The sequence below is a fragment of the Chelonoidis abingdonii genome, chromosome 7 (assembly GCF_003597395.2).
Source record: "Chelonoidis abingdonii isolate Lonesome George chromosome 7, CheloAbing_2.0, whole genome shotgun sequence".
Classification (NCBI taxonomy): Eukaryota; Metazoa; Chordata; order Testudines; family Testudinidae; genus Chelonoidis; species Chelonoidis abingdonii.
Window position 1 is genome coordinate 74,041,213 of NC_133775.1, and position 70,904 is coordinate 74,112,116.

At 51.8% G+C, this 70,904-nt stretch overlaps 1 protein-coding gene across 1 annotated transcript; it reads right to left on the reverse strand.

The window, feature by feature from the left end:
- Positions 1-1,597: 1,597 nt before the first annotated feature.
- Positions 1,598-56,252, reverse strand: SLC4A9 (solute carrier family 4 member 9). Its single transcript, XM_032801776.1, has 22 exons — positions 55,957-56,252; positions 52,648-52,808; positions 51,974-52,123; positions 50,689-50,750; positions 50,221-50,378; positions 48,318-48,405; positions 47,594-47,748; positions 46,015-46,131; positions 44,664-44,838; positions 43,965-44,098; positions 40,875-41,146; positions 33,371-33,426; positions 32,386-32,580; positions 30,720-30,833; positions 24,852-25,013; positions 15,711-15,889; positions 14,504-14,576; positions 13,568-13,636; positions 9,545-9,718; positions 8,315-8,470; positions 3,697-3,785; positions 1,598-2,154 (listed from the first exon to the last, which is right to left on the reverse strand). Exons 1-21 carry the CDS (start codon positions 56,250-56,252, stop codon positions 3,732-3,734), a joined length of 3,000 nt encoding a protein of 999 aa, XP_032657667.1. The 3' UTR covers positions 1,598-2,154; positions 3,697-3,731.
- Between the last annotated feature and the right edge of the window lie 14,652 nt (positions 56,253-70,904).

The window sequence follows — 70,904 nt, forward strand, 5'->3', positions numbered from 1 at the left end:
GACCCTACCCGGGCGTTGGGAGCTTCACCAAGAATGCAAATACTTTTAACGAAGACTGGCTGGACTGTGGGGATTAACGTGAGTCCTCAGTCACCCCTCCCCCTCCCTGAGCACGTTTGATTCTTTGGCTTCCAACTAGCCACAGGCATGTGCTGTGGCCTGTATCACAGCCTCGGATTTTTTCAAATGCTTTGGCATTTGTCATGTTCTGTAACGGAGGCCTTTGATAGAACAGATTTGTTCTCATACAGCTGTCAGATCAAGTATCTCCGTACGGTCGCAGCTGAGATGCTATTTGGATTTGGGACTGCATCGCCACCCATTGTCTGATCAGAGCTCCACGCTGGGCGAAACAGCGGAAGAAATTCAAAAGCGGCAGGGCTTTTCCTGTTTACCTTGACGCAGTGCATCCGAGTTCGGATTTGGCTCCCAGAGCAGTCAAATGATACTGTGGGATCTGCCGGAGGCCAAATACCGTCAATTTGAAGCACACACAACCTAATCCGATATGTAATACCGATTCAGTGCTACTCCTCTCATGGGGAGGAGTACAGAAACCGGTTAAAGGAGCCCTTTTTAAATCGCTATAAAAGGGGCCATCGTTGGTAGAACGGGTGCAGCGTTAAATCGGTTTAACGCTGCTAAAATTGGTTTAAACACGTAGTGTAGATCAGGCCTGAGAGATCTGCTCCTGGGGATTTCCATGGGGTACGCCTGGGTGCTGTTTAGAGCTTGTGATGGGGTATACAGACCCCATGCTGGTCAACGAGGGATTAATGAGTTAATGTGGGCTCTGGTAGCCCCGCCTTGACACACTTGTGAGACAAGTCAGCAGTGGAGGCAGGAGCTTACAAGGGAGAATGTCTGACCCAGCTCAGTGGAGGGTAGACCAGGGAGGAGAGCAGACCTTTACCTCTGGAGGCAGGAGCTCCTTGGATGACTGCTGCCAGCTCACCTTGAGAGGGGACTATTCCTCTATATTTCCCTGAGAACTCAGTTTAGGGTCACAGCCTGATGGACTCCTGAAAGGAACAGTCTTAACTCGGCGGTGGGATCATGCCTTTGTTTTAATTCCCCTTTTGTTCTGACAACCCGGGAAGGGGCAGGAGTCCTACTCAGGACCTGGTCAGAGGGTGGAGTCTTTTAGGACTGGAAGTGGGGTGGGAAAACCACTCAGACTTTGCAGAGCAGTGGCCTGGCTGAGTGCTGGGGATCCTGCCCAGAGCCTAAAGGGCGCCCTGGGGAAGGAATTCTGGTGACAAGCTGAACATGCCCTAGGGAGATATTTTCACAAGTTGCAGTAGAGTGTGAGTCTAGCTGCCTCCTTGTAGTCAAATATGCTCCCTCTGAGAAATCTAGAGCACTCTGACAGTGGAGATGCAGCAGGACAGCAGAGCGGGCTGGGGAGGCTTTATTTCTTGCTCTGTAGGAGACCAGCAGTGTTTGGTCAGACTCTGACATCGGAAAGATTGTTACTGGTACTAACAGTTTTTCCCAACTATGCAAAATCCAACGAGTAGGGAAATGAACCAGTTTCAAAAAGTCTCTGGTTTCATTTTAATTGCATGATTCTAGAGTGCTCACAAGCAGGGGATCCACTTAACAGAGGAATTGCAGCACTTTAATAAATAGAACAATAGTTACATCCATTGTTGGTTTTGTTAAGCTACTCAGTGGCAGACAGGAGTTAGCTGACAGTGTCCAGAGAGACAAGGTAGATGAGGAAAGAGACAAGCTTGTGTGCTTACACAGAGCTCTTCAAATCTTCTGTTGTCTCTTTCACAAAGGAAATTGGTCCAATAAAAGCTATTACCTCACCCACATTGTCTCTAATATCCTGGGACCTACATGGCTATAACAACTCTGCAAACAACTCATGGTATCCAGTCAGGGACTATGCAGGAAAGGTATTTGGTAATGGCATCCTACCCAGCACAGCAGGTTATGTCAGGGGGAGAGAGACTGCTGTGTCCATTTTGTTCCAGAATTTTAAGCTTAAAAACACTTGTTCCCTGCATTGCACCTTCCCTTTAAACCATCATGCACCAGCCATGGTCAGTTCCTGGGATGTCGATGGAGCTCTGGAGATCAACCTCTTCCCAGAAATGCAAGTCGTCTGCTTCCCACGTGCATGAGACCATCAGAAAACACTCCCTGCCCAACACAGAAGTCATGTAGGGGGAAGAAAATCACATGAGACTATTGTTTATTGGCAAGGGACATTGATGCCCTTGATCCAGTCACAGTGCGGAGCCCCAGCTGACACTAGAGCAGACTGTGTTGCTTTGCTGTTTGCATTACAATCCTTGGCATTTGTTAGATGAACCAAGAATTGTCAGCTGTCTAGTTCTGCTGCTCTGTTCCACTTACAAAATAGAACCCCCAGCACAATGGACAGAGATTTGGAGACAAGAACTCTCATCCTCATTCCTTGCTCAGTTCCCAGCAATTGCTGATCCCACCTCCTGCCTCACTTAGGACACTCCCCAGTACCCCCTACAGCTGGGTGAGGGGAGCCTGGCCAGGCTCCACCTGGGAGTCACACATCCTGCTTTCCTTCACTGAAGGCCAGCAGCTGTCACATGGGAGAGTCCTCTGAAAATGCTGGCAAGGCCTTCAGAAAGCTTCACTAAACTTGCCCTCCCATGCAGCTGCCTTTAGGAAAGCTCATTGTGCTCTGCTCCTTCGGCCTGGCCTTCCAGAACAAGCGGCTCCTCCTCTGACACTTCTTTAGAAATCCCATTACTGCAGCGTGGGCCTCCTTCCAGCGCTCTGGAACATGCCCTGCGTTGCCCTGCCTGTGTGACCCTGTGGCAGCTGCTGTGATTAGGGGAGTGTTCAAAGACATTTAACCTTTGGTACTGTAGCTATGAATTCCTTGTTTGCTTCTGATCGACCCAGTTCACCTGCTGAAGTGCACTTGCCCAGTTGCCTAATGGTGCAGGGGCACCTGAGGGAGGTCCACTGCTATGTGCTGCATGGTCTGGGCCCGTCTGGAAGAACAGCCTTGCCATGCTGCGGTTGCACAGAGGAGCGCAAGTGCCAGGATGCTGCCAAATGAACTAGGTGTGTCCGCATCCACCGTGCAATGCAGCCAGTTTTGCAGGATGCACCAGTTATGTCAGCAGGGCTGCATGCTTCCTGCTGCTGAACATATCATGTACACAGCATGAACCACACCCACTGGGATGCTGTTGCAGCCACCAAATGGAACACAACACTTGGGGTACAGTCACCTGCCATGCTAACAAGTGATCTGCTTACACTTGGCTCACTGCGCTGCCTAGGGGCACTCACCTCCTGCGCTGCCAAATGTCCTAGGTGAAGCTGGCAGAAGGCCCTGGTTGTGCTGGGTAGGATAAGCAGGCCCTAGGTGTCTAAGGGAGAACCCAGAGGACAGATCCTATTGTATGTTGTGAGGATGTGAAGTGTTCCATGTGGCAGCAGGACCAGCCCCAGCCCTGCATGGTGTGGAGGGAGTTGTGAGCTAAGGCAGTAAGGTACTCTCTGTCAGGAGTGATCCATCCTGCTCCTGCAGACTTCCCGGGGCCTGATGTTCTGAGGTGCTAAGTGCCCACTCCTCCCCAGGAGGCTGCAGGTGTTCATGCTCCTTATGACTACGCACAGGGACAGGAGCAGCACAGCTGGCTCACCACCACCCAGATGAGGTGCATCATGTGAGTTACTGTCCCTTACCTTTTGCCTTGTCCCATCTGCGAGGCTGGATTCCTCTAATTCACAGAGATGTTGATTTCTGGTCCTTTTTCCTGGTACAGGAATTCAGACTGTAGGAAAGAAGCAGAGGCCAAGGCAGCCGTTACTGGCTTGTCCACTGACTGTGGAGCGTCATTCAAACACTTCCAGTGGCAGAGAGCTGCATTCTTCACGCAGAATCACGCCGTCTACCTAAGTGAGCTTCTCTTTTGCAACCTGCCACTTAGCCACGCTCAGACAGGCTACAACAGTGTTTACTGTGGCTTTGGCAGTGAGTCCTCCCTATGGCATAAGTATGACTAACTCACTCTAGAGCATGGTACATGTGGCTAGGGTAGGGATCAGAGAGTCCTGGGTTCTAGTTCTACCTCAACTACCCACCAGAGCTGGGTGAAATACTTTGACCAATGTTTTTTTTTCAGTGAACAATGCAGATGTGGGGACCCCACCCCATTTTGTGAATTCATGTTGATTTCACCAAATTGTTTTGGTTAAAAAAACCCACACAAACAAAAAACATTAGGAAAAAATCAAACTATTTTGATTTTTCAATTGGAAACGACTTTCTGTTTCAAGATTTCCTTTAACTTTATTATTAAAAAAATTAAACATAAAAAATGCTCAAAATCTAAATGAAATATTTGATTCAACCCAAAACAACTTCTTTCTGAAAGGTAAAATAATTGGTTTTGGTCTGACCTGAAACTAGTTTTCTCCCTGATTACGTTTTTTGGGAATCGCTGGCAAGTGGAAAAATCCATTACCCATCCAGCCCTAGCACGGCATGGCTTTGGGAGGTCACTCTGCCTCAAAAGTGGCCTCTGGTCTTGGGTACCCGCCTTCAGCCACCTAGGGTCTGATCTTCTCAGAAGTGGTGCACTCTGCAGCTCTCACTGACTGTGGCTGCAGTTGTGTGTGCTCTGCATGTCTGAGGAGGTGGCCCTGGCATCTTAAGATAGATGCCCAGAAATTTAGGTTCCCAAGAAGAGAGGCCACTTTTGAAAATGTTGGACTTATCATTTTTGTGCCTCATTTCCCCTCTCTGTGATATGGGACTTAGACCTAACTCACAGAGCTACTCAGAGGCTTCATGAAGCAAAGCACTCGGAGCTCCTCGGCTGTTGTATTCCTCATGGCAGTCTCCTCCACCACCCCTCAAGCGACCAGGAACACCTCAGGATCTTAGGACAGAATCACAGAAATGTAGGGCTGGGAGAGACCTCGAGAGGTCATCAGATCCAGCCCCTGAGCTGTGGCAGCACCAAATAAACCAAGACCAGGCCTAACAGGTGTTTGTCCATCCTGTTTTTAAAAGCTTCCAATGATGGGAACTCCATGACCTCCCTTGGAAGCCTGTTCCAGAGTTTAACTATCATAACAGTTAGCAAGTTTTTCCTCATATCTAACCTGAATTTCCCTTGCTGCAGATTAAGCTCTTTGCTTCTTGTCCTACCTTCAGTGGACATGGAGAACAATTGATCAATGTCTTCTCTAGAACAATCCTTAAAATGTGTGAAGACTGTCATCAGGTCCCCCCTCAGTTTTCTTTTCTCAAGATGAAACATGTCCAGCTTTTTTAACCTTTATTCACAAGTCAGGTTTTCTAAACTTTGTCTCATTTTTGTTGCTCTCCTCTGGAATCTCTCCAGTTTGTCCACATCTCTCCTAAAGTGTGGTGCCCAGAACTGGACACAGGACTCCAGCTGAGGCCTCACCAGTGCCGAGTAGACAAGGACAGTTACCTCCAGTGCCTTACACATGACACTCCTAATGTGATTTTTGCCTTTTTCACAACTGCATCGTTTTGTTGACTCATATTGAGTTTGTGATCCACTGTAACCCCCAGATTCTTTTTAGCAGTACTACCCCTATCCAGTTATTCCCCATTTTGTAGTTGTGCATTTGATTTTCCGTCCCAAGCGAAGTACTTTGCAGTTATCTTTATTCAATTTAATCTTGTTGATTTCAGACCAATTCTCCAATTTGTCCAGGTATGTAACAGGGTGCTGGCCAAAAAGCTTCTGGCCAGGCCCCCATTAGACCAGCTCTGATTAAGGGGGTATTAATTGGTACTGGCTAGGTGTGGCTCACCAAAGGGCTTAAGGAAAAACACCTGCGGGCCTTGTTAGCCAGGAGGCTATATAAAGCTGACAGGAAGGATGCAGGAAACAGGAAAGGGAGGAGCTGGTGGAAGAAGCTAGCTGTCTCCCAGGGAGCTGGCTGGAATGGACTGTATATAAATGGTGGTGGGAACTGACACAAGGAATAAAAGGGCACTGGTGCTTGCATATTAAGCAGTCTCTGACTGACTTTTGGAACGAGCGGGGAAGTGCTCCATTACAAGGTGGTTTTGAATTCTAATCCTGTCCCCCAAAGTGCATGCAACCCCTCCCAGTCTGGTGTCATCCACCAGTGTTATAGCACTTTCCACTCCATTATGCAAGTCTTTAATGAAAATACTGACTAGCAGTGGACCCAGGACTGAGCCCTGTGAGACTCCACTAGATAAACCCTCCCAGTTTGACAGTAAACCATTGATAGCTGCTCTTTGACTACAGTCTTTCAACCAGTTGTGCACTCACTTACTAGTAATTGCATCTAGATCACATTTCTCTGGTTTGCTTGTGTGAATGTCCTGAGGGACTGCATCCAAAGCCTTTCAGAGCTACTAGGAGAGTACTGGCGCCTGGTGCCTTGCCCAGATCTCGTGCTAGCACGCTAAATAATTTACTGCTTCATCAGGCATTCGTAGCAGGTCTGTGCTGGCCACTTTGCTACCGTCTGTCATATCCCCTGTGATGAGAAAGGCCTGGCTGCTTGTTCCTATGGTAACGCCAGCCCAGGAAGGCTCCAGAGAAGCCCTTCCCGAAGTCCCCCAGTATTGCTGGCTGTGAGTGGGATCCTCGTGCCAATATTTGTGTCTGTCCAAACCACAGCAAAGTCCCACCGTGCTCAGCCTGCCTTTTCCAATAGAAAATGAAGCTCCAAAGAACTCCCAGCATCCACTGCTCCTGACAGAGGTGAGCTGTGGGGCCCTGTTGCAGGGTGGTCCCCTGCTCCTGCCCTGAAGGGCTTGAAATAGCCCAGGAGAGGGCTGTGGCTGGGGCAAGAAGCCTGGGCTGACTGGGGGAAAGTAGGCTCAGCTGTGACCAGGCCCCAGTCAGGCCCAGCTGGCCTGTATAAGAGGCAGTGAGCCAGGAGCACAGACAGTCTCCTTCTGCCTGTAGAGGGAGAAGGGCCTGGCTGCAGGGAGCTAGAGATAAAGTCAGCAGCATATTATCGCCTAGGCCAACAAATTTGCAGGGGTGGCAAATTTGCTTGTGACCTCTCCCCAACTCCGCCCTTTCCTCAAATCCCTACCTCCCTCCTCCCCCAAGCGTGCCATGCTTCCCTGCGCAAAAGTGCTGGGAGGAAGGGAGAAGTGAGTAGCAGTGCGCTTGGAGGAGGCAGAGCAGAGGTGAGCTGGGGCCCATGGGTGTGAGGATTAATCCGGGGGGACTGGGAACCGCTCCTCACCCCAGCTCACCTCCACTCCACTGCTGCCATCCCCCAAGTGCGCCACAACTCCCCTTCTCCCCCCTCCGTCTCTCCCTCCCAGGCTTACCATGGGGGAGCAGAGGTGAGCTGGTGGGGTGGCAATTTTTTGAGGGCCTAGTGGCGCCAAATTTGTTAATCTGCCAGTGGACAAAGTACCTGAGTGGAGCAGGGCTGGGGACAGGCTGGGGAGCTCCAGCCTGGAAAGCCCCAGACTGTGGCCTAGCATTGGGCTGAAAAATACTGGGGGTTGCAGAGGGCAGCCCAAGGGTAGGCCAAGGCAGGAGGTCCAAACCCTCTTTGCCAGTGATGAGCAGGCGGATACTGCAGTCTGCCCAGGGCATGGGGCTAGATGATGACTGGCAGTAGCCTTATACTGAGGTGAAGTGGGAATAGTGGGTGGGGGTTCCCTGGGGAGGGGAGACCCTAAGACTGAGGGGTTACTGCCACGGGGTAGCACCCCAGGTAAAAGGGCACCGGAATCCAGGGAGGGACAAGGGGCCAGAGAACAGGTGGATCACTGGCCTGCAGAGGGCGCTCCTGGCTGGAAAAAGAGCTAATTCCCTGAAAGACCAGCAGGAGGCGCCGCAGGGGTGAGTCCACACATCTACGGGCCCCAAGGTTGGAATGGGCTCAAGGCAGCCTCTTGGGCACTGTTGCTAATTGGGGAAGCTACAGTCTCCATCCAAAGTCCCTCCCTCCCCTCAGATGCTCTGTACTGGAGCCTTCCTTAGACACACATTAGGATCACTCCTCTCCAAGGAGCCCCAGTGGAGAAGGAGCATCTCCTCCCTCTCTTCCCCCCACACTGTTGAGGCCTCCTCAGCAAGTCTGTTCACTCAGCCTGCCTCACTGGGCCCGATGGAGGGCCCTCTGACAGGTGATCAACTCTCTCTTCCTGGGCTGAGGCCGAAGGGGCAGCGTGCCCACAATGGCGCTTCTCCAGCAGGTGAGAGAGGCCAGTCCCCACTCCCACCCACAACGAGGGGAATGCCTCCCTGCCCTCTGTGTGCGTGTATCTGTGTAACAACATTTGGGGCAAACGGCTCTTTCCTGCCCCACTTACATCCTCGCTATCACTCTCCTCCTTCTCCTGGCTCCTCTGCAGTTTTAATTCTTCCTCCTTCCTGTCTTTTTCTGGCATGATGTCATCCAGCCAGCTGAGGTCCTGCTGGGAGAAGACGCACTCCATCGCCTTCCGGATCCCCACCAGCGCCAGGAGCTGGGGCCAAACCAAAGGGTCAAGTAAGCATCGTGCAAAGGATGGGAACAATCAGTGACCCCCAGGGAGCGTAGTTCAGTGGTCACAGAATGGGAGTCAGGACTCCTGAGTTCTATTCTGACTTTACCATTTACTTGCTGTAGACCCTAAGGCAAGACCCAGTGCTGCTCAGTGCCTAAGTTCTCCCATCTGTAATATGGGGATAATATATTGCAAGGGTGCAAGGCCAAATTAGTATTTCAGTGGGGGGTTTTTTGAGGTCCTTGGACACAAGCTGCTATATAGGTGCAAAGTATTATTACTGAAGTGGCTCACATCCCCATCCAGTGTAGGATTGAGTCTTATGTCAGTTCACCCCAGGTCCCAATTTGAGAACCTATCCCATTGTTGCAATCAGTGAAGTCAGTGGCAACACTGTGCCTTCAGTAGGAGCAGGAGCAGGAGCAGGGACAGGCCCTAGATGCCTCCAGCAATGGTCTGAAGCTTTCCAAACCAGGCCTGGTTACTATCTTCAGACACCAGAGACATCCCAGCAGCCCACAGCTGCCATGTGAGAACATACAGCCAGCAGGGTCTCGGTCCCAGAGCTGGCATGGCATTGACAGTTAGTACTGCGATCTTGGACTGCACAGGAACCATTGTAGAGCACAGGTACAGCCCACTCCAATCAGTAGGGAGCCTCCAAGTTCCTACAGCAGCTGGAGTTTTCAGATGCTCATCAAGGGCAGTTCTACACATAGGGCATCAGGCTGTTTGTCTGGGAAGCCAAGGCACATTGTAGGTCTCTCACACCCTTGGGTAGAGAGTGGGAGCTGATCCCTTTGGCAGCCCATTCTCTCGAGAAAGCCTGGAGGGCCTTGTCTAATGGGAATCGTGAGCACTTCATAGGAGGGGAGAGGGAGGAAGCCCAAGAGAGAGGATCTAGGGTTGTCTGAGGCCCGGGATTTGGCTATTTCTGGGCCATACCAAAGTGGGACCAGGGTTGGAGATGCAGATCAACAAGTGCTCCCCTTCCATGTAAGGAGAAAGCCACCCAACTTAGCAGGGCACAGTGCGGATACAAGGACCTCCTACCATCACTGGGAAAATAATGGCAGCTACGGTTGACTTGAGGATCCACAGTGCAGCCAGGCAGAGCATCTGAATGAGTGTGAATAGGTGCACTCGGCGCAGGGGGACGTGGCGAAGGTACATGAAGTCAGGTTGGTGTTTGGCAGGCATCAGAAGGAGCTGGATTCTGTCCATGAACTGAAATGGAACAAGGGCAAACAGGTCACAAGGTGCCAAGTGGGTGAGCCCCTGGCCCAGCAATGAGACAGGACACTGAGGTTCCCAGGATATATTCTGTGCTCATCTGGGGGATTTATTTCTGGTAAGGAGAGTCTGAGACCCTGAGGTCTGCAGATTGCAATCTGCCAGGCTTTGCTTTTCAGACTCCACACTCCAAACTCCAACCCCAACTTCCCGCTAAGGATTCTGGGTAAAGTAGTCCCACAGACATTTCCTATACTAAGAGGGAACACTTTAGGAAAATTCTGCTATGCTGATTAACATGCCATAAACCCCACTGAAGTCCTACAGCAAGCTCAGATTGGAAACCTGCCTGGGGAAAATCTTTCCCCAACGACATGCGGTGCTGCCAGCCCTAACTTGGGTCACGATTTCAAGCTTCTCTCCAAGGAAGAGGGGTTGATTTTTTATTTAATGAAAACAGATTCTCTCTTAATTACATGCCTCAAGGAGTTTGGACTTTATGAAAAACACTGACTATCACAAGGCTTGCAATACAATCACAAGAGCTGGCAACACTGAACATACTGCAGTCTTTAGCTCCTGGCAGTCTAGTAGGAGTTCTATCCAACAGTCAGAAGCACACATTGCAGGACAAAATTCTTCTTCTCTCTCTCTCTCAATTTCACTCACTTGCAGCAGCTCTGATTTACTTTCAGCTCTGCATGTGCGTGCGTGCGTGCATGTGTGTGTGTGTGTGAGAGAGAGAAAGAGACAGAAACAGAGAGGCAGGCTCTCCTGAACCACAGAGCTAACCAAGGGGGCAAAATGGGATTGTGCCTGGAAGGGTTTTATCACAAAGGAAAAAGGACTCCCACTGTTTATATTTCCATTAGAAATCGAGGTCTTATCAATCATGTTGTTCTGGGAAGGCTCCATGGCTGCCTGGAGAACTGGCAGGGTTCTGAAGTCACAGAGAGCGTGGAGGTGAACCCAGAGTGATTGAGAAAGGAAGGGATTTTTATTCAGACTGTTTACACTCTATTTTTGCTTGTTTTTGTTAACACTTGACTCAAACCCTTAGGCGAGAAGCTCTGTCTTGCGCGATTTCTCTCTCTCTCTTTAAGAGTCTGAACACCCTGACCTTTCCGTGAAGGACTGAGAAAGTTCCAAGGCCACAGCACTGAGCTATCCAAGGAGTCCTCCAGCAAAACCAGGAACGACAAGAGATAATACTCCGATGCTTTTCAGGTAATATTAAAAAAAAGCAAAACTAAACTAAAAATCCCCTCCCACTAAAACCCTTATCCTTCCAGCTGCCGCTTCTCTGAGGCCTTATTATTCACCACAATGATGCATAGAAGGGCTTGTCTCATCCTTCGCCAGTCACCTCTAACCATACCATCTCCCAGAGCTGTCTCCTGTTATTTCAGCCCTCAGTTCAGTGAGCTCAGAGGGGTTAATCATTACAGCAACTGCCCCGTTGGGCTAAGAGGAAAATGAAAAGACTCTGGAGTCAGAGAGTCCCAGTTAAAAGCAAAGCGCCCTGGCACCAGCTCCTCCATGCTGGCACTGTTTCTAGAGTGCTTGTGCTGGCAGCTTCTCAGCTCCAGCACAGCCCCTCCAGTGTGGTGGCACTGAGACCAGGCACTTGGATCAGTTTAGATGCTAGCTGAGTCTCTTTGTCTGTCCCAACTCTAAACGAGGGCTAGGACAGGCCATTTGTAAAGGACTCTCTAAAGACTTTTCTCCAATAGCTTTGCTGTAACATATGAGCCCTCGACAGACCCGCCGCTAATAGGGAATACCTGATGGGCAGCGGGGCAGAACAGTTTTATTGGCATGAGACTGGGATGCTGAAATCACAAGTGAGTTAAGCAGGTCATGCCAAACCAGAGCCAATAAACCCTTTCTACCACCCCCACCCCGCCATCTACCACATGTGCTACAGACCAGCTATTTTCAGGGTGTTTTAGAGAGGGCGTATTTCTTTTATTTGTACAGTGAATCCATGGGTCCAACAGCGGGAGCTGGCTGTCTACAAACAAGGGGAATGTTAGATGCATCTAAACCTGGCCTAAACCTTGTGATTTCAAGGACTGATATCTCAGACCCTTCCATGCTGTGTCCCCTGTTAGAAAGCTGGGAAGCTCCCCTTTCCAATCAGATAAACCTCCAGCTTCTAGCACTAACAGTTTGCAGAATGCCAGGCTTCCAACCTGGCACAGGTTTGGGATGGATACTTCCCATCCCATGCCTCAAGGTGGGGTCATCTTGGGGGAAAATGCCCCATTTAGGGAAAGAAAGAGAGATTTTTGGGGCAGGACGTTTTTCTACAGAAACAAACAAACAAAAAACCCATAGCAGTTTGAAATTGTCCAGAGGGTTGGAATATTGACAATAGGGCAGTTGAGGCATTCAAAGGTGTAATATAAATGCCGTTTATTACATAGCTCTTATAATATCACCTTTCCTCTATCTAAGTGATAAAATCTATCCATCCATCCCCATTCACACCCCTCTACCCATCTTAGTGTGTGATGCCTATCTATGATAAATGCCAGCGTCTTGGGGCACATTTCTTTAGCATATGCCTTTGAGTGCCTTGCCTGCACTCTGCTCCCTAATCGAGCTCCATCGGACTCTTTCTAATGTTCCAGTGCCCAGTGCAGCTCCAACCAGCCTCCTTTTGTCAACCTGCCCCAGAAATTTTCCCTCCTCTCCCTCCAAATGTGGAATTTCCCCCTTGAAATCACACCACCCTAGGGCCCAGGAAAGGCAAAAGCCAGCCCTGCACCAGGAACAGCTTTTCTATGCTTATACAAGTCCCAGCTTTGCGCTCTGTTACTGTGCAGCACAGGGCTAGAAATGAGAGTTCAGTAGCACTAGGAATGGGGTCCAGCCCCTCTTCTTGACCTGACAGGCCCTGAGATACCAAACATTTTTGGCAGGGCCACCCAGAGGATTCAGGGGGCCTGGAGCAAAGCAATTTTGGGGGCCCCTTTCATTAAAAAAACGTTGCAATACTATAGAATACTATATTCTCATGGGGGCCCCTGTGGGGCCCGGGACCTGGGGCAAATTGCCCCACTTGCGCCCCCCCACCCCCAGGCAGCCCTGATTTTTGGTGACATTGTGTCACTTTTATTTTGTATTCCAGGTCATTGGGCTCTGAACAGTAGGACTCACGGACTCACAGTAATTAAGGAGACGTCTATGCTGCAAAACAAAAAACCCGCAGCAGCAAGTCTCAGAACGTGGCTCAACTGACCCAGGGTGGTGGGGCTAATGCTATGGGGCTACAGATAGCAGTAAAGATGTTTCTCACACAGGCTGGAGACATGGCACTCAGATCCACACCCTTTGCTGGGTCTCAGAGCCCGGGCTCCAGCCCAAGCATCTAACACTGCTATTTTGAGCCCTGCAGCATGTGTCCAAGTCAACTGACCCAGGCTCTGAGACTTGCTGCCATGGGATTTTTTTTTTTGCTGTGTAGACATACCCCAAAACACCCACCTTTATTGGTGAGAAGACACAGAAAATCACCCTAATAAATGTGTGTGTTTAAATTCTCTACAATAGGTTTTCTGTAACAGATGGGACACCTAGACAATACACGGGGTGGTGGGATAGGGGGTTTATCAGCATTTGTTTGGGATGACCTGCGCAATACATTTGTGATGTCACCCTCTCACCTCCCCCGCAAACATTAACAAGTTTATAAATAAGCCCCCATGCCACAACGTACGGCTAGAGCTGGAACTGAGCAAAAATGTTACATCCCCTGAATTCAACCCACATATTGAGAACATTGAGAAACTGGTGCAGAAATGTCAAGGTGATTGACCTCTGTGGATCTGTACTCACCTGGATACTGTTAAGAGCGGCCACGCCCATGTACAGAAAGACACCATACAGCACAGGCATAGGGATATACTGGAGAAATCAAGTGAGAAGCATCAGCATGGTCAGATGTAGCTTTCCTTACAAAAACTTATGGAATGTAATCATCTTCCATAAGATCAGTCTTCAAGTATGGCCGGCCCATTTGGTTGTTTCATTTCAGACACAGCAGTTTAGTTTTATGGTTATTGCTTAAGTTATACGGAATTCAAACTTTGGATATATTCCTACGCAGAACACTTGGTTAAGATATCATTATGGTAGTAAAGACAGATTAGCTACTGCAGAAAACAACTTGCTAGAAAGTTGTGGGTATCAAAATCCAAATATTTGAAAACCAGGAAATTCTGCTGTAAGAGAGAGTTTTCAAAGCACAAAAATTTGAAAGTCAGGAAATTTTGACTAAAGATTCCACAAACACCCTTAACTCTGCCCCCATACCCCCACTATACCCTGAATTGTCCATCTGATGACAAATCATAGGTAGGATCACTACAGTTTTATTGTATTTTGTGGGTATGTCGCCTCAGGCTGGAATTTACATCTCCCATTCCAAGTGTAGACATAACCGTAGTAGAGCAGTATAGAGTGGAGAGTGTATGGGGACTGTATGAGGAGGGTAAAATGTGACCACGCTGTGGTCTCTTGATAAGCACAGGAATGGGGGTGGTGGAGAGAGGTCTTTGGCCTGCATATGGAAGATAGGAGGTGAAGGTTGCACAGGAGAGGGTGAATTGGAGGAGGAGCTGTGGCTGGAAGATGATGGGGGAGTGCAAGTCATCCATTACAATATGGGATGGTGAATGGTACTTTCTTGGGCTTAGGTGAGTGAAAATTAACTGATAGTCCAATGTTTTCCCACTTCTTTAATAATGACGTCAACCAAAAACGCTTTATTACCTTGAGAACCGGAGCCAAAAAAACCGACACTCCAGTGAGGATAAAGACCACCAGGCCAGTCAGTCTCTGCTCCCTGCAGACAAACAATCCTGCTGTTAGACACTTTGCATTTCATGTCTGAACCACAGCTCTTACCCGTCCCAATCTATGGCCAGAGATACAGAGCAGAACAGCCAGTGCACTGCTCCAATGCCGTACAAAGATGCCCTAGCTGCACGTAGCCCTGCCTGTAGTATCCCCTAAGCCGCTGCTAATGCTCCATTTCCGCTTTGCCTCTAGGGCTAGCTTGAATGTGAACAAAACAAGGAACTGCACACAGGTGCTCCAAATGGAGCTGCAGGCATCATCTGGGAAGAGCTTGTGCAGAAGCCCCTGTTCTGCTTTGCTATTCTTCTCTGAACCAGGTGCTATGAAGCACCAGCCTTCACTTCCTTACCTCAGAGTCAAACCAGGCATTGCAAAAGGAGAATAATGTCTAAGAGTCAAGGAAAAAACTTCTGCCATTGCCCTAGACTTTTCCCTGTTGTTGGCTCCTGCAGCACAGTGACAATGAACTGTTTGGGAATTGTATGGGGTTACAAGCACCGTATATGATGGCCTTATTGCACAGATAGCTATGCCTTAGCATGGTGTGAAAACCGGTAATAAAAAATCCATGCACACTTAGTACTTACTGTTGTAACACAGTATGTAGCTCTGCCCAGTGAGTAGAGAGCATCTACAGACCTTTCTAGTCAACACAAAACTCCCAGTTGACTGTCTACTAGACAGACAGATGGATCTGATTGCGTGCCCATCCATTCATTCGTTTTCTATACGTCAGCCACACGTCTGTTCCAAAATCTCAACCTGCAGCAGTGGCTGGTACCTGGTACTTTAGAGGAATGCAAAATTCCCCCGTAATGCAGCTGGCCAGCTGTGAAGGGAGGAGCTGGGGAAGGGGAGCTTCTTTCCTTACTCGCATAGCACCCTACACTCCGAAGCATGGAGTCAGGTTCACTGGGAAGACAATTCCCAGAGCACTTCCAGCACCAGATCATCAGCAGAACACATCTTCCCTTCGTTGTTTAGTGATTTCTACCAATGATAATCACCACAGAGCTCACCACAACTCAGCACTGGAATTCCAGGGTCAGCCTGGCCCTTGGAGAGCACGCCAGCTGGAATGGTCAAGGTGGTTTTGCTTAATGGGAGGGGGGCACAATACCTGATTCCCAGGAACTTGGGCTGCTCTCCTGGTGCAGAAGTTGTACTCTCCTTTTTCAGGCTGTCCATGTGGGCCAGGGAGATGACGGTGGCAGACACGTACCAGGGGAGACCAGTCACAGATGTGAGGATCATCAGAAGAGAAACACAGAATAAATCCAGGTGAAAACCTGCCCCTTTCTGGAATGAGAGACACATCAGGGCTCAGAGAGACATCAGCCTGCAGGGAATGGGGAATTAAGGGTTACAGCTTGTTTCCAATGGATCCTACTGGCTGTAGCAGGAGCTCTGTGCATGTAGCCAAGGGCCATTGCAGGGGAGTTGGCTCTGCGGAGGCACCTGAGCTAACAGACCCTAGCTAGAGGCTGGGAGTAGGACATTCTCAGTGAAGAACCCTTGACTCTGGGATTCGCTTCCTCCCTTGGGCTAACACAACCTTATTTTATCTTCAGCTCACACTACCAGGCCTATCCTAAGACTTTTAACCACGGGATGGTCATGTAGGTAGGGTCTCATTTTTGCTGGTGGAAATTGCTGGGAGTCAGGCGCCCTGGGGGTTTTGCAAATCCCACTAGACACCTATCCACATCTTTAGGTGCCTAAATACCTTTAAAAATCACCAACCAATTAGGCAATCAGCTTGCTGTCTAGTGGACAATGATCCCTTGATATATGTTTGGGGAAAAAAAGTTAACCTACAGGGAAATAATTAAACAATCTCCCCCTGCCCACCCCCCGCCCCCTGAAGCCAACTGGCTCGCAGTAATTCAATGAAAACAGAAGAAAATATATACAGTCAGGATCCTGTTAGTTCTTGATTGGCTCAACGTGTAGGATGAGATCCAATCTCTGATCCAGTCAGAATGCATGTGCACCCTACATTCCAGTGACCAGTGTCTCTATATAACAAGGTAGCCGCTATTAATGCTGTCTGTTGAGACTATTCATGGATGGTATATTTCTCTTCATGGTTTCTGGTTCTTTTTTGTTTCTGTTCATTGGTCTGTAGAAAAACTACAAAGGCTTATAAATAAAAATACTAGCATTGTAGAGTGATGACCATAGTCACTGTGAAGACTTGAGCTGATAGAGTCTAATTATGTACCTAGTCCTCTTTCTGGTTAGCCTGTCATTTGTAATCAAATCCCAATATAAGGCAAATGTATTCATTCTCAGTAGGATTTACTGTGGAACAATCATCTGTAAAGCATGGATTGTTCACAAACTGTTCACCTCGTCTGCTCTAGTCACTATATTAGTGGGGTGGGGTTGGTTGCTTAAGTCACATTTTGTCCCTGATCCTGGCTGGATGTACTGAACAGGGGGCTAATGAATCATACATAATGTGCTCTCCATTACAAATTTACAGACAAAAAATCATTCGTGCTAAAATTTGGGATTTTGGAACATTTTCACAGCTACCCAGCAGCAGCCCGACTCCTCGAGAATAAAGAATAATTACACACCTTGTGGTAACCGTGCTTCTTTGATATGTTTTGTCTGCTGTCCTATCTCGCAGCCACGCTGAGGGCAATCATGGTTAATGAAGGTGAGGGGGTATGACTCTGCATGGCTGCCTTGAAGATCTCAGGTATGGGCATGTTGCTGAAATTCACAGAAGAGGCAGCCTAAGTGCTGGTGGATGAGCTTTGATACTCAGAGAAATATCCCCTCGATCATGTGAAAGCAGCCTGAATTGCACTGGGTGATCCACATAGATACTCTCTTGGAAGAAATGGCTCCAGAAGCACAGCAGGGGAGACAGGACAAAGCCCTTTGGCCTATCCAGGCAATTTAGCAAAGCCCTTGAGACATCCAAGGTCTGAAGTTTTTTCTCTCCAAGGAAGCAGCGGGGCTTGCGGGTGAGAGAGAGAAAATGAATAGATTGAGTTAACTCAAAGTCCAAGCCATCTTTGGGAATAAACTTGGGATGAGGGCTCACCACCACCTGTGGAATGTGTGGAAGGAGGATAGGCGAGGAGAGCTCAGGGCTCACATGCTGGTGTGATGGCCATCTTGACAGTATGGTGGTGTAGACAGATTTCAGAAAAAGGCTCAAATATGGGGTTCCAAGAGACCAGAAAGGACAATATGGAGATCCCAGGCAGGTTGGAGCTCCCTGATTGGTGGATAAGTGTGAAGCAATCCTTTTAAAAACCTAGAAACAGCTGGATGAGAGAATACTGGGCCTGACTGGAAGAGAGGATGGCATGGCAAAATCACTGCAAAATGGACCTTGGTTGAACTGAATGAGAGTCCAGAGAATTCCAGGTACAGGACCTAATCAAAGATCTTCAGAACAGGGGGCTCCAATGCATCAAGGTTGTGCTGGGCTGCCCAAATTGAAAGCCTTCTCCACTTCGAGGAGCAGGTTTTCCTTGTGGAGGGCTTCCTGCCGTGCAGTAGGACTTGTCATGGGAACAGTCAGTAGCACTTCAGCCAGCCAGCATCTGGGCCATCAGGTGTAATGAGTTTGGGTCTGGGTGAAGAATTTGATCTCAGCTCTGTGATATTATGTCTGGATGGTCTGGAAGTGCCATTGGAGGCTGTGTTGACATTCGGAGGCGAGATATCAGCCATAACTGCCTCGGCCAATCAGGATTGGTGTAGCTGTATCCTGACTGATTTTCCCTTTCCCCCTGGGTATCAGAGGGAGGAGTCAAAATGCATACATGAGACCTGGATTCAGTGTCTTTGTCATAAACAGATAGCTAAGGGTTAATGTCTCTTTCACCTGCAAAGGGGTAACAAACAACACCTGACCAGAGGACCAATCAGGAAACAAGATATTTTCAAATCTCAAGGGAGGGAAGTTTTTGGGTGTGGGTCCTTGTTCTGTGTCAGTGCTCTCTAGGTTCTGAGGGTGATTACACTATCTCCAGGCTCTCTAATCTTCTGTTTCCATTTGTAAGTACAGGTAGAAATACATATAGGTTTTTACACTGTTTTTCTGTATTTGCAAGTGTGTAGTTTGCTGGAAATGTTTAAATTGTATGTTTTCTGAAAAAGGCTGTTTATTCATTTTTTTATAAGTTAACAGACCTGTAATTTTTTTCATCTTGATTACAGAGACGATTTTATGTCTTTTCTTTCTTTTTATTAAAAGCTTTCTTTTTAAGACCTGTTTGATTTTCTATTCTAGTTGAGGCTCAAGGGGATAGGAATCTCTGTGCCAGGATTACTGTCTCTCTCAGGGAACGACTGGGAGGGGGAAAAAGAAGGAGGGGGGAAGGTGAATTGTCCTCTCTGTTTTGTAATTCAAGGAGTTTAAGTACAGTAATCTTCCAGGGTAACCCAGGGAGGAGAAGCCTGGGAAGAGGTAAAGAGGGGAGAAGGGGGAGAGAAACCTGATCTCTCTGTGTTGTGTTTCAAGGGACTGAAGCAGGGTAATCTCCTAGTGTCCCCAGGGTGGGAAGAATCTGGGAGGAAGAAAGGAGGGGGAGGGAAATGGTTTATTCCCCTTTGTTGTGAGACTCAGGGAATCTGGGTCTTGGGGGTCCCCAGGCAAGGTTCTGGGGAGACCAGAGTGTACCAGGCACTGGAATTCCTGGTTGGTGGCAGCGTTACAGGTTCTAAACTGGTAATTAAGCTTAGAGGAATTTATGCTAGTACCTCATATTTGAACTCTAAGGTTCAGATTGAGGAATTATACTATGACAGTCTTGCACACAGCCTGTGCTCATGCCTACTCTGGCGCAAAAGACTGGACACATCATGTTTCCTCTGGTGGAATTTCCTCTCCGATGAAATCTCAGTCTGAGGATGGTGCTCTTCAGAGACCATAATTGTTTTAGCAGACAATCTGTCCCCAATTTGCTGTTGGCTGCTGGGAGACAAGAGCAATTGGAGTAATCCTAGGAAGTCAACGCCAAGTCCATAGTTTGAGTGCCTCTTGGCACAGTGGTGAGGAATGGGCAACTCCCCTCTTGTTTAGATAATATATTGCAAATGTGCTGTTTGTTGGGTTCTGTGTGCTGGAATTTCTTAAGGCTGGCAGGTATGCTTTGCAGGTTAACCTGATCGTCCTGTGTTCCAAGAGGTTTATATGCAGTTCAATCTCTTGCTGGGATCACACTCCCTGTATTTGGAGACGGTTCCAGTGAGCACTCCACCCTGTTCCCGATGTGATCTCTGATCAGTGTCTTTGGAGGAGGAGAGGCAGAGTAGGGTACTCTTCTCCACACATTCTATGAGTCTGTCCATCATCCTAGTGATGGCAGGATATGAGCTGGGATCATGACATGCATGTCCATTTGATGTCTCATAGGGACACACTGACCTCAGCCAATCCTGTAACAGGGATAGGTGAAGTTGGGCTAGTGGTGTCACATGTGCAAAATGACATGTGGCTTAAAAGTTTGAGACAGCTTCTCAATGTAATTGACGGATGTATCTTGTTGTTGGATATTGTCTGTATAGACTGAAACCTTTCGTCTGGAAGATATGCCTTTGCCAATTTGATGAGAGCGCCTATGAACTCTATCCTCTGTGAAGGGTTGAGCGATTACTTTTTGTAGTTTACTATCAGGTCCAACTCCTGAATAGGTCACAATCTATGTTTAGGGCTGTGGTAACATCCTGATGAGATCTGCCTTTGATCAGCCAATCATCTAGATATGGATAGACAAGAATGCCTTGTCTTCTTACATCTGTGACCACCACAGCCATGCATTTTGTGAAGACTCTCACTGTTAATGACGTGGTATTGATAGTGGCTGGGCCTTACTGTGAAATGTGACCTTTTTATGGGCCAGATGGGTCCCGATACAGAAATTTGCATCCTGGAGTTCGAGAACCACAAACCAGTCTTGAGCCGTAAAAAGCCTGTAAGCAGGTGGTTTCCTTCAAGAGAACCTGGGTTCCTTTCTTGGAAAATAATCAGCAGGTTGTTACTGGAAGTATGTGAGTACTCTGTCTCTGGTCTGAGGTTAGAATCTGAAGGGGTTCCACCGCAAGGCGGGGGTATAGACACTGGTACTGGTTTTAGGAGTCACAGCCTGGCTGACAGGGGCACTGATGACGTGGATTTTGAAGTGAAAAGGCCTGACTTGGAGCTGGATGTTCATTCTGCTGGGTGCCAAAGTGCCCCTCCTAGACTGCTCCAGAAGAAAAGGTTTTAGGCTCATGCCTCCTGGGTGTTTCTCCTTCTTGGCAAGAAAGACCAGCAGATAGAGCCGGTCAGGCATGGGGAGGGAGGCTCTCACCTAAACAAAATAAACAGCAGTTCTGCCTGGCAGGGGCAGGAATGGGACCATCCCAGGACGGGCAGGCTTTGAGTCTGCCATATGAGGTGGTAGTGGTGGCCAAAACAATAATAAAAAACCCAAAAGTTTGAGGAAGGAAAGAATGTCATTTTAAGGGAATGAACCCTAAGTCATTGCACTACAAGAGAGCATGAAGGGGCAGCAGGTTTGGTTCCATCTTGCTGCCATGGGCTGTAAGCAGGAACTGAAGGATGGTGACGGTATTCTGTCAGTTGGCAGGGGGTAGGAGGACATGCACAGCACAGATGCGCCCCAACAGACACTGCTGTCCAGACTCCAGGCACATGCACAGCACATGCACATGCACAGTCTAGAACGGAATCCACATGGAGACATCTCCAAAGAACAAACACTATGCTCTGATCCCAGGAATCACAGGGAACTGAGCTCAGTACTTTTTTCTGCCAAGTTATTCCCGAATCCGTTTCTGCCACCATTCATCTGGCTCTAGGGGGTGAGTCTAGCCTGCGCCATGGCCTCTGGAGACTTCCTGCCGAATGCAGCAGGGCTTGTTTACTAAGGCCTACTTGTACCTAGTTCTGGCACTGCAGCTCATTTCTCCTTCTCTTCCTCAAAGCTAAGCTGGCTGTTTCGCTCCAGCCTTCAGAACCAGGCAGGGAAGTCAGACTAACACAACAGCTGCTGCAGGGGTTTGTTCCAGGAAGGAAGGAGAGTGGGTATCTTCCTGCTGGTAACAGTTAGGAGATGCTTTCGGAGGGCTGATATGCATCAGGGAGGTGAACAAGCACAGCAAGAGCAATTGGATAAGTCACAATCCCAGCTCAGCCGAACAAAACCAAGTGCAATTCCCAGGCCCAATGAACCTGTTTGTCTTAGCACAAGGTCTGATGATTGGAGAAGGCTTTGTCCTTGGCTCTGAGTTTGTGCCTGTGCGAGCAGGTTAGGGAAAACCTCAGTACACCTCATGAGAAAAACAAGTGCCAGCAGGGCCCAGCCCTGGGTAAGGTGGGGCCAAGCGGCACAGCAGTGTCAGAGAGAAAGCTGGCACTCTCTCAGCCAGACAGGTTCCTGCTAGTACATTCAGCTGGGACGTCAGTGCCTGTGGCAAATGATGCCACAGGATGCTAGGGACAGACAGGCAGCTAAGCTAGGGAGACTAGAGGAGGAACACAAAGAAAAGGTTCCTCGCAGGCATCGTCTGAAGGGAGGCAGTGTGGCCTAGTGTTCAGATCAGGACACTGGGAGGCTGGAGACTGGGCATTTAGTCCTGACTGATTCACTGTGTAACTCTGGGCAAGTCACTAGTCTCTCTCGGCCTCACTTTTCCCAGCTGTAAAATGGAGCTGACAATGCTGCCTGGCACTGGAGAAGCAGGCTGAGATCCTAGCATGAAAGGCTCTGGGGAAGCCCTTGTTTCCCTCGGTGATGGGAGGAGCTGGCCCTTGCTTTGCCAGGAGTCCCAGGGCTCAGATTGATGTCATGTGGAGAGCACTGCGTTTAGAGGCCTCTGTGGATTTAGGGGCTTTGTCGTGACCCAAGCTAAGGGCTCGATCTTGGGAAGTGCTGAGTGACCTCATCTCCTAGTGACTTCAGGGCCAACTGAGAGTACTCAGCATCTTCCCAGAGGCTGTGACCTCCTCACAGGATCAGTCCCTGAGTGGCTGAGAGCCTCCACCAGGCAATTAGCTGGGAGAATTCCTGGCTCCCTCTCTTCTGACTAGGGGAGGGGGGAAGAAAGCGCCCCTCCCCCCGCCAGTGCATTGATTTTGCACAGTACCTTTGTTTTCAAATGTCACCATGTCCCCAAATGCGGGGACAGACATGCAGGGCCCAGCACTCCCCTGGGAGAGCCCTTCACCAGCCCACAGACAGCCCCCGGGTTGGATTTGCTTTTGCATTAGTCCAGATTCTTCATGCTGATAGAAATTGGGCCGGGGAGCAGCTGCAACATGCCCCTCCCCAGCTCTGCAGGCACCCATCCCCCTTCTGGGGCCTGGCTCGCTGAGGCAGAACTCCATTCAGAGACAGACCTCACTGTGCCCATCACTACACAATACCAGCAAGCTGCATCTCCTGTTAACATGGACACCTATCAGCCTTTCCTGTCTCATCCGCTTTAACCCAGGGGAGATGACCCCATGATAATCCAGCCCTTCGTACTGCATTAGACACCAATGCAGGGAGCCCCACCTAGGGTAACCAGGTGTCTGGTTTTGGACCAGAATGGCTGGTTGAAAAGGGATCCTGGTAGCTCCAGTCAGCACCGCTGACCAGGCCGTTAAAAGTCCAGTTGGCACGGGGCTGGCAGGCTCCCTACTTGGCTCCATGCAGCTCTCTGGAAGCGGTGACATGTCCCTTGGCTCCTAGGCATAGGGGCAGCCATGGAGGCTCCATGTGCTGCCCCTGCTTCGCCCAAGCGCCAACTCTGCCGTTCGCATTGGCCGAGAACAGCGGCTAATGGGAGCTGCAGGGGCAGTGCCTGGAGGCAGAGGCAGTGTGCAGAACCACCTGGTCATGCCTCCACGTAGGAGCTGAGGGACATGTCACCGCTTCTGTGGAGCCACCTGCCCAGAACCTGCACCCTGAAACCCCTCTCACACCCCAACCACCTGCCTCAGCCTGGAGCCCTCACCTGCACCCTAAACCCCTCATTCCTGACCCCACCCCAGAGCCTGCACCCCCAGCCGGAGCCCTCACCCCTTCCTGCACCACAGCCCCCTGCCCCAGCCCAGATTCCCCTCTCATACCCTGAACCCCTCATTTCTGGCCTCACCCCAGAGCCCACACCCCCAGCCCAGAACCCATACCGCCTCCCACACCGCAATCCCCTGCCTCAGCCTGGAGCCCCCTCCCACACTCTGAAGCCCTTGGCCCCACCCCACTAGCCCGGAGCCCCCTCCTGCACCCCAAACCCCTCATCTGTGGCCCCACCTCAGAGCCCGGACCCCCCGCCAACACCCTCACCCCCTCCTGGACCCCAACCCCCTGCACCAGCCCAGCAAAAATGAGCAAGTGAGGATGAGGGACAGCGAGCGACAGAGGGGGGTGGATGGTGTGAGTGGGGCACTGAGCCTCGGAGAGGGGGCGAGACAAGGATCAGGGCCATGGTGGGGCAGGGGCAGGGTAGGGGGCGGGGCAAGGGTGTTTGGGTTTGTGCAATTAGAAAGTTGGCAATCCGAGCCCCCCCCCTTAGAGCCCCTAGAACAGATGGGATTTAACCTACCGGCTGCCAATTTCTGGGCAGACATGACTGTTTCCCTGGAGCCCTGGGATTAAGGAAACCCGCAAGGTGTTGAACAGGGCACAAGCCTATGTGATTCCTTCTAATACAGCCCATTCTCCCATCTCAAAGTCAGCCTTCCCCATGCCACCAGCCTCCTGCCATGCTCGGGCTGACCTGCCCCATACTGCCAGCCTCCTGCCATGCCTGGGCCAGCCTGTCCCATACTGTCAGCCTCCTGCCATGCCCGGGCCGGCCTGCCCCATACTGCCAGCCTCCTGCCATGCCCGGGTCGGCCTGCCCCGTACTGCCAGCCTCCTGCCATGCCCGGGCCGGCCTGCCCCGTACTGCCAGCCTCCTGCCATGCCCGGGCCGGCCTGCCCCGTACTGCCAGCCTCCTGCCATGCCTGGGCCGGCCTGCCCCGTACTGCCAGCCTCCCGCCATGCCCGGGCCGGCCTGCCCCGTACTGCCAGCCTCCTGCCATGCCCGGGCCAGCCTGTCCCACATCACCAGCCTCCTGCCATGCCTGGGCCATCCTGTCCCGCATTGCCAGCCTCCCACTATACCTAGATCCCCAGCACCTCCAGCCTCCCGCCAGCCCTGGGCCAGTCTGCCCTGCACTGCCAACTTCCCACTATACCCAGATCCCCACTGCCAGCCTCCTGCCATGCCCCGGCTGGCCTGCCCCACACTGACCTGGAGCCTGTATTCTTTGCGGTTGAGGATGACGGCGGTGATTTGCTGGTCCATGAAGATGAGGATGATGACCAGAACGGCAGGCACTGCAGAGAGCAGGCAAACCCACCAGGGGTTCACTCCCAAGGGAAATACGACCCAGCCTCGCTGGGAGTTTGTGGGCTGCATGGGGAGTGCAAGGGGTCAGATTGCACATTACAGCACCCTGCACTGCACTTACTAATGGGCAAAGAGCACTTTAGGCAACAGCCCATTGGGGTGGGCTGGGCTGGGCAGGTCAGACCACTGGCCCAGACGGTTCTCTACTAGGTCACCAGCAATGGCCAACAAACGATGCTTCAGAGGAAAGGGAACCCTCACTCCCCTCTCCCTGGCCATTGTACAATTTTGCATCTGAGGAAAAATGCTCCTCCTGACTAACTGGAATGGCAATCTGTGCTCTGCACCATGGCAGCGGCCAGGCCCCAAGAGGCAGTAAGCAAGTCCCCCAAGCCGAGCCCTGGATGCTTGTGAACAACCCCATCTGTGCTCGCTCCTGGCCATGCTCCAGCTGATCAACGTTAACCAACAGCCACTGTTCCCTGTTATTGTGCAAGGTCATCAGTCCTGCCCCGAGAGATAGGACCAGGCCTGTGCAGCCAGCTGCTCCTGTTGCACGGCACATGGGGAGGGATCCAGGCCATGGTCTCACATTGGTACCAACCCAACACTCAGAAATCATGAGTCAGGCCCACAAAAACTGATTTAAAATCATGAGATTTTTAGAAAATAATAAAAAAATGGGGGCGGGGCTTTTTCTTTGCCTGCTGGATTTAAAACTTTTGAGTCACATTTTCAAGCTTTTTTCTGCCACCATGAGGGCTAGCAACACTTATTTTTTTAAATGAAAGCTGAGATTGTCCTGTATTCACATGACACCAGGAGCTGGGGTTTGAAGACAAATACTAAATTTGCAATTGTGAGTGCTGGTAACACTAGTTTCATGGCAGCCTTTGTGGGCCTGGTTTTCACATCCCCATGGGCTGTCTGTCTAGTGAAGATGTCTGTCTGGCCGTGTATTCATGCAAATCCAGATCCATGTAGGTGCCTGTGCCAGTACACATACAAATCAGGCACAAATTTGTGCATACCTTTCTACATGTCTCCCTGGAGTCTGAAAACCAGGCCCAGTAGGGCAAATGCAATAGAGCCCTATATCCATGGTAAGAAGGTAGGTATGGAGAATCTAGAAAAAGATGACGAATGTGAAAAGACCCAGTGCTTTAAAAATATGCAGGTAGAGAGAGCAGCGTGGGACATTGGTTAGAGCAGGAGTGTGAGCGATATCTCCCATTCTCCATTCCCAGCTCTTCCACTGACAAAATATGATCTTAGGCATAATTCCACAGTGAAAGCATTTCTAAAATGGGGATAATAGGACCTTCTGGACTCAGGAGTGCTGCATGTGCTTTAATTAAGAAATACCCTTTGAGATCTATTGAGAAAAGCTGCCAGAGGCCCTAATCATTACAGATGTCCTAATACACCCTGGCCTTCAGCCAAAACACGTCACAGCAGCCATTCTGCTCAGGCCAGGGTGCCTTGCCCTGCCCCTTCCAGGCCTGGCATTTCCCCCACATTTGCCAGGTGGCATTTTGCCTCCAGCTTAGAGAATGGGCAAGTGGTTCCCTCATTAACCTGATGCACAATCCGCCAAACAGGGAGCTATGGGCCGCCATAGAGCCTGCACACTATCTCTGCAGCCTCTGCTAATTCCTTTCAACACGCAGGCCTGGGGGGAGCGGGGGGGAGGGAACCCAAGCCCAGACTTGAGCTGGTGTCTCCTGCTTTGCTGCATGCTGTGGCATCATTTGCATGATTACATGACTGTTTAGTTTGGGTCCAGTTGCTAAGCTGAGGTTATTTATAGATCAAGGGATTGGCTGGCGATTCCCCCCTCCTCCTTCACAAGAAAGGAAGTCACCCTGCAGAGCTGGGTTGGGAGGGCAGTGTCAAGGTAAGGGGCTATAAAATCCCACAGTCCCTGAGTTTTCTGCAGATCCCTCTTGGCTCTGTAATTGCAGAGAGTGCTGAAAGGGAAAGAGCTGGATGGAAAACACAGGGGCCAGGCTGGTCTCGGGTGTCAGCCCAGAGGACTCAGCAGAGTTACTCCAGGGAGGAAAGTGGCCTAGTGTACGCAAAATTCTCCCTGTTCCACAGCATTGCACGTTCTGGATCTGTTCCATACCCCCAGCTCTCAGGAGCCGACTTGAATGCGGGGGAACGCACAAGGTGGGATGCAGCCCCACACATTCCCATCTGCACGGTTGGGGTGGAGGGCTGGAGAGCTGAGGGGTTACAGAGCCCCATGGCTCTGTCTTGCACAATGAGGTTTGAACAACCAGTGGGGGACTGAGGAGTGGGTCTGTGTGTCACCTTTAGGGGCAGCATGGAGAAGCAGACCTGGAAAGAGAAGGGTTGCCACAGACTGGGCAGGCGAGGGAAGGAGGGGAAGGGAGAGGTCACAGAAAGCCATTATCATCCAGTGTCCTGTGACTTAGATGGACTTCTCAGTGCTGTTGCGAGTGGAGAGCTCTCCGTGTGATGACACCATCACTGCAGCTTTCCCTGATTGCCCCCTGGCTGGACTAGCTCAGCAGGCCCAGGATTGAGAGGCGTGGGGCACGCTGGCACCTGGAGGGTGCTTGCCCTGCCATTGCCCATTTGTTCCATGGCTAACATAATGAGGTCAGTCCCCAGGGCTGTCAATCTGGCCCCTATTCCTGCACTGCCCAGGTGTATCTGATGCTGTGACTCAGAAGGTGTGACAGATTTATGTTACCAATTTGCCTGGGGCGTCAGGTGACAAAGGGTGTCATAAACAGATAGCTAAGGGTTAATGTTTCTTTCACCTGTAAAGGGTTAACAAAGGGAACCAAACACCTGACCAGAGGACCAATCAGGAAACCGGATTTTTCAGAGCTCAGGGAGGGAATGTTTGGTTGTTGTCTTTTGTTCTGATCTCTCAGCTATGAGAGGATTTCTATCTTCAAGCTTCTAATCTTCAGTTTCAGTTGTGAGTACAAAGGTAGAAAAGACAGTAAGCTTTTATTGGTTTTTTTTGTATTTACATGTGTGTAGCTTGCATGGATGTTTAAATGGTTTATTTTTTTTTGTAAAATAAGGCTGTTTATTCATCATTTGTCTTTAAGCAATGACGTATATGTGTTATCTTGATGCAGAGAGATTATGTCTTTTCTTTTTTTATATAAGTCATGTCATAGCTTCTACCCAGAATATTGAACCTTAGCGTTCATAGACTGAGAGCTAGACATCGAACCCTCAGCTAAATTACAGCTTTAGATGCTGACTCACTAGCCACAGCGGATTTCCAGGGCCTGACTCCTCGGATCTCCCAAAAGTTCCCTGGGGGCCAAGACTAGATGTCCTGAATAGTACTTTACACAAGGGACCATAACTCCCCCTTTGTTCTCCTCTTACCTCCAGGGTCCCTGGAGATACACTTCAAGTCTTGAAACACAGAGCACGACGAGATTCAAGTATCTCTTCCTCCCCTCCTTTCTTCCCTAGGCTGTTCAGATCGCCTCGTGAGATCTAAACAAGAGAATTTCCCTTTCTTCGTTTCCTTGGCCTTAGCCAGAGGAACTCAACAGTCTTAAAAAGAAAGCTTTACATAAAGAAAGAAGACCATAAAATACTCTCTGTATCAGAGATAACAATTATACAAGGTCGATTCTTTAAAAGAAAATATGATAAACAGTCTTATTCAAAAGAATTACAATTAAACATTCCAGCAACTGCACACATTGTAAAACAAAAAAACCCATAAAAGCTTTTACTGTCTTTTTACCTTGCCACCAACTTGGAACTGAGATTTAGAGCTGAGATAGGAAAGGATCCTTCATAGCGAGAGATAGACAAAAGACACAGACCCAAACATTCCCTCCCTGAGCTTTGAAAAATCCGGTTTCCTGATTGGTCCTCTGGTCAGGTGTTTGGTTCCCTTTGTTAACCCTTTACAGGTGAAAGAAACATTAACCCTTAGCTATCTGTTTATGACAAAGGGGGCATTGAGTTTGCAGCCAGGAAAGGTATGGTCGCTCCAGGGGAAGTTCTCAGGCACCGTTCCTTGTTCCCTTCCTCTCTTTGTGACCTCCGTGATGGGCTGGACAATTCTGGAGAGAGTTTCTGGCATCAGAGTATGGGGCCCTGGGACGGTGGATCCCTTACTTCCTACACTCCCAGTCTGCGGGGTACCCATCTGAACTGGCCCTCTGGGAGGGGAGGTCAAGCAAAGGTCTCCCCTTTCTTTGGAGCTCCTCCTTACGCTCTGAGGGCTGCCTTGGATTCCCAGACAGTCTGCAAGCTCTGCAGGGGAGTCTCAACAAGCTGTCCAGCCCTGTTGGCATGTTGGCCCCTGAGATCCAGCTGCTGAGCAGCTTCAAGTGCTACTTGGTCCTGCTCTAGTTCTAGTGCTGAAGAAGATGAGTCAAGACTGTGGGGTAGAGGGAATTAGACAGGCAGGCCTTATAGCAGCTGGTCCCCCAGGGGCCCATCTAAACCCTGGAGCAGCACTGAACTGGGCAGCATGGAATCCCTTTCTTTTACAGTGAATGGAGTGGTGCCTAGATCCACAGAGTGGGGCCAGCAGCCGGGCTGGCGTCACACTCACCACCACCCGCAGTCTTGCTAGGGGCCTCACTCTCCATGGCTCATGCAGGATTCTCTGCTGAGCCTGCCAGCAAGGTGGCCCACTCGTGCCAGTTGCAATGGAGGAGTTTGTAGGGTGGATGGCTCACTAGATGCTGGACTGAGGGACTCAGCTCAGGTCAGGATCAGATCACCATGATCAGAGGGTAACAGCTTCCAGCTGCTCCGATTCCAGCTGGGTGCGAAGCTGTGAGGCAGTATGAAGGGGAACGCCTCGTATTTCATTACCCGTTGCCTGAGCCCAGGGCTGGCCTGAGGCAGGGGGCCCATTGTAACAATGCCTGGAGACCATGGAGAGCAGGGATGAGGGATTTGGGGTGTGGCTCTGGCTGGCAAGCAGGATTATGAGTGAGGGGCAACATGGGACCCCAGGCAGCTGCATCACTCATCTTTGCCTGTGGGCACCAGTGCCTCAGCCATCCAGTCTCCCGACAACATGAGCCGTGCAGCACTTCCAGTGCCTGGGGTTGATCAGCAACAGGAATGATGTGTCCGTTGCAGCAAGAACAGGTCAACCGAAAGCGACGTAGGACTAATTAACTGCTCAGTGGTCTATGGACAGCCTACTGAGCAGCTTTGCTGGGCATGTACCCGTAGATCCCCAGCGTCAGCCTTGGGGCTGCGATCCAGGAATATGCTCTGCAGCTTGGGCCCAGAGAGAAATGTGGAGGGCTCCTCATAGGAGCAAGGGCTTGCAAATCTCGCCAAGCCAAGGGATGAAAGGCAACATCATGGGAGCCCAAGGACTGCATCTGATCTGCATGGAGCAGAGCAGAGTGCAGGCATCTCCACTGTCAATGTAGCGGGTGAAGCCTTTAGAAAATGCAGTTCCCAGTTTGCAATGCAGGCTGGCTACTGGGACCTGGATACCCCTTTGCATGCTGGGACCTACCACACACGGCACCCTTGAACTGGCAGTGAAGATGCACACAGGGAGCCCTGTCTACATGGGCTCTGCAAAAAGCCTCTATACGTGATGCATAGTTTGCATTAGAATCTAACGTGGGTGCCCCATGCACAGTTCCTTCCCCCCAAATCTATTATCACTGCCTATATACATCATCCCAGCTCCCCAAATTCAATTGCTTCTCCATTCGTGAGCCCCCCTTCCCAGCAATTCCTCTGTTTTCCCCCTCTCATTACCCAGTCAGTTCTCACCTTGAACTCGCTGGGGACGATGAGCTTGGGGGTCTCTAGCCCCAGAATGGCATCAATCCCGCAGAAGATGAGGATGGCCAGGATGATGGAGAAGTCGCTCACTAGCTTCCTCAGCTAAGGGAGCAAAGAAAGCCATTAGGAGGGTGTTATCAGACACCCGCAGGTAGGGCGACCGGACCTCTCAATATTACAGGGACAGTCCTGCTGGTAGGGTCTTTGTCTTATATATGAAACTACAGCCCTCCGTCCCCAGGGAAAAAGGTGTCCCACTTGCTATCTGGGACTCGATCTGGGCCATGCTGTGCTTTAAGAATGCTTAGTTGTTGTGCGCTCGGGGTGGGAGGGCAATCTGCACATCCCAGAGATACCCCTGGCTCTGTCCTCCAGAAACACCCCACAGTGAAAAGCAAGAGACATCACACAATGAAGCCAGCACTTGCTCATGCTCTTATAAGAGATCTTGGTGACCCCCCTGCACTGGGATGGAGGGAATGTGGGAGATGAGGTAATAAATGTTTTGAATGCCCCCTGCTGCCAGTTCTAATGGCACCTTAGAGACTAACATAAATTTGTTAGTCTCCAAGGTGCCACAAGGACTCTTTTTTTTTTTTTTGCTAATACGTACTAACACTGCTATCCCTGAAACCTAGCTCCGACCCTGCAGAAGGCTCACTAGGAAGCTGTGGGAGGTTATTTATGGAGAGTGTGGAATAAAGTCTGGTGGATCGTGAGCAGCAAGGCCCAGGCTCTCTGCCTTTCCTTATAAAGCCAGTCTCCCACGCATGCCCAGTATAGCCCACCACCAGGGGAAGCCGCTAGCTTTGATTGGGGGGGACAATTCTGGTGGATGCACTAAATTGCTCTTGGGCAGGATGAAGGTGAAGCTGACGCCCCAGCCCCAAAGAGGAAGAGAGGAAGGTTAAACAGCACTTTAGCACTTCTTTCTTGTTGGGTGGGAGCTGGAAAGCCCAGTGTTACTGAGGAGGGCTCCCCAACTGTCCTTTGGGGTGGTGCTGACCCCATTCAGAACTGAGGCCCTGAGTTCTATTCCCAGTGTGTCCCCCTACCCCCGCTGTGGCCTTGGCTGACATTTTCAAAAGGGGCCACTGATTTTGGGTGCCTCCTTTGCTAAGTGTCCTGCCTGAAACTGCCAGCAGTGTCCTGTTGGGTGCCCGCAGGCAGTAGCACATTTGGGAATGTTGGCCTCAGTCTCTCCAACCCTCAGTTTCCCAGTCTGTGAAATGAGGATAATGCCTCTTACCCCCTGGGTGCCACCACTCTGAGACCTATTGGGGGAGGCCCTGTATGTGGGTTGGGGTGAGATATACGTGACCAGGAAAGAGCACAGCACTCAGCAGGTCACCAGCGCCGCCTCTGTGAGCTGCAGGACGTCAGACGTTGCTGGGCTGAGCAACACTTGGAGATTTATATAACTTTCTAAAGCAATGCTCCTGATTTTCAGGGTTATTTCTGGGGCTGTCCTGCCATGGCTGGCCGGTAGCAGCTGTACTGCATATGCTGAGATGCTTACACTCAGCAGGGGAAGCAGGAGCTGTCTGCACAAAGCCATCTAAATGTACAGAGCCTTGCAAGGAAGAAACAGCTGCACCCTCCTCACATTGCCCTCGGTACTTGCAGAGCAGGGGGTGGGATGAGAAACACTCACGGCTGTGGGGAAATAGCGGCTGGTTTTAAAGCTCTTGAGCGTCATGGAGCAGAGGAACGTCCCCAAGAAGACGATGAAGGAAATGAAGGTGATGTCAGGCATGTAGTTACAGCTGCTCCCCACCAGGTGGCCTCCCACTCGCAAACACTCTGTCCGTGTCAGCAGGGACCAGTTTGCAGCCTCCAGACCCTGCTGCTGTGGGGACAGAGGGAGACATTTCAGAGGCAGAGGAGAGCCCCACAGGCCAAAGAGAAGGGATCAGACGAGTCCATGCAAGGACCATTCGTAGATGACGGGTGGGTAGGCACTGGCTGAGGATGGCCAGTTACCCTGCAGCTTGGTGGTGCAATCAGGGGTGGGGAGGAGAGCACGCTTGTGGCTGGTTAGTGCTGATGAAAGTTAGAGGCCATTTGCTTGTCTGTATCTGTCCATCTATCCCCTGCTCATACCGGGCTCACTGAGCCACGTGTTTGTAGACAAGCCTGCAGGGATCGCACCAGGCCTGCCCCTGAACAGGGCTCATCTGGCAGAACTCCCTGGGCTATGTGGACACATGCCCACGTGCATGGCTCTTTCTGGTCAGCGAGGCATCATGGGTGAGCGGCTGCCAGGCCGTTCCCAGAGGGCAGGCAGGGAGAGGCAGCTGTGGAAGGGGCATCCCCTCCTAGCGGCAGGGAAGGGCCCCTTTGTGAGGCTGACACCAGTGTTCTTGGAGCCCAGGGTCACCGCCTGGAAACAAGGTCACCATGAAACACACAAGTCCCCCATGTAAGGGGAACAGGGTCTCCCATGCAGAGCCTCTAGATAAAAGGCCTGGCCTAGCACCTTCACTTTACTGCCTAGTCGCTGAGACAGTCTGGTCCTGGGAGGGATCCAATGATGCCAGCACTGCCCCAGGAACACAGGGACCCCCATCCCAGAACAAGCCTGCCAGGACCTCAGCATCCCCTCGCTTACCCCAGCGGCTGGAGAGGATGATCCTTACCATCCCAGCACTGCCAGCGGGTGGGAGCAGCATCTCAGTCAGCATGGAGGCGTTGCCTGCAAAAGATGAACCATCAGACATTTCTCTCCCCGTCCCCAAACCATGGCGCCCAGCCAGCGTCTCCTTGAGTGTTTGCAGGGGGTCTCAGAGGGCTCCGGCCTAGGGCTGGTGTGAGACAGTGGAGCTGGTCCCCAGTCATTAGTGGTGGGGATGGGGGTGTGAACTGTGCTGGATGTCAGCTATCAGCAAGGCTCCTCCCCCTGGGCCTCAGGCTAGGAGGCTGTGGTCTGATCAGGAGGCTTCAGTCTCCCAGGGATGGTGCTAACTGAGACTCAGCTACATGGGCGGCACATAGAAGAGGCCAGGGGAGGCTAAGCCGTGTAGAGGGGAAATGCCGTGGATGTGGCCTAGGTCACCCCTCTCGAGGCATGCTGGCCTGCCACCACCTCTGGAGTACCCGAAATGAAGCTCCATAGAAGTGGGGGTGGCCACTGGTGTCCAGACCATGGCCCCGCTCATGCTCCGCTCCACGTCTTCCTCTGAGGCTCCCCTCCACCGCTTGCTCTTCTGCCCCCTCCTCTCCTGTCGCTTGTCAAAGGCAGGAAAAGATGATGGGGGCATGGCCCCATGGCCTGCCCTGTTCCAGGAAGGAGGTAGAGCAGAGCGAGTATAGTATGGGGGACCGTGGGGGAAGTGGCCGAGAAGAGTGAGCAGCAGGTGGCTGGGGTCTTGGGGGAAGAGGCAGAGAGAAGTGAGCGGGCGGAGCCTCGGGGAAGGAGGCGGAGAGGAGCAAGCAGCAGGTGGGGCCTCAGGTGAAGAGGCTGAGCGGGGGCAGGGCCATGGTCCAGACACTGGCGTCCCCCTACTTCTAGGGAGCTTCTGGCACTTGCGTGTGAGCCTCCCCAAACAGAAGACTCTCACACCCCTATACTAGGCATGCTAGGCACAGAAGCAGCCAGAGCAGGGGCCATGGGGCCACACCTCCCCCAAGCATCTCTCTAGACCCAGAATCGTCCCTAGGAGGACCCCACACACACACGATTGTATGGCACTAGAGCAGTGGTTTTCAAACTTTTTCTTCAGGCGACCCAGTTGAAGAAAACTGTTGATGCCCGTGACCCAATCAAGGGGTGGGAGGGGCTCACGGCTAGGACAGAGGACTGAGGTGTAGGGGTGAGGGGTGGGGCCAGGGATGAGGGGTTTGGGGTACAGAAGGGGGCTCTGGGTTTGGGGGGCTCTGGGCTGGGGGTGCAGGTTCTGGGGTGTGGCTGGGGATGAGAGGTTTGGGGTGCAGGAAGGGTTTAGGGGGGCTCCGGGCTGGGGCAGGGAATTGGGGCGTGGGGTTGGGGCATGGGCTTACCTCAGGCAGCTCCCAGTCAGTGGCATAGTGCGGGGGCTAAGGCAGGCTTCCTGCCTGTCCTGGCACCTTGGGCCGCACTGCACCCTGGAAGTGGCCAGCAGCAGGTCGAGCTCTTAGGCGGTGGTGTGTGTGCAAGCAGCTCTGTGCAGCTCTCACTCGCAGGCACCACCCCTCCACCCCCAGCTCCCATTGACCAGGAACCGGCCAATGGGAGTGCAGAACCGGTGATTGGTGTGGGGGCAGCATGCGGAGGCCCATACCCCCCCCCCCCCCCCATCTAGGAGCTGAACCTGCTGCTGGCTGCTTCTGAGGTGCAGCTCGGTGTCAGAACAGGTAGGGACTAGCCTGCGTTAGCTGGGCAGCACCACCAACAGGACTTTTAATGGCCCAGTCGGCAGTGCTGACCAGAGCTACCGTGACCCAGTGCCTTCCATTCCACAGCCCAGTACTGAGTCGTGACCCATAGTTTGGAAACCACTGCATTAGAGGACCCAGGCGGTGGCTTCCCTCCTGCCCACCATGAGACCTTGGGGGAGAACTGCAGAGAGCAGCTACCGCAGCCAGAGACTCCAGCCAGCTGGGGAAGGACCCCTGGACAGTCCAAGCAAAACTTGAATTTTCTCTCTAGCCTCTACTGACTGGCTGTTTGATCCAGGCTCCCCCTCTGCCCCAGGTGGTGCAGCTACACTGGAGCCAGGGGTGTCATTTCTTGCAGATAAACCCTCACTAGCGCTGATGGCTAGCACCTAAAAACAGAAGGGTAGCCAGAATGGTGTGAACAGCACAATCCTGTCCAAGACCCCATATGTACTCTGGGCGGCTAGTGCCTCCTGCCGTGGCTATGCTACTGTTCTTAGTGCACTAGCTAGATCAGAGCTAGTGCTGGTGTGCCTACCCACACTGGAAATCATTCTGCCAGCTCCAGTGTAGACACACCCACAGTCACTTCCACTCAGGTTCCCTCCACACCTGCTCCTCCTCCTCTGGCCTCCCCCTCGCCCCCGCCCTTTTCTTTCCATTTAGCTTATCCCGCCTATGGAAACCCACAAAACGTATAGTGGCACTAACAGGATGTTTGCCACCATCACCTTGGTCCCCCTGCTGGTGTGTTCTACCTCTCCCTGGCTTTTGGGAGCTGTTATGGGGGCTTCTGCCCCCAGGGATTGTGCTAGAGCAGTACTTCCCAAACTGTGCCCCACAGAACATTGCTTGTGTCCTGCAGGTACAACACATGAGGCTGTCTCCATCTCCTCGTTTCCAATGGCTTCTCGTGGTGTCCCCTGATTGGAGGTGGGGCTGGTAGCACTGCCTGGAGGTAAGGTTGCCTGACACTTCCTATTATAAGACCTGGTTTTCAGCTGCTCTAAAGTCAGGCAAACTTTAACGGATCAGGCTGAAATGTTTCATGCCAGGCACCTGCCTCAGGCTGACAATTGTTGGAAGGGTTCAGCTAAAATGCTCCAGCCATATCTGAGAACGAAGTCGGGGGAAACGCTTTTTTTTGCCCATATTAAAAATTCTTCAAACTGTTTCCTTGAGAAGCTCTCTGCTTTGGAGCAGGGACTTGAAATGTGGCAGGAAGGGTCACCCTGGTGTCAGAAACGTGTGTGTTTTACTGGCCACCGAAAGTTAGCCAAGTTCTGTAAGTCTTAGGAAAATCACGGTTCACACACATTCAGGAGAGGTTTCCTAGACTCTGGCACCTAAATTCTCAAAGGATTCCAACAGCACTGAGCATGCTCCATCCTCACACAGTTCATATGTGCTGACCAGATTGCACATGCTCTGTCCCCTGAGAGTGACTGAACATGTAATGCTGTCTCTCCTGTGTGCATGGTGTGCCTCCTGCTGGAGCACAGAAGAGAAGGAGCCTGCCTGACTTGAATGCAGAGGAGCAGAGTGGAGGGAGGAGGGATAAGAGTGGAGAAGGGACAGGGAAGAGTCAAGAGCCAGATCTCAGAAGTGAGCCCAACTCAAAGAACTAAAATAACAATAAATTAACCAGGGAAAAGGTCACAAATCAAAAGCAGCTCTGAGTTTCTAATCAGAACCTTCCCACTAGCAGATTCTCACCACAGTGAAATCCAGAAATCAAAGCAGAGCCGTACAAAACTGGCAGCTCGCTGATCCCAAACTGGGAGAAGACAGTAGGAGACTCCACGTGCAGTGGAAACCCAGAGATGAGTGATTGTGCAACCAACCTGACAGAGGAGAGACAGAAAATTAGACATTTCTGCCCCACTCCTCCTGATTGCAAAGCCTGTCAGAGTGGCTGCCTCACACCATCCACAAGCAAAGAACTTTCATTGAGATGTGGAGGAGGTAAAAAACTGCCTGACTGTGGAACTAAGCGAAGAGGCACCGAGAGCATCCCAGCTGCGCACCATGAGGTCATCCCTTCAGCACAAAGCCCAGCTGTGAAGAGGGCGATGCGGTCAGCGCTGCACCAGAGTGGGCGAGGAGGCTGGCCTGTCTTCCCAGGAGACACTCAGTAGCTCAGTGCAGAGGGAGCAAAGTAGCTGGGTACCCAGGCTCATGTCACAGATGCACCCAAGGGCATGGAAATTCCTGCATCCAGAGACCACGAGAATTTGTCCCGTTGCTGAGAGCTACAATGATGGAGCTGGGCTCTTCCCAGATCCTGAGATTTCCCTGGGGCTGGCATGTGGCCATGTGGGGCCTGGGTTATTCTATAGCTCTACTGAGAAGCCAGACAAACAACAGAGTGAAGGGTTATGAAGAAAATAGCCGCGACCTCTCCCCGCTCTGGTTTGAGGGAGAAGAGGGTTTGAGTCTTTGGGAGTTTGCTGTCAGACAGGTCCTGCTATGAGTGTCTCTAGGAGTTTGGCTGGGAGGGGATGGTGCAGGGGGAGAAGGGGGTCCCTGGCTTCCATAGAATTGGGGTTGGGGAATGGACCGAGGCTGCTAATGTTCTGCTGAGCCCCTGCCTCTCATGGCCACAGCGGACACTTCTCCTCTCCACCCTTGGAACAGGAACACCCACCCCGCAGAGAGCTGTGTTCTCCCCCAAAGAGCTGGCAGGCTGAGACCAGGGAGCATGGAGGGGATGGACCCAAAGGAAGTCCGAGTCGATGGGAGACACTGGGCAGATCAATGCAACAGGGAGAGAGAAATTGGCAGTAGCAGAAAACAAGCCCAGCACAGTTCTGATCGGAGTCAGGATCTATCACCGCATTGATTCCCCCTCACACGCCCTGCTCTCAGGGCACAGGAGACCACCACTGGACTGGGGGGAAGGGCTGGAGTTCAATGTTTCCATGAGGGTCCCCGCGGGGGACAGACAGCTGACCTCTCCGGCTGAGTTCACACCCAGGCTGAGATGCCTCCTGCATGCAGATGGGACCCTGGCACTGGGATCTGTAACACTTTAGTTACTCATATGAACTTTCCCCCTTAACTCTGACTGAGCACCCAACCTTGTATCCGGGACCTGCAGTGAGTCCTAAAAATACATCAGGATGTGACTCATGCCAATGCAGCATGGCTCTCTGTCACCCTCTAGTGGTGACGCTACATAAGTGCTGCAGGAGCATCCTCACAAGTACAGTCCTCATATCCCCTGGATATGTGCTGTGTTTGCTACACAGACATTATATAGCAGGGAGGTGTCCATGGGACAATAGCTCCAGTCACATATGGGCCACAGTGAAGGCCTCGCCCTCTAGGGACTGTGCTATTCTTGGCAGGGCTGGATACACAAAGGGGGCGGCTCTATTAATGAGGGGATGCCCTGTACTATTATCACCTTTCTGGTAATAACCCGACTCCCAGAGGATGGGGGTTTTCAGGAGTTAATCAAGAGCCCAGAGCGGCTGACTGACCCAAGTTGCTAGAGTCACAGTTGCTGGAAAGCAGGTTCATCCGAACTATTTGGTGATTCCCTGGCCCTGGCTCCTACAGTCCCCGAACTCAGGACTGGTTCACACACAGAACAAGAGCCACAATCTTTGGGGAATTCTCTGCAATCAGTATTTCACCTAACTCAGTCTAACCCATGTCAAGGTGTGGGTCTGCTCTGGAAAATGACAGTCCCATGTGTACTGAGCCTCACTGAAACCACATCCCACTTACCTGAGTTCACACATAAAGAGATTCTGTCCCTAACTGAGAGCCCTGCACAGTCCTCCTGAGATCAGAGAGTCAAGCTGGGTTTCCTCTTTTTCATACATCGTCAGTTGTAAAAATCCTGCAGGCCAGATTCTGCCTCCCCCCCCCCCAAGTTATTTTGAGATATGGTCCACCAGGGACCTACCCTCAGGGACATTTGGGCAGCCCCTTTGCTGCTGCTGGCATTGGGCAGGCGCCTGAGAGCCAAAGGTAGCCTTGTACTCAGTTACCAGCTCTGCATATGCTGCAACAGTCAGCACACAGCCCAGCTCCCTCCCCTGCAATGGTGCTAGCTCAAAGGGCTCACACGAGTAACAAGCTGTACTGTTTGCCACTGCATGGGGAAGGTGTGACTGATATGCCCAGGGAGCAGCTCTGTTCGATCAGAGGGGGCCATTTGGCATTTTCTTCCATTGATATGATTGTTGATTCTCCCCATGCTTCGCTGTCATCCACCCTTGACTCTTTTGCCCCCATCTCCCTTCACAAGGTCCCAGCCCTCCCAGCACCCAGCTCTGGCTCACACCCAACATCCACCTTGTCTGTTTCTGCTCTCGTACCGCCGAGCATCTCCGGCAGAAATCTCGGAACAAGGCTGACTTCCTCCAGTACAGATTTGTTCTCTCCTCTTCCAGTTCTGCCACCATCCCAGCCAAATGCCTCCACTTCTGCACTCTAACTGACTCCCACTCCACAATCCCAGCCCCCTTGGACTCCTTCCCTAAACCCTCTACCCCTCTTGCCTCCACTTCTCTCTCTGCACATGCTCACTCACTTCTTCAAAGACTGACACTGGCAAAATACCTTCCCCTCTCATCTGTAAAATCTGGCCTTTCCTATCCACCCACACAGCTAAATCTCTCACCCAGTCTCTAATCTTCTTGAGTTTTGATTACTGCAACATAGGGGTGATGAAAGCTCCCTAAAAGTGGCCCCGCTCTCCCATGCCATCCCTTCTCCTGCCCTCACACCGCCTCTTTTCCCTGAGGTCCCGCTCTCATACCAGCTCTTCCCCCTTAGGCCCTGCCCCATGTCTGCCCATTCCACTCCCCTCCCAGGTCCCTGCTCCACCCCTTCCCGCAAGGCCCTGCCCCCACTCGTTCCTCTCTGCCCCTTTCCCTGCATCGCTCACCCTTATGGCCAGTAAAAAATGATGGGGCCTTGGCCCCCTCCCCACCATTCCAGCACCCCTGCTGCAACACCCTTTTCTCTGGCTTTGACCGATGCAACCTTGCCCTGCTCCTATTTGTTCAAAGCACTGCTGCAAAGATCATTTTTACTTTGACCATATCACCCTCCAATTTGCATCTCTGGTGGCTCCCCTTTCTGCTCCATACCCAATAGAAGATGCTAATCTTTACTTTTGAGTCCCTTCCTGGTCTATTCCCACACTTCAGCTCATCTCTCATACATCACTGAGATGCTGATTCCCCATCTCTGATTGGCCCAGGTTGTCAAGCTTCATTGCCCACTGGTTACGTTTTCAAATAAGCCCCTTCGTGCTTTTTCCCCTGCTGCCCTTCATGCTTGGGAGGTGCTCCCCATAAACGTCTGCAAAGTCACCTCACTGTCCACCTGCAAATGCCTCTTTACATCTCTCCGTTGCTGTACTCCCTGCACAATGCTTAGTAACAGGCAGCTGGCTGGTGTGCAGAGACCACCCAGCCTATCATGCTGACAGTATTGTCTCGTTGTTTCCTTACGCTCCCCGTCAGTCTGAATTCTGCCTGTAGTCTCTTGTCTCAACCTGTCAGCTCTTTGCAGCAGGGACTGTCTTTGTGTCCTGTGTCTGTACAGCACCTGGCACCTGATCTGTGCCTGTGGCTCCTAGGTGCTTCACAATACGAATAATAACACCAGTTCCTTTTTGGAGGGGGCAAGCACTGCTGAACTGTTGCTTTCTAAGACCCGTTCCAATACACAGAGCTCTGCCCCAGCACTACTGACAGAAACAAGCAGCCACTCAGGCAAACGGAGATGCAGGGACCCTCCCAACTGGAGGCAGCCCGCTCCTACCTGTGCCAGACGAGTTACAGATGCAGCTGTAGAGGGTGACGTCATTGATCTTGTAATCCCAGTTGATGGGGAAGCTGTCCGCCAAGCTCAGCATCTTCTTCACAGCATCATAGATGAATATGAAGCTGATGAGGGCACAGAAGCCTTCCTCGGTGAAGCGGGTAAAATACTGCACCAGGTAACTCGCTTCGGTGGCCACCAAAATCAGTCCGAAAAAGGCCACCCAGAGGCCAATCCAGAAGCGGAACTCCAAGTAATCCAGGCTGTAGTCTCTGGAGAAAGGATGAGCCCAAAGTGTTTCAATGAATCAGTCACAAACAAGACATGACACTTAACTCTAATCGCTAAGGCCATGATTTAGTTACGGGTATTTTTAGTAAAAGTCATGGACAGGTCACAGGCAACATAGAAAAATTCACAGCCCTTGACCTGTCCATGACTTGTACTAAAAATACCTATGATTAAATCTTGGGGGGAGGGGGCACTGGGAGGCATGAGTGGGCTGCTGGTGGGGGGTGTATGGGGGAGCCACTGCCGGCGGCCACTGGAGCAGCAGCTGGTCTGGCTGTCCCCAGGGGCATTCTAGCAGCAGCATGTGTGGCTGTCTTGGGGGCCACCTGAGCAGCTGGCCCCGGAGCCAGCTGCTTGGGCGGCTCTGGGGTCAGCCACACTGACTCCTGTAGAAGTCATGGAGGTCATGGAAAGCCACAGAATCACTGACTTCTGCAACCTCTGTGACAGATACGGAGCCCTACTAATCGCTAATAGCAGCATGCTCTGCCTGTCTTTAGTGCCACCTGTCCAATGACCTCAGTGTGCTGGATGGAGCACACAGAATCACAAAAATGCAAGGCTAGAAAGGACCTCGAGAGGTCAACAAGTCCAGCCCCTGCACTGAGGCGAGACCGAGGAAACCTAGACCAGCCCTCACAGATGCTTGTCTAACCTGCTCTTAAAAACCTTCAGCGATGAGGATCCCACAACCTCGCTTGGAAGCCTGTTCCAGAGCTTAACTACCCTTAGAGTTAGAAATTTTCTCCTAGTGTCTAACCTAAATCTGCCTTGCTTCAAATTAAGTCTATTACTTCTTGTCAGGGGTGGCTCTAGACATTTCGCCACCCCAAGCACGGCGGCATGCCGCGGGGGACACTCTGCCCGTCGCTGGTCCCGCAGCTCCGGTGGACCTCCCGCAGCTCCGGTGGATCTCCCGCAGGCATTCCTGCAGAGGGTCCGCTGGTCCCGCGGCTCCACCAAAGCTGCTGGACCAGCGGACCCTCCACAGGCACGCCTGCGGGAGGTCCACCGGAGCCACGGGACCAGCGGATCCTCCGCAGGCATGCCGCTGAAGGCACCCTGCCTGCCGCCCTCCCGGCGACTGGCAGAGCGCCCCCCATGGCTTGCTGCCCCAAGCACGTGCTTGGCATGCTGAGGCCTGGAGCAGCTCCTGCTTCTTGTCCAACTTTAAGTGGAATGGTGAATAATTGGACATATCCTCTTTAGAACAGCCCTTACCAGATTTGTAGATTGTTATCAGGGCCCCCTCAACATGAGCAGCGGATATAATAGGCCAGGGGAGGCCAGGCTCTGCCTCCCCTGGTGCTGCAGCGGCCGCTGGACCCCTGGTTGTGGGGTTTTGGGGGGAAGTTTTTGATTTATTATGCCCCATGCAGGTTCCGGGGTGGCTGAGGAGGCGGTATGTGCTATTCCGCTTCTTGGGTTCATCAGTAATCTCTCTGGACTCTGGACTGAGTAGCAACTACCACCTCCTCAGCTGCCCCAGAACATGCATGGGGCATAGCAAAACCTTCTTCTGGACCAGAAACACTTTTCCCCAGGCGGTTTGGTGTCTGGGGAGGGAAGGAGCAGCGCAGCTGCCACTGGCCTGGGACTCCTCCAGGCAGGTGGGGGTAGGGCCTCTGGGCTTTGGCCAGTCTGGGACTCCTCCGGCCAAGAGGGGTGGACTCAGGGCTCCTCCAGGCAGAAGCGGGGGGAGCTCGGGGCTCCTCCGGGTGTGGAGGACCGGGAGGTAAGGGGCTCCGGCTGAAGGGGGGCCGAGCAGAAGAGGCAGAGCCAGGGCTAGCCTCCCCAAAGGGGGGCTCCACCCACCGCCCATGCCCCCTAAGTCTTCTTTTCTCCAAACTAAACATGCCCAGTTTTGTAACCTTTCCTCACAGGCCAGGCTTTCTAAACCTTTTGCCATTATTGTTGCTCTCCTCTAGAGTCTCTCCAGTTTGTCCCCATCTTCCCCATGGTGTGGCACCCAGAACTGGCCACTGTACCCCAGCTGAGCCCCCACCCAGTGCTGAATAGAGCGGGACAATTACCTCCCACGTCTTACATCTGACACTCCTGTTAGTACCTCGTGACAGCCTGTCAGGCAGTTGAGCATCATTATCCCCCTTCTACACATTGGGAAACAGAGCCTAGAGAAGCAAACACCAACAGATGTGCCCAAGGTGATACTGTGCATTAGTAGCAAGACTGGGAATTGATCCCAGCTCTCCCCACTCCCAGGCTGTGATTGAGTCCCCAGAGCGATTTCTAATGCCATGGCCATCACACAGAGATATGGAGCACAATTCTGAGGTCAGTGGTGGCTGAGCCAAGCTCAGCACGTCTGGGGAATCACCGATGATCTGCTGGCTCCAGCTCTCTGCTCTAGGCCTGCCCATGAATCCTACAGGAATAATTTCTCATGCATGATGTTGGAACTGGGCCGTGCCGGGGTGTGAGAATTGAATCCCTGAAGCTCTTCACTGGGAGACTGACCCAGTGGCTGGGGTCAGGGGTGAGGGCTGCTCTCACAGGGAGGCTGAAAACAAGGGGGTTCTCTGCAGGGGGTGTCAGGGCCGAATGGGGGATTAGTTCTTTTCCAGAGTCACAGCAGAAGCCCTCCCTCTCCTCTAGCACAGCTGTATCCCCAGTGGCCCAACAGATCCCTTAGGAAACCAGCCAGGCCTAAGGTTTTAACACCTGGGATTATTAAGTATCCAAAGAGCTGCAAGTCTCATTTGAAGCGGTTCAGGAAGCTCACTGGACACAGTCACCCATTCAGGATAAGGGGACACTTTGAGACAGGCCTCTACTCACTTGCTAAAGGAGAAGAGGAGCCGTTCGAAGACTAGGACGGGGCCGGTGCTACTCAGGATGGTGAGTGGTTGGCCAGCAAAGAGGCAGAAGACAGCTCCAGCGATAGCGGTGCCCAGAAAACTCTCCAGCACTCCCTGAAACACAGGGAGAAACCCAGCGAAGCATGAGCAGTTCAGAAAGGCACAGGATAAGAGTTCTGTGAGAGGAGACAGGTGTAACTTTACTGGGAGTTGCCACGTGGCGCTGTTACACACAGTGCTAGTTTTGTTTGTCTGAATTGGTGAGCAGCTGGCACCTGGTGAAATGCTTGCTGTCAGGAGTGGTGCAATTCTCTTTAGATTCTCAGCACATCTTCAGTAACTTCAGCTCTACCTAAGGAAACAGGACTGGGTGGCTCCCAGTCCTCTACTCAGACTGTGGACCACATCTCAAAATAGAGGCACTATCAGGAACTCAAGTGCTCTGAGATCTCCAAATGAAAAGCTCTAGCTAAATGCTATGTATTGGCATTACTGTACACCAACTGCCCTGTCTCCTCTACTCTGTTATTAATATGGCAGCTGGCTGGTTTACTTATGATTCACTCAGCACTGGATGCAATGTCCATCAGAGCAAGAAAGATAATGACGTTGCTACAGAGGGGATGACATGTCACTGTGGCACAGGCAAAGGGGCATCACACCGGAGGCTAACACAGACCTGCATGTTATCGGTAGCATCTCCCAGCATGCCGCCAAAAGTAATTGCATTGGTAACAGTCGCTAGGTAGATATAGAGAATAGCTGAAAAGCACTGGATGTTCAGGGCGTCATAGAAGTCACTCCAGTACCAAGGGGCCTTCCTCCGGATGTCCTTTACCAGCCCTCCAAATAACCTGCAGCCCAACATGGAAACAAGGAGATTCATGACAGAGAGCAGGAATCCTCCACACCAATCACTCTATACTGTTCGAGCAAGATCCCCTGCTCAGCCAAGGCTGGCCTGAGAGAGCTCTGCAGGAAGAATCCTAGAACAGAGCTATTTTCTCTCCCGAACAACAGGTTCAAGGAAGCTACCAAACCCAATGCTACCATGCCCCCTAGTGGCTGGCCCACTTGAGGGCCTATTTGAAAGCAGATATTGACTCCTTTTGATGTATTGACCAGAGAGAAATGTCAGAGATGGGCTAAGCCCAAGCCCCGCTGAGTCCCAGGGTCAGGTCTGAGTCTGCAGCTGTACCAGGCAGATGTGAACACTGGGTCCCAGCCCCCAACACCCTGGAATCTGGGAGGTTCAGATTCAGGTCCAGATTTTGAAATGCCAAGTTCCAGACTGTTCAGTTTGTACCAGTTCTGGTGCGCACCAGATCTCAAGGTTGGAGACAGAAATTGGAACCAGGGGTTTGGTTCAGGCCTACCTCTATTGACCAGTGGTCAATATTTACCTTGGAGACTACAAGAAAATCTTGGCAAACCCTGTCTGTGCTATTTCTTTCTTATTTGTAACCAAGTTGCTCTTCGAGAAACTCATCAGAACCAGGCCCCATTTTGCGAGACACTGTATGAATGTGAGGTTGGCCCCTGCCCTACAGAACTTAGAGACTCATTTACTGAAATGAAATCAGGAGATACCTGGCTCCATATCTTCTGAATATCCCCAGGAACTTAACTCTGGTCTTTTATTTGCCTGTCTGGAGTAGCCCCAAGTTGAGACACTGGCTAGGAATGTAATCTGGGTCTCTGATGTGCTGCTAGGAGAAACTCCACCCTAGGGTCCGGAAAACAAGAGATCAAGGCCAGAAACCCAACTCAGATGTCTCCTGTGGTTCTCCAGAGCCCTCAGTGGCTACCAATCTGGCAGTGAGAAACCAGGCCCAGGAATAAACCTGTGTCTGCTGTGTGCCAGCGCAGAGCACTAACTATGGGGCCCCTAGTTCCAGGCCAAACTGAGCCCTGGTGTAAGCGGGCACCAATCCACTGACTCAGGAGAACTGCACCTACTTATGCCAGGGCTGACTCTAGCTGGCTTTCTTTAAGGCAAATGTCAGTAGCCTCTCCAGGCGGGCACTTACCTTCCTGTTCTCTGCAGCTCCTCGCTGACAGGCTGGTGCCCATGGGTATGTCTGTCGTCAGCTGCAGACACATTCCCGTTGCAGTGAGATTTCCATTCCCGGAGGTGCATGGAGATCCTGAGACAACAAGAGAAACTCAAGTGGGCGGGTGTCAGCCCAGAACCATCCTCATTAACGAAACCCAGCCTAGTTCCTCAGGCAATTTTTGGTATTGAAATCTCAACCCCACTGTTCTCTGGGAGTCTCAGTACAGCTGATGCTGCCACTTCCATCCCTAGAGGAAGCTGCATCTCAGCAGTCCAGATACACTGGAGAGGAAATACACAGAAATGGGAGGTAGTAGCGGGACACTAGTTTTATCATTGAGTGGAGTGAAGGGTCTAGAGGCCAGGTGGCGGCCATGCAGAGCACTTAAGTTTTAAACCACGACTTGGAATAATTTGCAGCGATGCAGAGAGCCTTTCCCGCTGAGAACACCCTGCCGCTCCAGCTGGGCAGCAAGAGAACCCTGCAGAGCTTAACCACGGGGATGAGGGTGTGGGCGGGGAGGGGGCACCTCAGTTAACTGGGTCCCACCCCATTCAGGGCTGGAAAGATGGTGAACTGACCTCAAATTGACTCAGCCTGGGTGACCTGTGTTAGTCACCCTGGGAGCTCTGCCTGACACATGAGCCAATGCAGAACATGGCATGTCAGTGCCACGTGCTGCTAGTGACCTGCCCCACCTGGAAGGTATGTTTCACCTGCACAAGGTGAAGGTTAGCCCCATGGAGAGTGCATTAGAGGAATCACACATGCAGGCAACAAAGGGCAGGCCACTTGTGAGGGCCATAATGTTGTGCTCAACTTTGGATGGACAAAGGCACTTAGAGCCATTGCTGCTGTCTGAGGCTACCAGAGCATGCCCCAATGGCGAGGACTGCATTGGCAAAGGGTGGACATTCACCCCAACAGATGGCTCAGGCAGAGCCCCCTGAGGCTGCCAGACCTCACATCCACTCTCTGGACTGCCCTTCAGTCAGTTTTTTCCCTTGTCAGCCTTGTCACCTTGGATCCCTTGGGGCAGCTAAGGTTACATCTATGCTGCACACCACATGCAGCAGCACGTAGGGCATGTGTAGCTACACACTGCAGTGAAAATCAGGCTGCGTCCACACAGTGGTGTACAGTTACATGGGTCAGTGAAAGGCTCTGGCATGGGGAGGCAGCGGGGAACAGCTCAGCAGCAGCAAGCTGCCAAAGCCTTTCCCCACTGACTCTCCCTGCCATGGCTTTTACCCTATGCTAGAGCCTTTCACTGCTGCGGGGAAAGGCTCTGACAGCTCCCTGGGGTGGGGAAAGGCTATGGCAGTGGGGAGGCAGCTGCGGGACACTACACTGTCAGTGTGAAGCTCCCGGTCTCTGATTGCTGCCGCTCCTAAAGCTCTGCATCAGCAGAGCTGGGGCTGAATCTGAATGCCCTGCACCAGGGGGCGGGAGGGGGGATTTCAGAGCCAGAGCTCAGCTTTGTGTCTCAGGCCCCGCTCTGCTCTTTAGTAAAAGAGCCCCAGAAAGCTGCTGCGTTCTTCCCCTCTGGTACCTCTTGTGAGGAGAGGGCAGGCACTTTGGCGGAGGGATTCGGGTGGTCGGGTCCCATTTGCCTGGAGGCAGCACAGTCAGCTCATCCAGAAACTCATCAATCCCTGCAATGAGGTCTTCTCTGTCCTGAGCCTGACAGGCAACTCGCTGGAAAAGCTGGAGGGAAAGGCAGTTACATTATCCAGTGAATCCCTGTGCACGACCACTGGCTGAGATGAACACTAAATGCTCCAGCCCGGCACAGGGAGCTGCTAGGATTTATTACAGGTTTCTGCTGATGCTAGATGGGGTAAGGACCCTTACCACGCTATGTGCTCTGTGTGCTAAGCTAGCCTCCCTGCGCTGGGATTTTCAAATGGGGCTTCCAAAGGAACCTGAGTGAGTTCCATGCCCAGCTCCCATTGCATTTCCCTGGGATTCAAATGCCTAACTCCCTTAGACTCTGAAAAGCACAGCCTTAATATCATCACCATTGAATCCTTGGGAAGGGCGAAGGAGAACAGTGGGCTGATCCAATGCTGACCCACTTCTCCATCCTTCCAGCTTGGGACCTACAGAAGAGGATCAGAAGGTTGGCAGTGGGGTGAGAACAAGCTCCCATCGGCTTCACCTGTGAAGACCACCCCCCCAGCTTTCCCCAGAGATAGTGCCAACGTCCAATATTGATACTGCATGCAGCTGCTAGATCTCTCACCCACAGCACCGTCTCCGACACATGGGCTCACCTCATCCGTCAGTACTGTGGCCACGGCCCTTCCAATCTCATGATAGGCTTTCACTTTGGCTCTGGGGCCCAGGAGAATAAAAAGAAACCTAGGGAGAGCACAGAAACAGTGAGAAATGCCCCCACTTCTGGAGTGAGCTCTCCTAGGGCCAGGGCCCAGCGTGTCTGAGGGCCAGGAACACATCACCTCTCTGAATTGGCTGAAAGAGGTCAGGCATCCAGGGACAGAGAGGGGCGGTGGTACAGCTGGTATCAGAAGGCTTGGAGAGATTGGGGTAAACGTGTTGCCTTTTGCCTCAGTCTTACCATGACCGGTCAGTAGGACTTTCAAACATGCCCCGCCCCCATCTCAGTCACTTAATGATCAAACTCCTGGTGAAGTTGCTGGCCGTAGCTGGCTGTTGACTTGCAGCACTGCGGGCTTTTGCAAATCACGCTCAGCAGGTGCGAGGTAAAGACTCCCTAGAGTGATGCACCGAGATTCGACGCTGTTGAGCGTGGTGGGTTTGTCACTAGATCGGTCTCTTCACCTAGGCGTTTACACTGCACCCATCCCCATACTGTCTCCATGCCAAGATCCCCCACCTGGCACATTCTGCACCCCACATCTCCTTTTAGCAGGCAGGGCCCCTCTGCTGACTGCATGCAGTCAGGCTCTCCATCACAGCAGTTGGGAGGTGGGACAGAGCAAGTGTCTGTCCTGGGAGAGCATATAGATGGCTGGGAGATCCCAGAGTCCAGGTAGCAGGTTGGCTTGTCGTGTGCTGGTGTCAAAGCCCCTGCAGTGTGGGGCTCGGCTGTGATAAAGCAGCAGAAATTCTGTGAAATCAGGGTCTGCCCATTCCCAGCTCCCGCAGTGCCACCAGCCAGCTTCCCAGGAGTCCTCTCCATGGTGTCTCCTGCCACAGCCCAGAGACTAGCTGACAAGTGCAGTCTGAGACTTAGAGTCTTAGATTCGTACTGGGGAATGCCCATCAGAACCAAGCTGGTCCACCCCCTTGAGGGCCAGTGCAGGGTTATTCCCCACTGTCTACAGTCCAGGGCTTTGCCCAGCAGAGATGAAGAAGCCCCCGCCAGGTCTCCACTAGCCCACTTCCCAAGGACAAGTGGAGAACTGTTCTCTACACTGTGACAAAATGCAGGCTGATAGGCGCTCCCAGCAGTTCTGGGTCAGCATTGTAGGTGGGGCTCGCAGCTCATCTGAACAGCAAATATCTGATTATCATCAGGAGAGCATCCCAACCTAGTCCATGTGCTATGGTATTGTCTATGGAGCTCCTGGAGCTGCTGATGCTTAGCAGCCCCACAGTGGACTATGAATGTGTGACACTGACACCAGAGCAGCTGCCCACAGGCAGATCCTTCATTCGGACTAGTCATTCGCAGTGAGATGGACACAGAGAATTGGGATGAAGGGGCGTTTGCTTTGCTTTGATTTTATTTTCTTGGATTGGCAGGGGGCAGGCACTATGATGGCAGAAATGCAACTAAGCACTTATGCCCAGCTCTCCCTGAGTTAGTCACTTCTCAGGATCACAGACCCAGTGCCTGCATGGTCCCAGGTAGGGAAACGAGTCAGCACCGAGGAGAACTCTGAGAACACAACCAATGTATCTCATACCAAATTATACCTAACAGATCAGCACCTGCTGCTCTCTGAGCATCTCTGAGCTGGTAGGAGCATCTGCAAGGAGCTCTGTCCCTGGGAAATTCAGGGGAGGCTTGATGCATGGTTTCTGGGGAACTCCTAAGCACTTAGTTAGCAAAGTCTCATTCCATATCACCAACCCTCAGCCTCACTCTGTGCTCCCAACCACAGATATGACTATGTGATGCTAGAAGGAATTGATGAGACAGGAAAAGGAAGAAGAGGCTTCAGTGCAGTGATCTCTGGTGATGGTTACCTGCTGGGGAATGCAACCTCTGTCAAGGCCCCAAGTCCCACAGCCTCCTGCAGTCGGATGAAGGCAATAAATGGCTTCTCTAGGAAGTCCACTTCACCCACAAGAATGTTGGACACTTCAGCCTCGGCTGGGATCTTCTTCTGGAATTGGTTTTTTAGCTGAAATGAAACAGAGCCTCAGTCCAGGATGGGCCGAGCATGCATTAGTCCCAGATTGCTATTCAGCGGCCAAAGTCTATTTCAAGGACATTCAGTGCTAGTGGAAGGTGTCTGACTGAGTCCTGAAGGCTGAACTATTTCAGGGGAGAAGGGAATCATTGTGCATCCAAACCACAACTCCTCTGAGGCCCTGTGGCATCATCTCCAAAGCAACATATTTCAGCTTGCAGTTTTTCACCAAAAAATCATAATTTTCCATCCAGCTCTACTAACGACCCTGTGTTCTCTGCCCAGAGCTGGCCTGCCATACCTGCTCCTTGAGGGGTGCTTCTGAAATCTCAGGTCCTGGATCTGACCAGTTTCGAGCTTTGTCTGCAACGCAAAGAGAGACACTCTAAAATCAGGAGCAGCGAAGAGACCTATAATGCTGCTTTGCGTGGCTTTAACATCAAAGCCATCATGTGCCCATTGGTTAGAATTGCTCCTGTAAGTCCTCTCTAACAGGAGGAAATCCACAGACATTGACATTTACTTTTCAATCAGCAAATGCACTTATTGCTCATAGAGACGAAGAAGTAATAGCGCCTGCTTCGTTCAGACACTGGCCAGGAAGTGCTGGGTAACGGAGCCTTTTGTGGATCTGCCAATGGACCTGAATCCTGACCTGTTGTACCCCCGGAACTGCTGACCTGGCCCCTCGTTCAGCTCTGCTTTTGCACCTCACCCCCTGCTATTCTATTCCTAGAAACCCCACTCAGCTCCATAGTACCCCAACCCCTCATGCTAGTTCTGGGCCCCTACCAGGCTCTGCTAATACACCTCCCCATCTGCTATTCCATGCCTAGAAACACCACCTAGCTCTGCATCCCCTCCATGGCTTTTCCACCATGGGCCCTTCCTTGGCTCTGCAAATGCCTTGGCCTGACCTTCAGCCTCCCATACTCTTCCAGGCCTGAACCTCCCAATGAGAAGGCTGCCAGCCAGGCAGTCTGGCTTGTGCAAGATTGTGCTGTGGATTCGTGACATCCTCAGACAGCCTCGAACAAGTCCCTGGGAGTCGCTGTTTGGCAGCCTGTCCTCAGGCAGAGAGGTGCTCCCTGCATCTCTCCTCTTCCGTTTTCAGAAGATTCATGCTGGACGATATTAACCCCGGTGTTTTACAAGCCCAGGGTCCTGTCCTGTTGCAGCCTGGAGTTAGGGACCGCGCAGGGCCGGCGCTTTCATTTAGTCGCCTAGGGCGCCAGCATTATGAGGGGGGCGGCATTTTGCTGGGGGGGGGGGTGGCAGGCGGCTCCGGTGGAGCTGCTGCAATCGTACCTGCGGAGGGTCTGCTGGTCTCGCGGCTCCGGTGGACCTGCTGCAGGCATTTCCGCAGACGGTCCGCTGGTCCCGCGGCTCCGGTGGACCTGCCGCAGGCATTTCTGCGGACGGTCCGCTGGTCCTGCAGCTCCACCAGAGCCGCAAGACCCGCGTGCGGGGTGGCGAAATGGCCTGGCGCCTACGATGCCAGAAACCCTGGCGCCAGTCCTGGGACCGCGTGATCTAGCTACACAGGGAAAAGGGAAAGCGAGGATGATAGCCCAGACAACACTCACCCCTGCAGCAGGCTGCACCAAGCTCAGCCACTCTCCTCAGCTGGGACTTGGTGGTGTGGTGCTGGGGGGTGCAGAGCAGCACAGACATGAGCTTCTTTCTCACCTCCGGCCTCAGGGCATGAGCATCGATCTGCGTGGCAATCACCTTCTCTTGAACACAAAACGAAAGCATCAAAGCATTGCTAGCTTCAGCCACAAGCAGGCTGCGTCTATGCTCTGGAGCCTGGACTAGCACAGCGATGTCACTGGCACAGCCCCGGAGAACAGGCGCAGCTCATGCTGACAGAAGGGGTTTTCCGTCGGTGTAGAGATGTCACCACCTTGAAGCATGGTAGCTACGTTGCAGGAAGCAGTCTTCTATTGCCATAGCGGGGTCTGCACTGGGGGCTGGTGAGCACAATGGTGTCAGGCAGCTCCCCCTCTGGACAATAATCCTCAATGCTTGGCCTGGCCTGTCTACTGAAATGGAAAGCTCTTTGGAGCAGGGTCTGTTCCTTACAATGTGCAATGGGGCTCTGATCTCCAGTGCTGCTGCTGTGCAAATCCAAACAAAGCCAGGGATGCACCTTGCTAGCAGGTGTCAGTGCTTTCATTAAAGGTGCTCCCAGCAGCCCGACCTGTGGCCAGGGACGGGTACGGCCCAGGGAGGTGACCTTCCCACATTATCCACCTACCCACTATTTGCTTCAAACTGTGGGCATCTAAATCCAGCAGGACCGTCCCTTTCTTGATGCATGTCCTTAGCTCGAATAGACTGTGTAAGGAAAGGGCTGTGATGTGAGGTTTGCTCCATCGCTCTCCTCCATCTTCCACCTTCTCCTCAAACTTAATCCACCTGTGAAAAGAGAAGCCAGAAGGCCGTCAGCGGAGCTGCCCTGGGTTCAAAGGGATAGAAACGCCCAGGGCTGAGCCAGACGCGTCTGCACATGAGCACAGCGGGATTCCCAGAGTAGGAGTGCGTGGCTCTGTCAGGGTAGGGTGCAGGAAGAAGAGCTGTCAGCTACGGGGTTCCATTCACACAACTCACACGTGGGAAATGACCAAAGAGATTATTCTGCAAGACCAACTGAAGCAGCCATCAGAGCCCCGAAGAGGCCAGCATGGAGGGGCAGGGCACCAAGTCATCAGAGGCTGAGTCACAGACAGGTCTTTCCTGGGGGTGGGATGACTTGGGGGTCGATAATGGCAGGGCCTCAAGAGGGAAGCCAAGGACTGGCTGGGCCATGGGCACTGAACTAGCCTCATACCAAAAGGGAAGTGCCTCCAGGTCAGAGTGGAGACACCGCTTGTACTGTGGAGAGAGCAGAGCTGGCTCTAGGGCTGTTAGCCAGGCACCTCTCCACAGCGCTGAACTTAGCTTTTCTCTTGTAAACACAGGTATTATCTGTCCCTTCTTCAGCAGGACAGGACGGCACAGTGCCCTCCAAGTGCCCTTTGGGGGAGTCCCAGCATTCCTGCTGGGAACGCCATGCAATGCCCACGCATGCTGCCAGATTCCAAACATTCAAACTCCGACAGCACACAGAGGCTTCCTTTGTATTAAGGCCAATCTGGAAAGCTGCTCGGACAAATGCCTGCTTAGGCTGCAAAATGAGAACAGCGTGACAGTGATCTGCAGAGGGAACAGTGCCAAGTCATTCCCCTGAAGTCACAGGCCCTGACCTCCCTTAATGCACAGTGCAGGGGGCCCTGGAGATGGTGTATCCAGCAGAGGAAAGCCCCGAGCTGTTCTGAGAGCCTGTTCCAGCCCAGGACTCAGGTATAAGGTGAACTTCTCCAGATGAGCGCGGCAGTGTCTGCCAGGCTTTGGGGATCCTTTCATTGGTTTTAGAATGTAGAAAAACCTGCAGCCCTATAACCTCCTGAGCCACGTGTTCTAGGCTTCAGGCACTGAAGAGGATCAGTCCAGCAGCAGCAGTTTTGCACCCTCAGAAAAAAGACACCCTCCCCCCACTCTTGGGGCACTGGTCCAAGTTTACCAGACTAAGGCCCAGATTCAGAGATGAGTCTCCGATGGGGCAGTGTACCCCTTTTCCCACCCCTTCAATAAGTACATGACTTCGGTTCAGCCTCCTTCTGGACTCCCTCAGACATCCCCCAGATACTCACAGATCCCCTCTGAACTTGGTCCCTGGAAGTTAAGGGATCCATGCTGATGACAATCCAGGAGTTCAGTTATCTCTGCACTGATGACTTGCAGATCTGTCCCTCCGCCACTAAACTGTCTCCTTCCCTCCACCCACCTCAGCCTGTGGCTCTGACATCTTCTCCTGGATGTCTGGTCATCACCTGAACTGAGCTCCTTCCCTTCCCTCCCCTCCCAAACACACTCCTTCCTTCCTTCTCTGTCCCTGCCAGTCTCACACCCCCACAACTCCCCATCACTCTGGCCCACAATCTCACGGCTATTTGCGACTCCTTCCTTTCCTTGCCCCACTCATCAGGGCCATTTCCAAATCCTGCCACTTCTTCCTCCTCAGCATCAAAGCCAGATCTCTCCTTCCCATCCTCACTGCGGCATCCTTCTGGCTGGTCTCCCACACATCACCCCTTTCAATCCGCACAACATGCTGCCACTAAACTCCTCTTCCTGGCCTGTCAGTCTGATGGCGAAACTGCCCTTTTCAGGAGCTGTCCTAGCATTTGACCCTTGCATTGTTTCCAGCGAGGGATGACAGACACGGGTATGTGCCAGTGACAGCCTAGTTGGTAGTAAAGCGTCTGTCAGACCCATTTGTTTAAATGAGCCATCTCCCCCTAACAACAGCAAAAAAAGGAACTGTGCCCTTTGCAGCTCATTATATGGGTCCTGTGTGTTTTGTTCTGCAGGATATTTTACTTTTTCCTTGGCTACCGCCACCTCTGAACAATAGCTGATCGCACCACCCTCAGTGTTATTCACTCACTTGGCATTTTTTGCATCACCGCGAAAACACTCGTGCCAGTGGGCTTCAGGCTTAGCTTGCATGTGACACACCAGCATAATCCCATCAGTGGCTTTTCGAAACTGGGACCCGGAGAATGACCCAAACCACACAGACAAAGGTTGCTCAATGGATTTGAAAGGCAACAAATATAAAGTGAAGGCAGAAAGGGAAAGAGAAGGCAATACATTGCTCGACAATGTATTGCCAGAATTGCTGCCTCTCAACATGGTTCGGACAAGTGGCCTTTTCAGTTTCAAATAACTGCATGTTGACTGAGTCATTTGAAACTGTGTTGATGGGAGGCCCTGTGAGGAACAACCTGCACATTGGTCCTCAGACAATGGACTAGATGGAATCTAACATCTCTGATTTCAAGCTAGGATATCCAGGAGTAATCCTCATGTGTCAGGGTAGAAGCATATTTCCAGCTGGGGCCAGGAAGAATTCTCCCCTCCCGGCAGTGAGATAATATTTCACTACTAGGAGTATCACAGCTATTTTAGATCTTTGTCTGTAACCCTCTGCACTGATCACCAGCAGCAGCAGCAGACTAGACTTCCTGGGGCATTGCTCTGCTTTGCCAAGCCGTATGTTCCTATATTGGACTGGTGGTCTGCAAAGTGCTGGCCTGTCCCCAGCCCATGACGGACACATGCCCACAGCCAGAGTCTCTTTCCAGGCAGCTTTATTTCCCAACACAGGCAAGGCACCAACATGGTTCCTCAGCCTGCCCTGGGCTACAGCTCCCTTCACCTCTCTCAGTCCCTCCTGCTCCAGGGCCTCCTGCAGGTCTCTTGCTCTTTTCCCTGAGCGCTGGCTCCCTGAAGGCCCTCTTTCTACAGCAGGTTTCCACTGCCTTCCCTCCCTCCGAAGACCTTTCTCCTCCTCCTCCTGCTGCCCCTTCCTCCCCGACAGCCTGAGGCTACCACTCTCCCTCAGCCACCATGATTAATGGACAGGGCAGCCTGGCCTCGTGCCCTTAAAGGGGCAGACCACCGTGTTATGTGGTCTCCAATGCGCTTCTCTCTGGGCTAGCTCTTGCACCTGAGTGCTTACCTGGCTGTCTGCTTCCACTGCAGGCCGTCAGGGGTGCTGAACAGCTCATTGAGCTGTATGAACAGCACTGGGCAGCTTGCTTCCTTTCCCTCCTCCTTCTGCAGCAGGAAGCCAACTCGCCCAGCAGCTGAGGAGACGCTGGAGGTGAAGATGCTTCGACCAACTGCCTGGCAGATAACCACAGAGTTTCTGCTCTGGGGCCCATCTGGGCCTGCCGGGTTGGTGCTGCCCTGAGCCTCTGGAACAGCATCCGCCTCCATGTAAGTGAGAACATCCTCATTCACCTGCACTTTCATTTTGTCAGGTCCCTGCTGCCTCAAATGCCACTGACTGTCCCTGGACAACTCCCTTGCCAGCACCCTCCCTCCACGCCTCAGGCTGGGCAGTAACTCAGGCGATCCTAGGCATTTTACCTTTATAAAAGCCCTGAGCCTGTTTAGGCTGGACACAGCCCAACACCTGGGAGCCCAGCCCCAAACAACATTATCAAAATAAGGAGGTCAGCTTTGCAAGCACCAGCCCCGGCTTGCTCCTGCCGCCCCATGCTGCATGAAAAACACTTGTTTACCTTTGTACCGTACTGGAAATTGTACCTGCTCCAGACGTGCTGCAGTCTGAGGTGGGGGGATCAAGGCGTTGACAGCCTGACAGGGGAGCCTTTTCCGGGGGTGGGAGAGGTTAGGATCCTGAAGGAGTCAGGCTCAGCAGGCATCTCCAATTACCCAAAACCCCTTGAACTGAACCCTGTTGGGAATGAAACTCCTAATATAGCCTCCCCCACAACTTCTTTTGTCTCCCTTCTCTTAACCTCTTCCTCTTCCTTCTTTCCTTCCTTCCAGTCCCTTCGCTAGTCCACATCACCTACTGGGTGCATGGCTGGGCACTCTGCAGTGCAGGTCTGGGACTCTCTGAGCAGCTAGCCCCAGCTGGAGAAGAAGTCACAGCAAAGGACAGGCAGCCTGCCGCAGCCCCAGTATCAGGGACCTGTCTGAAATCCATTTCCTGCCATCCTGTGGAGCCCAAACTATGACCTATGGGCAGCAGTGCCATCCGCTTTCGGCCCTTAGTCCCTCCAGTGCCGAGAACCTGGCCGCTGCCTGGCTCTCTGCTGGCATTGTTGTTCATTTGTCTATTGTCCTCTAATGTTCGGTGTCCATGGCAGGGAGTTCACCATCCAAAGCCCATCACCAGTGTCACACACCAGAGACAAAGGCACTAACCGGCAGCTTAGCGTCTCCTCCCTCTTCCTATGCTCCCCAGTCAGTACACATAGACCCTGCCTTTGTGAACCCCCCCATCTGGATTTTTAACCCCCCCAGGGGAGGCCAAAGCACAGCTCCTCACAGAGGTCACCCTGCTCTGCGCCCCATCTTCAGACTCAGCCAGAGGCCATAGAGCAGCTAGGGGAATTCCCGACTCGGACAGAGGGAATCCAGGCCAGTGGACCATGTGGTGTGTGTGGAGGGGATAATTGGGACCCCAATGGGGTGCTGGCATTCTCTGCAGCGCTCTGGTTGCCCCCTCCCCATTTTTATCTGGCATCGCTGTCACCCACACCTAGAGACCCCCCAAATATGTGCTATGTGATAGTTATTTGTGTGATGTGGGCAGCTCCATGGTAGTAACTGGCATGAAACCCACAACCCATTTCACACAGGCCACCCCCTCACCTGCTAATGCTTTCCAGTCGCTACCATCCTGAGATGGATTCAAGAGCTGAAAGGCTCCATATCCTTATACCCATCCCCTGAGTCATCTAGCTGCCAACCCTCCCCCACTCCCCACCCCCAGTTTATTTTGTGAAAGGCAGGGGAGTGTGTTTTCCATGCACAACGCACAAGTGTTCACTTCCTCTATGAATGGCTTTTATTTGAAATTAAGGAAAATCAGACCAAACGCCCAAGCTCCCCGAGAGAGCCCACTGTGTGACTCCTCTGTGACATGCTGCATCAGGTGTGCCTAACAAAGTGGCTGCTGCTCCAGGGGCCAGGCAAGCTCTTGGCATTTAAAGGTCCAATACAGAGGAAACACAATGACAACAGGTCCAAAGCTACCTGCATTGCACAGACTTCAATCCTAGTCCAGCAAGGATTTACTGCTGACTGGTACTTAATTTGTAAGGAAAGAGTGGCTGGGGCTCAAGCAATTTTTTTATTTTCATAACTGACCTGGCAAGCCCAGAGGTGCCGGGGCTCAGCCTTGGCAAGCCCTGGCACAAATTAAGCTCTGTTGCTGACAATGCCAAAGTAGCCATTCCAGGATCACATTTCACACTGATTAAGCCCAGCAGCTTCCCAGAAGCACCCAGAGAAGATGCCCGATCTCCAGGGACTGCTCAGGGCAGCAGCAGTAACTGGAGAGGCCATATCTCCGAGCAAACGAAAACGGAACCATGGAGGAAGCCAGAGGCTTGCCAGGATCCAGAGCTGTCAACTCATGGGTACGAGCGTGTTGAACCCCTCCTTGCTCTTTGCTAGTGAATGCTGATGCAAACACCTGAGCAGCATTATGACATGCTACATTAGTTACTAAAGCTCAGGCGGCGATGCCAGACATGTGAGCAGAGCTGTGCACGGTAAACACCAGGAGGTCAGCATGCACTAGATTCTGCTAGTGCAACTTGGGGCATGTCGGCCTCTGCTATTGTGACAAAGCAGGAGAGTGGCTTTCAGGGCATTGTGAAATAGCGATGAGTCCCTACACCTGGCATGCACATCAGGGCTGATACTCCATAGATCTGTGCCTAGCATTGTGAACTCCTGCCTGGTAGACTGCTCCTACACAACTGCCATTCTGCCAAGCCCTGGCACAAATTAAACACTGTCTACATTCCACAGTGGGTTAGAAGCACAATTGGGATCTGGCCCAGTTACCCAAAGAGCTCAGGAATCTGTGATCTAGCAGCCTTGTCCGTCTCTGAGAGAGGGACCCCAAGGCTGAGATCAGAAACAGGCCTCTCTCTCCATGCTCCCATCTGACCTAATCTTCAAAATCTCCATGAAACTAACGAGCCGAGTTCCTGCCTCCACCCTGATCCCTTTGCCTGCCTGCTGCAGCGCTGTCCACCCCACCACCCTTCAGCTAGGTTGGGGGGTCAGACTGTAAACTCGTCAGGGCAAGGACTGTGCTGACTGCTGTGTTTGCAATGTGCCTAGATCTGGGGGCTGCTACAGCAGACCTAATAACAGTGATACTTAGAGTTCAGGTGAACTGGAGAACAGTGAACAGCTGGCAGAGACAGACAGATCCTGGCCCGTGGGCTGCCTGCTTGCTGCCACTCTGGAGACAACTCTAAGGAGTCTTCTGGTCTGGGAAGCTCGGTGGGTAGCGCAGGGCTGGGGTACTAGATCCTGTACTACGTCCCTTGTGGCCCACAGCATGTCTGCAGGGGCATGTTTGGGGGAAGGAGTCAAGGCCCGGTGCTCTAGCAATGCCTGGCTGCTGGAATGGCCCTTAGCAGCCCTGGGCAGCTGGAGCAAAGTTGAATGACCCAGAGGTTGCTCTGCATTATGCCTGGAGCTGGGCAGAGAGCCCCAGCCTTGTAAAACAGCACCAAGTGCTGCTTGGGCCCACCCCAGGAGCTGGGCTATCAGATGGGATGTGCAGAGCATACTCAGAGCGGCTTTCGGAAGGAATGGGGTGCTGGGAGAATTTCTCAGTTGAACAATGACCTCAACCAGCTTTGGGCAGGAACATGCCAGGGGCCTGCACAACCTCTGTATTAATGTTACACTGCGGGGCTGAGCTTTAGGCACGTAGCATCCCAAATATGTCCGGCTTTACCTCTGGGATCTTCAGCTATGAAGGGATCTGTGGAGCTACCTGGCTGTGTAGGTGCCTATATGTACATGGACCCCTCTTCCCACCCCCACCACATTTGTGCTCCCACATGTGGTCAATATGCCTGCAAAGAGGCCCAGATCGTGGCCCTCACTATGCAATCAGGCACCAAAGGTTTGGCCCATAGAGCTAAATACTTTGGGCTAGACGTAGGCTAGCGTCAGGCAAAGACATACAGCACCTCCATAAAGTCTGCTGAGTGTTCACTGTTCCCAGTCTGGCAATGGGAGATGCAAAGATCTCAGCATCTCTGAGAGCCAGACCCCATATTTCAGAACCTCCATGGGGATTTAAGTGCTCAGTTTTAAGCCCCCACTAAGGAAAAGCTTGACCAAGACCTTTAGGGCCCCTACTGACAACCATGCAAGGATCACGGTGGGATACTGCACAGATCAGCGACCCTAGGCTTAATGCAAGGCATGTACAAATTGCATATGTGCTCCCAGCATGGTGAAGGGACAAGCCTTGCACTTGGTCCTGGGGAAGTAAGTTACATTTTCCCCAGTCCTGGTCACTGAGCAGCAGGTAAACACTTCCTTTGGGCTCCATGTTACAGCAGGACTCCTGCCAGCACGAGAGCTTTAGTCATCACGAACCCACTGTCCCTGCTCCTGGTTGTGTGTAAACACTGGCTAGCTGCCACTTCCTTGTTTGTGGAAACAAGCCTGAGAGATGTGACTGCTCCCCGCTCAGTCTGTAGCACGTGAGGCTGAAATCCCCAAGGGGAGCTGGAGAAATGGGGCAGCTTCTGCTCCCAGAAAAGTGTGTTTTGAGTTAACGCCTATTTGATCAATACCAGAAGGCAACCCTTTCCCACTTCTCCCTGCCAACGCCCCAGCTTCCGCATTCTCACCCTTCACAGCCACCAATCGGCAATCCCTTCCCCATTGGCCTTGGAACATTGTGGACAATCCACAGATCCCGTTTCTAGGTGCCCATATTACAACCACCATAATCACAACCTTCTTGTTGAGCTGAGATGCCAGAGCCTGAGCAGGTCACAAACAATGAAAAACCCTCTCATCCCTAGTGTTGGTACAGTCAGATCAGGAAGCAGCTCTATGGCCAGGGCTGTGTGGAGGAAGCTGCATCTGCCACTGTCCATGTTGGCCCAGCCCCGTCCATTCATCAGGGCTGTTGATCCAAGACACCGCAGCAACACTAAACTCACATGAATATCTGCACAGAGACCCCAGAGCACAGGTATGGTCAGATCTGTCCCATGTCTATGGGCTGTCCATGAGAAATGCAGAACACCATGCATCTTGAGGGGCCTATGAGCCCCAGCTAGTGAGGTCACTCTCTCCTGGCTCTCGGGATTACCTTGCCTGTGCTCTTTGATGTCATGGCGTCATAGGCCAGAAGGGACCACCAGACTTTCCCTGTAAAACCTCCTTTCTCCCCCGACAGAGGGAAACTGAATGAGCAAGAAAGGGAAAGAGAGAGAGGAGACAGGGAAAGTCCTCTGCCTGCTGGGTCCCTACCACCCTGGTGGTCCCTGGCAGCTGGAGCTCCACTTGACCAAGTTATCAGCCAGGCTGGAGGCACCCTGCCAAGCTTCATTGTCATTCACCATCTTGCCAGTGGCTCTCCCACCGCAGAAATGCCAAGAACTGCAGGCTCCCAAAGCAGCCGGGCTCCTGGGTGCAGGGAAGCAGCAGCCCACACAATTGTACTGTCTAGAGCTGGTGTGAATGATACATGCAGGCTCATGTGTCACCCTCGCAGGGATGTGGAGAGGCCCTGGCTATCCAGGGCCAGCAGGCCAGCAAGATATTGGGGAACAGTCACTAGCACAGTAGCTGTGCATAGCACAACGCTGGCAGTCAGGAGACCAGGCTGGCTTTGGAGGAGATGGCCGTGTTGTTACAACACACTCACTCACTCAGACATGACACGCTTCCCTGGGCATTTTGCTACAATTTTCTCCAAGATAACAAGCTACCTCCTTGTATACAGTGCAAATACTGCAACACACCCCCAACACATGAGCAAACATGGGCTGTTTGTACTGTAACCAGCCGGTCTAGATGGGCAGGGTGCAGCCAGCGGCCTGGAAGATCATGTGGGGTGTCACGTTTCATTTGGAGAACAAGGGGTGGGGGTATAGGATGCTGTAATTCCAGAGCAGCAGCAATGCTATGCCAGCACCTCTTGGCAAAGCCCAAAACTTTGCTTGAAAGAAATCTGGGGGACATGACAGCTGTCACTCAGCTGGGAAGACTCCGGGAGAAGAGGCCAGGGCTGTGGAGCGCCTGTCCCAGTGTAAAGTACTGGTTCCCTGGTTCTCCCACTGTGGGAAAGGACTAGAGCGAATTTCTAATCCTCACAAATAGCTGTTCATTCAGTACAAGGGCGAGAGATCCCAGGTTAAGGGATCAGCACATTGCTCAGCAGCTGGGCAGCTGCAAAATAATCAAAAGCAAGTTCCCAGTGGAAGTCTCACTAGAGCGACTTCCCATCTCACCCATCAATGCACCTCCCAGGCCAGAACACTCAATCTGTTCCTCTAGCTTTTGGCCAGTGAAGGGCATGTCTGCCCTGGAACTGGACAGTCAGAAGTCTAGACGAGGGTGAACATGGTAAATCACTTGTCCCTAGGAGACTACAGAGTTTACCCACTTTGTACCACTGCACCTGTACACAGGTGTAGTGTCCAGGTTGGGCAGACATGCTGCACTAGCTCTGAGTGAGCAAGCGTGCCAAAAAGAGTGTAGCCATGCCTGCAAAAGCAGCAGGAGGTGCTACCACCTGGGTACGTCTACACTGCAATGTAAGCCCAGGCTCAGCCCCCTTCTATCTACACACAAGTCACTCAGGCTTGGACCTAGAGACCTAGGACCTTGCAGGGAAGGAGGCTTTGAGCTCGAGTCAAACTGGGCCCCAGGGCTCAAACCCTATTGCTTTACAGTTTAGATGCAGCCTCCCATGTCCACCAAAAGCATCCCACGCTCCCATGGGTCGGCTTCCCCTGTCCTCTCGATCCCCAAAGGCACCAGTCAACTCCAGGGAAACAGACGTAACTCCTCGTGTTGTAGCTCAGCGGATCGGCACTTAACCCTTCCATTGGTTTCTGACCTCTGAACTGCAAACACGCCTTTGAGAACCTTCTGTGCTTGCCGTGAAGACACGGAGCAGAAGAAGCCCTTTGCTGAGGGCCTTGCTTTGTGGTCATGGGAGCACAGCCAGATTTTGCCAGATCTCTGGTGCGAGGCCAGCAGCACAATGGACTTTAGTAAAGAGCACCAGGAATGACCACACATATCAGCAAATAGCAGAGAAGCTGGCAGTGCTGGAAATTTACAGGATTGGGTGGAGCAGATTAAGTAGCTCCAGAGCAAATACTGGCAAACCAGGGACCAGAACCGCACCTCGAACAACTCACCAACATCATGCCTGTTTTCTGAGGTTGCTGGGCACTGTGCCCAGCCCAGAGCCAGCAGTGGTGCATGATGACCTAGCCAGCCCATATAGTGCCTTGCTAGCCCCAGAATCCAGCATGAGACTGATGCGAGCCTACAGCAGGTGCAGAGAGAGGCAGGCAAAGTGATTGTTCCTGAAACCGGTTCCAGGAGAGACTTTGCTGCAGCAGAACATCCAGGGGCCATACTTGGAGGAGCTGTTTAAGGGACACCCTACCCCAACCCCGCCTCCACCCTGAGGAACAGCCAGCCATGGAACAGCAGACAGAAGCCACCCCAGAGCCTGGTAAGTTTCTGGCTCTATGTTAGTGTTTATTACTACAGGAATGGGAGGGATTTCCACTCTGGGAACCAATGCAAAATTTATTGCAAGCCCCAGCTAGCACCACGTATCTGCTACTGGCAGATTGTGCGCCAGCGTCTTGGTGTCCCGTCGCCCCCACCATGTGGAATTCAAAATGGTGACCAGGAAATGTAAACAGTAAAGAAGTCTTGAAATGACGTATTTTACCAGAAAGGTACAGATTTCTACAGCCATTCCTGTTTCCTAAAAATAACCACCTTCATTGCCATGCCTGTCAGTACGCTGCTGGGTAACCACTCACCGGGGTCATGAGCCACCTGGAAACAGAGAACAGCCATGGAAATGTGCTCCATTTACAAGTCTAGTCCATTTCAGTGACATGTAGTCCACACAGTCCATGGGTTACAACACACAACTGGTGTTTGAAATTTTGTCCAGCTGTGTTCCTGGCAGGGTTGGGTAGGATGGCTGGGAAGTCCTGTGTGTTCAGATGCAGCCATAACAGGCTAAGCCCTGTGGAAGTTAACACAGCAGCCTGATGATTCCCTTATGAATTCTAACCTGATCCAGGTGCTGGTAGCTGCAAACTTCTCCTGTAGCAGGAATTCCAGAGAGGTAGTCACATTTCAGGGAAGGGCGTATTTTCCATGGCCAACTCAGTAGCTGAATAGACCCCTCCACTCATAGATGTGCTGTTCAGTCACAATATGTTTGAATACTTCGGTTGCACACCCTATAGGTTTCTCATCTGCCTCTTGGAATAAAATCTCCCTTTTCCAATTGGGCACCACTAGAATTATGTCCTCCAAAATGTCGAAGGCCTGAAATGACAGATAGTGCTTTTGTAGCACAGGTACTGATAGCACCCTCCCCCCAACCCCAAGTAGTTCTGCAATTTTTAGAGGGGAAATAAAGAGCAGCTTTGATTTTTGTAACGTATCATTGTCTCTGCACTTCTTTCGCTGTGATGAGTCCCGCTGTATCCAGGGAGCTTCCATGCTCTGAGCATCCCTCTCACAAGATACTGATCTTCAGTTTGAAAATGTATCATTTTGTGCCCTTGAAATTCCACATGGATTTTTTTCTATGCTCCTGCACTGAACTATTGGAGATAATAACCCTCTGTGTCTTGTTCTGTTCCAGGCTCCTCAACCTTGACAGGCTGCCACGTCTCCACAGCTTGCTCACATGGCAGCACAAGCCTAGACCAACTGACCTTCAGGGACCATTCCAAGAGGAAACGTTTCCATGATGAGCTTATGGTTGAAGTTCTGGGCAGGCCAACAAGCAGGTCCAGTGCCAAAGACAGAGGGACTTATGGTTAGAGGAAAGGCATGCTGACAGGCAATATTGTGGATGGAGATGTAGGCAGTTCAGCCTAGTAGTCAGAGAGGAAGTCAGGTCAAGTGGCTGGAGCTGGCATCCAGGTCGGAGAACAAAGCTGAGGGCCAGCATCAGAGTCAACTGCTGATTACCAGAGCCAGAGGTCAAGCCAGAGTGAGAGCCAGGAATCGAATCAGACAGAGGGTCAGAGCCAAGGTCAGATAGCAAATGTTGGAGCCAAGGATCAAGCCAGAGACTGAGTCAAGTCAGAGGCTGGGGTCGGAGCCAGGACTGGTCACTGGTGATAGGAGGCGAGGAATAAGGGCAGGAACTGGAGGAGAGGCAAGGATGAATCATGGAGCAGGTGCATAGGTAGGAGCCAGGAGTGGAGCAGGAACAGGGTCAGGTGCAGGAGGTAGGAACAAGCAGGGTCCAATACAGCCACAATTGGCAATCCCCTTGTTGTGCAAACAACTTTGCCCTCCTGGCTTAAATAGCATCATTGGACCAATAGATGGAGCTGGGTAATCCTCCAATCAGGGATCCTGTGGGCGGGGCCTTGGCTGAGGCTATAGTCCTTCTACCTTCTCGGCCCACAAGGTTTCAGCAGACATTGCTGGAGGACAGGATGTGGCAGCTATCTGGGGACTCCCAGGCCCAGATACAAGACCTGGGACATCCCAGGTCAGAGGAAAGGCTCAGGCTGGCTGCATAGCTTGAGGATATGTGGGAGCAGGTGTTTGCTTCACAGTTCTTGGAACAGGAATGGTAGCTAAGGGAGTTTGAGTGGCTGCTGTCACTACTGGCCGTGAGAGTACCAGCTCCTGCTGTGCCTGCACCATGGCTGTAGTATGTCTGAGCTGCCATCTCAGAAAAGCTTGGACACCTCTGTGGCTGGGCAGGGCAACTGTGGCCCATGCAGTCCTTCCTATTGACCCCCTCTCCTGGCACCAAGAGTGCCACAAACATGGAAGGAAGGGAAAGGAGAACAGTGGGGCCAGACAGATGGTCTCGCTGCTTGCACGTGTTCATGTTCTTCTTCCTTTTTCTTTTGATTTTGTTGAGTTACTGTTGTTCCAGCTGGTGTGCAGTGGTAATGGCGGCCAGGTGGCGGGCAGTGGTTTAATGGTGTACTTTTCTAATACATGTTTATAAATAAAGCTTTTTATTATGTCAGGAAAGTTTATTGCTGTCACTGCATGACATCACATACAGTGTATTTCCAATAAGAAAGGTGACAGGGACAACTGGGAATTAGTATGGAAACACTATTCCTCGGTGTGGTCATCTATAGCAATCACTTCCATCGCTGCCTTGCATCAACCCATACTGCAAATCAACCGCCCTTGTGCCCCACTTGATAACCAGTCAGGTCATTCATAGTATATTGCATGGCAATCCCCAAGCCCTGAATGCCCCCCAAGCAATCAGCCTTCCCCTCTCTCCACTCCCCAAGCACATCCATAAAGGTACTGTTCTCCCTCTTCCACTGGACCAGGCAAGTCCATAGTGTGGGAGCACAGAGCATCCCTGACTTCTGTTCCCTGGGTCCAGCTGTGGTAGGAGCATTTTCTGGCTGAGTGTTCTGACTCAGTTGCTCCTCGCTGTCATAGGCCCATTCAGGGGGAAATTGCTCAGCCCTGGTTTCACAAAGATTGTGAAGAGCACAGCAAGCCACTGTGATGTGGACAGTATTGGGATGACACTGACATCCAAATGAGTCTGTAAACATCGCCAATGGGATTTTAATCTGCCAAACGCACATTCAGCAACCCTTCCACACCTGCTGAGAGTGTAACGACACCGTCTTTTGCCAGGGCCTCTTAGATCAGGGTATGGTTTCACAAGTCAAGGCAAAAGGGGGCATGCGGGGTTCCCAGAATTACAGTGGGAATCGTAACTCCATTTAGGACAATGTCATTTGATGGGACTAGGGCCCAGCCTGCCCACAAATGTAAACTCCTGACCAGTGGAAAACCCCAGCATTATGAACTTTCAGATTGCAGCCCATGTTGACATTCATAAATCACCCTCTGTGGTACACGTGGACCTGCATAGCAATGGAGCAGTGCCTTGTGTGGTTTATGGACTCAAGCTCCTTGAAGAGGACAAACTATGGGCACAGGAGTCCCGGTACAGTTTGGAAATGTCATTCTCTCAAAAAACAAATTGATACATTAAACAATGAACCAGCAATAAGTCACCAGGAGCAGATAGTATTCACTCACGAGTTCTGAAAGAACTCAGATATGAAATTGCGGAACAATTAACTGTGGTATGTAACCTATCACTCAGATCAACTTCTGCGCCAGATGACTGGAGAATAGCTAACGTGACACCAATTTTTAAAAAAGGCTTCAGAGGCAATCCTGGCAATTACAGGCCAATAAGCCTAACTTCAGTACCAGACAAATTGGTTGGAACATTAGTAAAGAACAGAATTATCAGACATGTAGATGAACAAGATTTGTAGGGAAAGAGTCAACACAACTTTTATAAAAGGAAATCATGCCTCACAAAGCTATTAGAATTCTTTGAGGTGGTCAACAAACATGTGGACAAGGGAGAGCCAGCTGATATAGTAGAGTACTTGGACTTTCGGAAAGTCTCTGACAAGGTCCCTCACTATAGGCTCTTAAGCAAAGTAAGCAGTCATGGGATAAGAGGAAAGGTTCGCTCATGGATTAGTTACTGGTTAAAAGACAGGAAAAAAGGGTAGGAATAAATTATCAGTTTTTACAATTGAGAGAGATAAAGAGTGGTGTCCACCAGTGATCTGTACTGGGATTGGTGCTATTCAACACATTCATAAATAGTCTGGGAAAAGGGGTAAACAGTGTGGTGGGAAAATTTGCAGACAATACAAAATTACAGAGGATAGTTAGGTCCAAAGCTGACTGCGAGGAGTGGCAAAGGGAGTCTCACAAAACTGGGTGACAAAGCAACATAATGGCAGATGAAATTCAGTGTTGATAAATGCAAATCAATGAACATTGGAAAACATAATCCCAATACATATGAAGCGATGGGATCTAAATTCATGGTTACCACTCAATAGAGAGATCTTGGAGTCACCGTGAATAGTTCTCTGAAAACATCTGCTCATTGTGCAGCAGCAGTCAAAAAAGCTATCAATGTTAGGAACCATTAGGAAAGGGATAGATAATAAGACAGAAAATGTCATAATGCTACTATATAAATCCATAGTACAGCTAAACCTTGAATACCGTATGAAGATCTGGTTGCCCCATCTCAAAAAAGATATATTAAAAATGGACAAGGTACAGATGGGCAACAAAAATGACTAAGGGGATGGAACAGCTTCCATACCAGGACAGATGAATAAGACTGGACTTTTCAGCTTGGAAAAGAGACGACTAAGGGGGGATATGATAGAGGTCTATAAAATCAGGAATGGTGTGGAGAAAATGAATAAGAATAACTGATACTAGAGGCTGTTGTGAAGGCCAAATATAAAACTGAGTTAAAAAAAGGATTAGATACGTTCATGGAGGATAAAATCCATCAATGCTATTAGCTAAGATGGTCGGGGTTGTAACCCCATACTCTGGGTGTCCCTTAGCCTCTGGCAGCCAGATGCTAGGAGTGGACGACAGGGGATGGATCACTGTCCTCTTCTGTTCATTCCCTCTGAAGCATCCAGTACTGGCCACTCAGAAGAGAGGATGTACCATCGGTCTGACCCACTATGGCCGTTCTTATGTTCTTATGTGAAGCCAGCAATTACTTCAGAAATATGTCTGACGCCCACCACCTTGGGGTCAACCACACCCTGACTGCCTCCAAAACCTCTGCCACCACTTTACCTACAGTCAACTTTCCAACACCAGAATGACTAGCAACAGACCTGTGTGGCCAGCTTCCAGACTGTTATAGCAACCTGCTTCTCGGCCAGTATGGCTGCCCTCATGTGTGTCTTTGTACTGGAGGGGCTGGGCAAGCAGCTCACAAAGCCCCAGAAATGTAGCTTTCTTCATGAGAATTTCTGGATCTACTGTGGTCATCCCAGGTCTGCAAGAGAATGTGGTCCCAGCAGTCTGTGCTTGTGGCCCTGCTCTAGAAGTGTCAGTTTACATAGGGGGCATCTGCTGCTATATCGAGCGTCACAAGCAGCATCAGTCAGTTCCAGTGTGCCAAAGCAATAGAGTCCCAGCCTGACTCAGCCTCCGACCCCTCCACCCCTGTGGGGTGCTGGGACCCTGGGTCTGAAACTTGGGTTAAGTGTGACTTGTGTGTAGATGGAAGGAGGGTTAGGCTTGTGCCTAAGTAAAAGCACTGTAGTGTAGACATATAATGCGTGGATGCCAGAGCCCAGGTTAGAAAATGTTTAACCTAGGCTTGACAACTCGTGTAAGCCTTGGATTCTCTAACCCAAGGTGGGCTGATTCACATCCCAGTGCCCCTAGGCTTACATTGCAGTGTAGATATACTCCCTCAGTGCAATCCCATCTGAGATCCTAGGAATGACCTCGGCAGCTGACCCATCCTGCTGTTTGTGCTGCCGCAGCGATGCAATTTTTTCAAAAATCAGAGCTAGCTATTGTATGTCAGCCCAAGCTGGAATTTACTCTCCGCCCCTTCCCAATGAAGACACATCCCTACTGGTAAATGACTCCTGGAGTAGGGCTTCCAGTGGCTCCAAAGAGGGAACAGTCCATAGTTAAGGCTATGTCATGGAAGTCACGGAAGTCATGGAATCTGTGACTTCCATTGACCTCCATGACATTTTCTGCACCAGGGCTGGAGCTCCCAGCCAGCCCCGCCCCCGCAGCTCCCAGCCCCCACCCTCGCGGGGGGGACCCTGCAGCTGCCCAGCCATGGAAGGGAGCCGGTGGACCCTGCAGCTGCAGAGAGTCGCTGCCGCCCACTGTGGCTGGGCAGTTGCGAGGAGTCCCTGCTGCCTGCCGGCTGGGCAGCTGCCAAACTCTGCAGCTGCCCAGCTGCCAGGGGGCGGGAGACACCCCACAGCTGCCCAGCCACTGCGGGGGGGGGGGGACTCTAAGCAGCTGCGCAGCCACGGCGCATGGCGGGGACCCCCCTCCAGCTGCCCAGCCATGCCGGCCAGCTGGCAGATCTTACAGCTGCCCAGCCATGGCAGGCAACGGAGACCCCCCCGCAGCTGCCTAGTTGGCAGGCAGCGGGGACTCCCGGGGGATCCTGCAGCTCCCCAACCGTGGCCAGTGGCTGAGGGGCCCTGCAGCTCCCAGATGCCCCGGAGGGGACCACATAGCAGCCCAGCTCCGCAGGCAGGGGGATCCCAGAACTCCCACGCAATGCAGCAGTGCCAGTGGGGGATCCGGGAGCCCTAGCAGCAGTGGGTGCTGAACCCACCTACCACTTTTGTCAGGGACAATTTTAGCTAAAGTCAGGGACAGGTCACAGGTTTCCATGAATTTTTGTTTACTGCCCATGACCTATCCCCGACTTTTACTAAAAATACCTGTGACAAAAACCTAGCCTTATCCGTCATCTAACCTCCTGTTATTCACCCTATGCTTCCCTTTTCTTTATTTCATCGCACTGGTGCAAAGCCCTTCAGCTCCCCCATTAGCCCATAACCAGATCCCATTGCCTCTGTAACTATACCCCTGAGGGTGAGGCCATGCACAACCCATCACTATCTCCCATTCCCCCCATTTCTTTGGCTCATCCATTACTCCTACTCTTCTCCTTATTTGTGTGACAGTAGCACGTAGAGACCGTGGTTGAGATCAGGGCCCCATTGTGCCAGGCACAGCACAAACCTGCAGTGAGAGACAGTCCCTGGCTTATGGTGAAAACGGGCAAAGGTGGGAAGGTCAAAGGGCCAGTGACTAGCACAAGGTCACACAGCACATCACAGGTACAGCCAGGATTAGAAGCCTGGTCTCCTAAATCCCACACAAGGCCCTGCTCAGCTAGACCATGCTGCCTCCTCTTGCACCTCTACCTAGAGCCCCTTGGCCTACCTTGGGCAGTGCCTCTCCCTAGGACCTGCGCTCTGCCAGGAGCTGGCACAAGCTCTCCTAGTCCCGCACTCACAGTTCTTTGTGTCCATA

Excerpts from the sequence above, each read along its gene's own strand:
- SLC4A9 (XM_032801776.1), bottom strand. The coding sequence starts at position 56,252 with ATGAAAGTGCAGGTGAATGAGGATGTTCTCACTTACATGGAGGCGGAT. Across the intron at positions 52,124-52,647 it reads CAGTTTGAAGCAAATAGTGG|AGAAGGTGATTGCCACGCAG; the intron begins GTAGGTGGATAA and ends TTTGTGTTCAAG. Across the intron at positions 46,132-47,593 it reads CTGCCCTCTCCTCACAAGAG|GATCTCCATGCACCTCCGGG; the intron begins GTACCAGAGGGG and ends TTGTTGTCTCAG.